At 40.0% G+C, this 72,089-nt stretch overlaps 1 protein-coding gene and 1 non-coding gene across 2 annotated transcripts; both read left to right on the forward strand.

Moving 5' to 3' along the window:
* Positions 1-10,782: 10,782 nt before the first annotated feature.
* On the forward strand, positions 10,783-10,889 carry LOC118904620. Its single transcript, XR_005022068.1, has one exon. It is a non-coding gene; the product is annotated as a U6 spliceosomal RNA (small nuclear RNA).
* A 16,664-nt stretch (positions 10,890-27,553) lies between these two features.
* Positions 27,554-40,316, forward strand: RBM24 (RNA binding motif protein 24). Its single transcript, XM_036870075.1, has 4 exons — positions 27,554-28,765; positions 29,879-30,002; positions 31,442-31,496; positions 38,144-40,316. The coding sequence occupies exons 1-4, from the start codon at positions 28,598-28,600 to the stop codon at positions 38,505-38,507; spliced, it is 711 nt and encodes a 236-aa protein (XP_036725970.1). The 5' UTR covers positions 27,554-28,597; the 3' UTR covers positions 38,508-40,316.
* The last annotated feature ends 31,773 nt before the right edge of the window (positions 40,317-72,089 follow it).

Here is a 72,089-nt window from a genome sequence, read left to right on the forward strand (position 1 = left end):
CTAAGCAACACTGCAAGTATATGATACAGAATTCTTACCTATGATCACCATGCTGTCCATTAGATCCCCAAACTTGTTCATCTTCTAACTTCAAGTTTACACCCTTTGAGCAATTGTCTCCCCCATTTCCCCCACCTCCTCACCTCCTGGTGACCACCACTGTACTCTCTGTTTCTCTGAATTTGTCTCTTTGCGATTTCACAAGAAATATTTTGTTTGACTCTTGGCAATCATGCTCAGCATTCCCAAACCAGAAGATTTTACATAAACCTCCAGATTCTGAAAATTTGAAAGATCTGCCAATAAAGGGCCCGCGTTCCTCCTTTGCAAGATTTGGCTGGAGCTAAGCTGTAGTCGTCCCTTTAGTGAGACCCACAGGTGCCATGTTCCAACCATTCCCTTGTCTCGGGTTCGCTCATTATTATGCTAGCACTGTAGTCTTCTACCCTCCTGTGTCTTTCCCTGGTGTACGTTTGAGTGTGTGACTCCTCCCCCCACCATAGAGAGCATTACCCATGGGGCAGGGCTGGGCCCCAAGCAAATCTGCAAATCTCCAGATCATCCTATCACTTCTTTCTAAACTATTTCCCCCTATTTAATGCCTCTTCCCAACCTCCAAATCCACAAGTTAGTGCTTTCCTATTGCCTCAACTTCTCCTCTTTTCTGAAAGAAATGGGATCATCTCATTCACACTAAATTGTTAGTGATTTAATATGCCTTTTGGGGGAAAAAAATAGTGATTTAATGTGCCTTTTGGGGAAAAAAATAGCCGGAAAATGCTTAGCACTTCCAAATGGTGAAATTCCAGCCAGTTGGACACTTGGATGAATGAGGCATTTGGGGGCAGGAGACTCTTCTCTAAGACCCTCCAAACCACACCTTGTGAACAATTACTCCTTCTCCACTTTACGTCAGCCCGCTAAAATATTTGCCAAAACCATGAAGGGCTGTTCCTTTCTGTTTCTCAGGCTAGTGGTTTGCCAAGGAATCCCTGCCCTGGTTGGTTCTTCCTGGAAGAAATATTTATATAATTCACTCCGATTCTGAGATGGGGTGCCCTGTGTGTTTTAGCCCTACCAGAAGCTTACTATGTGCCAACAGTGCAGTGTGGCTATAGACAGACGCACACACGCGTGCGCACACACACAGACACACACTTGAACGTAAACTTAGCCACGTCGTCCATAGATAAAACATAAGAAGTAGTTTCACTGAAATTTTAACCCACATCTGGGGATTTGTACAGCTCATTCGGAGAGTCCACATTTTGAGAAGAATGCTGGCAAGTTAAGAGCATTCTGAGGAAAGAAACCGGGAGAGTGGAGAGGGTGGAACCACACCAGTAACAAAAGAAGGTTAAGGAAAGACTCAATGGCTGCCTTCAAAGGTTTGAAGGGCTGTCACCGACAGGGAACCAGACGGATTAGGTTTTTGTTATGCCAGAGAGCAAACCAAGACCAATGGATACATGTTAAGGATGAGAGTGGGAAGTGATTTTGGCTCAGGGAAGAAAATTTAACAGCTACTAGATAGAGATTACATGAAAATGACTTTCCCTTTCACTAAAAATATCCCAGGAGAGGCTGTTTGACCATCTGCTTGGAATGCTATAGAAAGAAACCTTACAATAGTTGGTGGCCTGATTTGATTTTGCTGGGACTCTTGATACCAAATTCCACTTTTGTATGATTCCACTTGCATTTCGCAGAGAATACATCATCCACGAAGGCAGGATAATGTCTCTACCAATTCCATTTAAACTTCAGTATAATCATTGAGGTCCAATTACACCAATGTTCTCTTTCAGACCCAGCATCTGTGATTTCTGTAATTTCACCTTCATGCCCCTTGGATGTGCACCCTTTGTATTCTTGTTGTCAGTTAGCATGTGAAATCGATTTTCACTCAGCGGGTTTTTCCTAAGCACTCTTGTAAAGCAAATGATGTGGCCAATTGTTTATTTTATGGACAGCCTTTTTCTGTCCCCAGAATATGGCTAACATATCTATGACTCACATTCACAGGACAGAAGGATTGTTCTGGTTTGTGCTTTTACTTCTTTTGGCCAACTGGAGTGTTATTTATAAACATTTATTGATTTGGATTCATAAACCAAAGGGGGGGGGAAGCTTGCTGTGCTGGTTGCTATGGTAACTAGCATTTCACACGTGTACTCACCAGCCAGCAGTGATGGCTCAGAACAAAACCCAAAGCCTACCTGTAGCTTCAGACTGCATATTTGGTCCTTTTACATTTTTAATTGAGAATCAGTTATTTCCTCCATCAGTGCCATGCGATAGCATACTGTATTGAAGTCAAAAAAAAATATTTTTTAAATCTATTCCTGAGAATAATAATTTATTCTGTACTTCTCTTGGGGCATTTTCCAGACATATGTGACTTCTAATCAATTTTGATTGTCAAGAATTAAAAAGATTCCACCTCAACTCTCTGCCATATGTTGAGAGTGATATGGAAGAAATTTGGGTTCTATTTTTTATCTTCAAGGAACTTACAGCTGGAATCAAGGACCACAAATATAAAGCAGCAGACAGACAACACAAGAAAAATGTAGTTAAGTGTGATACCAGGTAACAAAGAGGGTAACAGAAGCAAAGCATGCTGGCTGCAGAATGAGACAGAACTGGTTTGACCCTAGTATGGCCTTGAGTAAATTACTTCATTTTTCTGTAACCCTCTGAAATAAGAAGCATATCAGCCACAGGGTTGTCTTAAGGATTAAATAACAGAATTATATAAAGTGCCTAAAATAATGTCAGACCCATAGCAAGCCCCCAAGTAATAAGAGTTATTACTTTTGTGATGGGCTAATTTATTGAGGTAATAAATTGTGTTTTGTTTTTGCCATGAGAAGATCCAGGTTTTACGGGGGAGGGGAGCTTATACAATTTTTAGGTCCTGTTTTAAAAACATAATAAAAACTTATGAATATAAAATCAGGTATAAGGAAGAACTACAAATGCAACATTTAAGCAGACAAAAACCCCCCAAATAATATATTTTATTATTTAGTTGCCTGACACATGTCTGTAATATTTCTTCCTACGCTTTCTGACTATATACTCTTTGATTGCCTCTTCATATGACATTGTTTTTGTAACACATTCTACAAAGAAAATACAAAGATAACTCAGTCATTCTTCCAACAGGGTTCATTGAAATCTGCTTTTTGTTACTGATCGTTGGGATGCATAAAACATGTGACTTCACATTGGATATACTTGCTGTTTACACTACTGCTACAGGCTTATGTCTTACAAACACAGGAATTCTCATCAATTTTATTTCATGTGATTGCCATAAAATAGGAAGAAAATAAAAGGAAAATAGGATAAAAATATAGTGCATGTATAATTGTATATGCAGCATCATAGGGTATATTCCAGAGAGCTTCTGTTTTGATTAGGCATCCATGAGAACGGAATACTTGGCATACATTTTTCTACATTTGGTGATTGGAAGAATTTTTCACAGATCACCTTCCAGCTCCATGCATTTTAAACCTAGCTTTTCTTCCGCTATCTGTGTATTTCTGGTACCAGGTACCCAAGGCGACATACATGCCCTAATTGATCCCCCAGCCTTGCCCAGGGAGTTGACAGAATGGCCAATAGGAGGATTTCTAGGAGCCATTCCTAAACCAGAATGGCCAGCAAAAACCTAACAATATATGCGAGTGACTGCCTACCATATAAATATATTATACTAAATCTAAACTGAATGTTTTTCCAAGTTAACTTTCTCTAAGCTGGATCCCCAAAATGCCCATGGCCACCCATCACCACCCAACACTAGGGGACAGAGAGAGTTGTCAGCTGAAATTAGAGTATCTTATTTCTGCTAATTTTGTAATGACCATGTGAATACATTGCTGGGGTTCCTCCCAAGGCCTTAGGACCGTGCAAGTGAGGCACGCTGAAGCTAAATTTCATTACCTCCACAGAAATGCTTTCAGTTCTTTTTGCTTTAGGGCAAAGTGAAAAAGAACATGAGCAAGGTCTCGGAAGAGGTGCAGCCCTTGATGGGATCCTGGGACAACTCCTCAGATATGAACCGAGTCCTTGTCAATAAGCTTATGAAATCCATCTCTGGAGGACCTTGAAGGGCAGGCAGAGGAAGAGCTAAGAGTGAAAGTCTTTGGGCAGGAGAGAGACTAAATGAAAGCATTTTAAAAGATTAGTTTGGCTAATTTGAAAAGATATATGCACCCCAAATTTCATAGCAGCTTTACTTACAACTGCCAAGATATGGAGGCAACCTAAGTGTCCATCAACAGATGAAGGGATAAAGAAGATGTGGTACATATACATGTATATATACACACACGCTATGGACTACTATTCAGCCATAAAAAAATGGAATGTTGCCATTTGCAGCAACATGGATGGACTTGGAAGGCATTATGCTAAGTGAAATAAGTCAGACAGAGAAAGACAGATACTGTATGATATCACTTATATGCGGAATCTAAAAAATACAACAAACTAGTGAATATGACAAAAAAAGAAGCAGACTCACAGATATAGAGAACAAACTAGTGGTTACCAGTGGGGAGAGGGAAGGGGGGGCGATATAGGGGTAGGGGGGTAAGAGGTACAAACTATTATGTATAAAATAAGCTACAAGGATATATTGTACAACACGGGGAATATAGTCAATGTTTTATAATTATAAATGGAGTATAACCTTTAAAAATTAATTTTGAATGGTTAAAATAAATAAATATATATGGACAGTTTAGAAAACTTTGAACTTCCATTCTTCATACTACTAAGAACAAATCTGCATTTGATTCTCTTTGACAAAATTGAGCAATTATAATATCTACTATTTCAATGTTTTCCAGAGAATTATTTCATTCAGTTCTTAAGTAAAGAAATTGTTTATGGCACTTCCCTGGTGGCGCAGTGGTTAAGAATCCGCCTGCCAATGCAGGGGACACGGGTTCAAGCCCTGGTCAGGGAAGATCCCACATGCCACAGAGCAACTAAGCCTGTGCGCTACAACCTCTGAGCCTGTGCGCCACAACCTCTGAGCCTGTGCTCTAGAGCCCGCGAGCCACAACTACTGAAGCCCACGTGCCACAACTACTGAAGCTCACATGCCTAGAGCCCATGCTCCGCAACAAGAGAAGCCACCGCAGTGAGAAGCCCGCACACCGCAACGAAGAGTAGCCCCCCGCTCACTGCAACTAGAGAAAGCCTGCACGCAGCAACGAAGACCCAACGCAGCCAAAATAAATAAATAAATAAATAAATATTAAAAAAAAAATAAGGATTTAAAAAAATTTGTTCATGTTTAAAAAAAATGTTTTAAATAGAAAATAAATAAAAGACTAGTTTGAATGAGTACCCTTAGTTATTTGCAGAGGCCCAAAGAGAAGCACATGGACCTCAGCCAGAGGCAGAACTGACCGTTTCAAGAAGAGCCCAGAGAAGAGACGAGGGAAGCTGTATCTTCCAAAAATACGCTGTTTAAGGCAGTCTATGGGTCTAAACTACAGACCGTTGGGTTAAAATGCTCTTATGATGAATCTACCTGGCCTCAGACACAGGGGGAGTGTACAAAAACTGTTGCTGACAGTTCTTTCGGGACACTTACTCCAACTGGAATTTTAAATCAACAAGCTGTCTTGTCCTCAGAAGTCAAGATGCAAATGACAGATACCAGAGAGAAATTCCGCTCCAGCGGCCAGGCCGTTCTGCACCCCCTGAGGTCTCCCAGCTGTCACCCAGCGTATCCCAGCTTGTCTGGTGGACCATTGCATTGTGTCCTGAGGACTACTGGACAATGAACAGAGGAGAAACGAGGCTAGCTATGGATCGGTCAGTTACATGGGGAAAAGTGGTAAGAAATAAGAGATGGACCCATAAAAAGAGGAAAGAATGAACCAGACTATCTGGCTGAAAAGGCCTTGTAATGTGTAAGAGAGGGAAACAAGGGCCTAGAATCATATGACTTTGAATATCAAAATAAATATGGCTACCATATGACCCAGCAATCCCACTACTGGCATATACCCTGAGAAAACCATAATTCAAAAAGAGTCACGTACCACAGTGTTCACTGCAGCTCTATTTACAAGAGCCAAGACATGGAAGCAACCTAAGTGTCCATTGACAGATGAATGGATAAAGAAGATGTGGCACACATATACAATGGAATATTACTCAGCCATAAAAAGAAACGAAATTGAGTTATTTGTAGTGAGGTGGATGGACCTAGAGTCTGTCATACAGAGTGAAGTAAGTCAGAAAGAGAAAAACAAATAACCGTATGCTAACACATATATGTGGACTCTAAAAAAAAAAAAAAATGGTTCTGATGAACCTAGAGGCAGGACAGGAATAAAGATGCAGACGTAGAGAATGGACTTGAGGACACGGGGAGGGGAAAGGGTAAGCTGGGACGAAGTGAGAGAGTGTCATGGACATATATACACTGCCAGATGTAAAATAGATAGCTAGTGGGAAGCAGCCGCATAGCACAGGGAGATCAGCTCGGTGCTTTGTGACCACCTAGAGGGGTGGGATAGGGAGTGTGAGAAGGAGGGAGACACAAGAGGGAGGAGATATGGGGACATATGTATATGTATAGCTGATTCACTTTGTTATAAAGCAGAAACTAACACACCATTGTAAAGCAATTATACTCCAATAAAGATGTTTTATCTACCTACCTATTAGAATGGCTAAAATAAAATATAATGACAAGACCAAAAAAAAAAAAAAAAGGCCATATTGTGTACCCTAAATCGGTACGGTGGAATATATGTATTTGTATGATAGGCCAATATGCCTGGATTTTCAATTACTTATTTGTTCAGTGACTCTTGACTGAGTGTCTGCGTGTGTCTATAAGCATTACTGTTGGAGGGAAGAAAGTAATGTTCAAGACAGACAAGGTTCCTATTCCCATGGAACTCACATTGTAGTCAGAAGGAGAAGGGAAATGAAAAGATAAAAAAGCAGAATAGTTTCAGATTCTACATTGCTAAAAAAAGAGGATAATAAGATAGAGTTTGTGGCATATGGGGAAGGGGCTCAGCTATTTTCCCTTAGGTGACCAGGAAAGGCCTCTGTGAGGATAGGAGGCTGGAGCTGACAGATAAGAAGCCCTCAGTCATCCAGACACCTGTGGCAGAGCATCCCTGACAGAGGGAGCACCAAAGACAAGACCCCCTGAGGCTGGAGGAACAGACAGAAGAACAGAGTAGCCAAGTAGAGTGGGCAAGGGGGAGAGCGGTTAGAGCATGAGGGCACAGAGACAGGCAGGGGCTGGCAGATCCTTTACGACCGGTAGCCGTGGTAAGGCATCTGCATTTTAGTCTAAATGCACGGGGGAGTCATTGAAGGCTTCTGAGCAGGGGAGTGACACAATCCGATGAATGTTTTTAAGAAATGATCTGGACTAATAGATGGGGAATGGATTGTAGGGATCAAGGGTAGAAGAAGGGTAACAGGGATATAATGGTGGCTGTGGAGCCATCGCGTCAAGACACTATGATTCGGCCTAGGGTGGTGTGGTAGAGCGCTTGCATGAATGGCCCCAGTTCATGGCCTTCCAGGATCCAAGCCCTTTGGTCTAGAATTTATAATCCTCTTCCATCTGACTCTGGGCTTTGAGCAATGGGATGCAATCAGAGGCTTGCAAAGTGCTATGCAATGGGGCTTGCTCTCCTGCAGGATTAGTCCTGCTTAGTCTTGGAGCCCTGCCATGCCATGAGAACATGCTCAGGCTAACTGCCCGCTGGAGGAGGAGAGATCACATGGAGAGGTCCTGTATCATCCCAGCTGAGGCCATCCTAGATCAGCCAGCCCCTGACCAGCTTTCAGTTTTGAGTGCAGACACGTGAGCAAGCCCAGCCGAGCTCAGTGGAGCCCAGTCCAGATCAGCAGAAATGCCCACACAAACCAAGGACAGGTAAGAAATAATAATCAGTTGTCGTTTAAAGCCGGTACATTTTTAGAGTGCTTGTTACTCAGTGAGAGCTTGCCTACAGTAATTGATGTTGAAGGCTGGGACAGCTAAGGAGGAAGGAGCAGCCAGGCGTGGGGCTGGTCAACTGGCATAACCAGAATGAACCAGGATAAGAAGAGGTTCATGGAAGTGAAAAGCTTTGGTGTAGCAGCCGTATCAGGGGGCTGCTGAAGTGAGGCGAAGGGCCCCACCTCGTCTCCTATCAGTAATTTTATCTTGGGCCTTATCAATAAGCACTGATCTTAGGGTTCAAATCTTTCTGGTCTTGCTGGCCCTCCTGCCTAGGAAGCCAGTAGCCACCTTACCTGTCAGGTCTTGTGTCTGACCTGATACCCTCTAATTCTCAGATCCTTTGATCTCTCCTTCATCTTGGGTTCCAATATTCTCTGTTGTCAGTACCGTGAAAAGGTGACCTATCATACCTTTGTAGATCGGAGTGGGAATGCATGACTTCTTGGTAAAGTGCAGCTGGGAAGACTAGTCTTTCCTCTGTGGGATTATCTTCTATCCCTCTTAAAACCTGACCTTTTCTTCCCACTGACAAGAAAAGGAGAAAATGCTCTATGGCAGAATTGATTTTATACCAAGACAAAACGCATGTATGTACATGTAAACGCTTTCCACATGGGATGTACCCATGTGCAACCGCAGTGAGCTATGTTTAAGTAAACTTGGGACAATAACAAGACTTACGTTTCATATGCATATAGGCATGTATGTAAAAATCCTATTAAGGATTCATTAGAGATTGTGAAATATGTCTGTTCTATGAGATGACATCTGAGTCAAGGTGATCTTTATTTAAATGACATTAAACAAGGTTACATGAGAACTGCTGTAGTCCTTTTAGGGGACAATAGTAGAAACCAGAGATAGATGAGACCATTTAGGTGATTCAGCACCTCAAGAGCCTTGGCGGAGAAGCTTTGCCCAATGCCCTGTGTTCACTTATGCTTCTCCCAGGTCGGTTATAACAGATGCAAGAAATCAGGCTGTCACCAGCTCCTCAGGAGTTTCTCCTTTGCAGAGTTGATGAAGACCTCTGGCCTTGTTCCACTCTGGTTTAATCTTGTCATTGCCTCCTGGATATACAGTGAAATTCCTGAGCCATATATCCTGCTATCACAAGTCCCTTCAGAATGTCTTCAAGAAAAGAGGGGAGGGTGTACGTTTCCTTATAAGGAAGCTTTGGACCAAATGACCCCCCCCATAACCAGCTCACTATTGACCTAAACCACAGACCATCACAGAACCCTTCCTACTTGCCTTAAGGACCAATAAAGAGAATATCCCAGGCCTCACAAGAGGATAGTTAACTTGACAGGAGAGGTCATAAATAAGTAATTCACTCCCAGGTCCAATTTCTTTTGTTTAGTTTAAGTGTCCAAACGCCACCTTGTTGTTTTATTAATGCAGGTGTCTCATTTCCATTCTCAGTTTCAAAGCTGATGGAGTCGGAAGAAAAACAAAAACCCAAACCAAACCCCTGCATCTGTTAGTAGGCCAAAGTCCATCAATCTCCCCATGAAAAGTATGTTACTTTGGAATACTAAAGAAAAAAATTCTATTGGCATTGTCTCTAGTTTGATTGTTTAGGGCACATACCTTCCTATCCTGTCTTTGTTTGCTGCATCAGTGCTGTCTTACAAGGAGAAACCATGCCTGGCTGTATATAAATTGGACTCTACCAATCTGTGTGATCAGCTTGTAAAGGAAAATTGGCTCTCCTCCTCTAGGATGGATCATGAAAAGGAGCCCCTGACATGCCTGAGTGATGGCAGAGGAGCTCAAGAGAATGTCTGCTCATAGGCAAATGCCAAAGTTGAACTTAGTAAGCTAAGGACCTGGAAGAGATCCATCGAGGCTCAGAACCAGAAAGAATTGTAGAGATGGTCTAGTCCAATCCCCTACAGGCAAGAAAACTGAGGTCTAGGCAGTTCAAATAACTTCTACGACACTAGCATGAACTGGGAGCAAAGACAAGAGTAAAATCTAGTCCTCCTGACCCCCAAGCCAACACTACAACCTCAGATTCTTAAACAGAATGACCAAATCTTCGGGATAAAACTTCACATGCCAGGAATTACCCAAAGCTGTAGCATAACTATGCTACTTCTTTTAAATCTTAAATATTACTTTATGATAAGTTAGTTAAAACAATTTTTTATTAAAAAAACAAGCATGTATTTATTTTGTAGAAAAGAGGGAGAACCCAAATCTCAAAGGAAGTTTATGCTTGGGGCAGCCAAGCATAGACTCTCGGAAGGAACGTGTTGTCACTGCTCAGGGGCTGATGTAACACGCACTGCTTTTCACTGCAGCACTATTTACAATAGCCAGGACATGGAAGCCATCTAAATGTCTATCAACAGAGGAATGGATAAAGAAGATGTGGTATACATATACAATGGAATATTACTTTGCCATAAAAAGGAATGAAATTGGGTCATTTGTAGAGACATGGATGGACCTAGAGAGTGTCATACAGAGTGAAGTAAGTCAGAAAGGAAAAACAAATATCATATATTAATGCATATATGTGGAATCTAGAAAAATGGTATAGATGATCTCATTGGCAAAGCAGAAATAGAGACACAGATGTAGAGGACAAACGTATGGACTATGGACAGCAAGGGGGGGAAGGGGGGGATGAGTTGGGAGATTGGGGTTGACATATATACACTATTGATACTATGTGTAAAATAGATAACTAATGAGAACCTACTGTATAGCTCAGGGAACTCTCCTCAGTGCTCTGTGGTGACCTAAGTGGGAAGGAAGTGCTCGCTTCGGCAGCACATATACTAAAATCGGAACGATACAGAGAAGATTAGCATGGCCCCTGCACAGGGATGACACACAAATTCATGAAGTGTTCCATATTTTTAAACTCAAAGTGGATTAAAAACCTAAATGTAAGGCCAGACACTATACAACTCAGAAGAAACACTCTATGACATAAATCACAGCAAGATCCTTTTTGACTCACCTCCTGGAGAAATGGAAATAAAAACAAAACTAAACAAATGGGACCTAATGAAACTTAAAAACTTTTGCACAGCAAAGGAAACCATAAACAAGATGAAAAGACAACCCTCAGAATGGGAAAAAATATTTGCAAACGAAGCAAGTGACAAAGGATTAAGCTCCAAAATATACAAGCAGCTCATGCAGCTCAATATCAAAAAACCAAACAACCCAATCCAAAAATGGGCAGAAGACCTAAACAGACATTTCTCCAAAGAAGATATACAGATTGCCAACAAACACATGAAAGGATGCTCAACATCACTAATCATTAGAGAAATGCAAATCAAAACCACAATGAGGTATCACCTCACACCAGTCAGAATGGCCATCATCAAAAAACCTACAAACAATAAATGCTGGAGAGGGTGTGGAGAAAAGGGAAGCCTCTTGCACTGTTGGTAGGAATGTAAATTGATACAGCCACTATGGAGAACAGTATGGAGGTTCCTTGTAAAACTAAAAGTAGAACTACCATACAACCCAGCAATCCCACTACTGGGCCTATACCCTGAGAAAACCATAATTCAAAAAGAGACATGTACTACAATGTTCACTGCAGCACTATTTACAGTAGCCGGGACATGGAAGCAACCTAAGTGTCCATCGACAGATGAATGGATAAAGAAGATATGGCACATATATACAATGAAATATTACTCAACCATAAAAAGAAACGAAATTGAGTTATTTGTAGTGAGGTGGATGGACCTAGAGTCTGTCATACAGAGTGAAGTAAGTCAGAAAGAGAAAAACAAATACCGTATGCTAACACATATATATGGAATCTAAAAAAAAAATGGTTCTGATGAACCTAGAGGCAGGACAGGAATAAAGATGCAGATGTAGAGAATGGACTTGAGGACACGGGGTGGGGGAAGGGTAAGCTGGGACGAAGTGAGAAAGTAGCATTGATATATATACACTACCAAATATAAAATAGATAGCTAGTGGGAAGCAGCTGCATAGCACAAGGAGATCAGCTCTGTGCTTTGTGACCACCTAGAGGGGTGGGATAGGGAGGGTGGAGGGAGATGCAAGAGGGAGGGGATATGGGGATATATGTATACATACAGCTGATTCACTTTCTTATACAGCAGAAACCAACACAAAGCAATTATACTCCAATAAAGATGTTAAATGAATAAATAAATAGGAAGGAAATCCAAAAAAGAGGGGATATATGTATATGTATAGCTGATTTACTTCTCTGTACAGTAGAAACTAACACAACATTGTAAAGCAACTGTACTTCAATAAAAATTAATGTAAAAAAAAGACAATACATAGTCATTGCAAACACACATTGAGATTTGCAAAAAAACAAAATCAACATTCCAGGCTACAAAGGAAGTGTTTCTAAATGGTCTACATCAAGATGAAGGGGGAAAGTCACTTAGTTTTTACTCACTACTCCCTTTCCACATCCTGCATAAGGAGTTTAGTACCTCTCTTTGTAATCAGGGAGTATTTGCTCCTTATTATTTTGTTGTTGATCTTAAGTGGCCTCTGCAGAAATTGAGACAGAAAGAGTCCCAATATAGCACTCTATTACTATCTTTTCTATTCGTCTCTTTTCAAATTTTTCTGTTTTTTTTTGGTGTGCTGTAGGTTTACTCCAATGTATTTAGGTGTGGATTTATTTTTATTTGTTCATAATTTGGTTTGCATCTGCATGTTTTTCTTTGATTTGAGAAACAGCCATCTATTATCTCTTTAAATATTGCCTCTCTTCAAATATTGTTTCTTCAGTGTGGGTCTCCTATTAGGCATATGTTATGCCTTCTGATTCAGTCTTCTATGTTTCTTAATCTCTCATTTTCTATCTCTTCATAATAATTCCCCCTTCCTCCCATATCTTGTTCTGTTTGGTTGAATTCCTCAGCTCTACCACGGGCACATTACTTCCCCATTCATCTGTATCAAATCTCTTGTTTACTTATTGATTGAGTTTTTATTTTAATTTTTTCATTTCCTGAAGTTCTCTTTGGTTCTTTTAAACTCACAGTATCCTATCTTGCAATGCATTCTTTGTTCTTTCTTCTGTCTCTTTAACAATTTAAAATATACTTACAGCATTTTCCCAGTTATCTCTTATGTCTGATACCTGGCATACTACCTGCTTTTTCTATCGACTCATCCTCACAGGGGCTCATTTCTTTGTGTCGTCCATAATTTTTTTTACTGGTAATTCACATTGTTTCCCTCACACCCCCAAGGGCACCCCTTAATCCTGAGAGGTGGAACTGTCCCTACAAATCCTTTTGCATTTCCTTCTGTCAAAGCCCCGGACATACTACTGAATGTGGACTAATTTTTATGTCTATTTCTAAGCTTCATGTTGCTTTACACTGTGGGTAATAAAAATGTGGACTTCATACCCACATGGAACACAGGTTTGGAATTTTGTTTTTTCCCTTATTTAGATTTGCTCACAAATTTACAAATACCTTTGCCCATCATTGCTCTAAGAAGACAACAAAATTCTTTTTAGTTTTCTGGGTTGTTGGGCAAAGTTTTTCTGCCCAACATACAAGGCAAGACTCAAATATTCCCAGATGTAATAAAGAGCTTCATTCCAAGCTCCCCTCCCTGCATAGGTTCAAGTTTATGTGTCCTGTTCCCCATGCAGACAGTAAAATCCTACGTAGTTCTTAGTGTCTGTATTTGGGTCTGGTAGTCCCTGGGGCTTTACTGCTTCGTTTCTTGTCATGACTCCAACTTTGAGTTTCTTCTCTGTTATGATACCTAGGCATTTCCCTTTCTATCAAGCGAAATAATTCATTATATTTTATTGTTGATATTTTCATATGATTTGACATCATATAGAAGTTAAAAGTGTGAAATCAGACCATCTGGATTCGAATCCCAGCTCTGCCACATATTGACTATGTGACCTTGAGCAAGTTACCTATGTTCTTTGAACATCAGTTCCCTCATTTGTAAAATATGAGGAATAATAATACAGACCTCATATGAGGATTAAGAGGATTAACATAACTGGAGTGCCTAGAGCAGTATGTGGCAAATATTAAAAGTTAAATAAGTTATTAGCTATTATTGTTCTTGCTACTTTTTTTATGATCATCACCACCATTATCATCTCATGCATTCCCATGTGTTTATAACAAAAGCAGAGCCCTTTTTAAATGGAAATGCTACAATATATTTTCTTTTTAATCCCAAAACAGTATCACCCTGCCATCTGTCATACTAAACAAAACTCCCTCCTCTCTAGCTCACATAGGCTCAGAGGATGCAAATCAACTTTAAATTTAGTCTGTGTCAACCAGAATTAGGAAGAGTGAAGTGTTTCAAGGGCAATTTATATATTTCTAAACTAATTATAAATAATTTTTATTATCTTCTCTCTCTTTCTTTGAATCATCTGAATCATGGCTCCTCTACATCAGGGCAAATAATTGAAAGAGGGGAGTTGCAGATTAGTGATAAAACCAATGGCTCAACTATCAAAACATGCTTTGAGTTGAATACCCTGTTGTGAATCCCCTAGGAACAGAGGTCCTCAGACGTGAAGGCTTAGCAAGAATGAACGAAGTGGAGAATAATGAGGGAGGCTTTGTAGCAAAGTCTAATGAATGACTCCTTGACATTCTCTGATCTCTGACATGACAGGCATATGGTGTTTATCAATAAATAAAAAGGATATAATTACGTCGAGGCTGAAGCATTCAGGGCTTGGTAACATTTGGTAAGCTGGAAAGCTGTCTGACCCGCTGTTTTCCTGACAGGTGGAATAAAATAAAATATCTCCACAAAAATCTATTTATAGTATACGACAGTCCAGTTGCCTTCAGCTTCCCCAAAGAAGCAGTAGGTCACGCTCTAATTTGTGTCCATAGATGTATGTTAATATATTATTTAAATGACACTTCGAGGTAATCACAATTAGTCCTTAGAGCTTTCAATGCATAGCTCCTTAAAAATATCCCCAGTCTGAAGGTTAGGGCTTTTCATGGCATGTGCTTAGGGTAAAATCTTTGCTATCACCCGTAAGTTCTTCTTTCTGTCACATCTCATATTCAATCTTTAGGAAGTCCCGTTGGTTCAACCTTTAATCTATCTCTGGAATCTCACCATTTTCCCCCACTTCTACTGCCACCACCATAGTCTGCGCCCCTTCACCTCTCACCTTGATGATTATGATCACCTCTTAATAGTCTCCCTGCTTTTAGACTTATCACTCTATCATCTAGAGTGATCTTTAAAAAGATAAGTCAGGTCATATCACATCTCTGCACAAAATCCTGCAATGGCTCCAAAGTCATTACAATGGCTTCCCAGGCCCTGTGGTCTGGGCCCACATTTTCTCTCCTACCACTCACTTTACTCTAGCCAACTGGTTCCTTGCTGTTCCTCAGTATTTTAAACACTGTCCCTCAGCCTGGAATACTCTTGCCCTAAATTCTGGAAAAATGCTCCAAGTCCTTGTTCAAATCTTGCCTCTCAATGAGGCTTATCTCATCAACAACCCTATTGAAAATGAGAACCTGCCCTCACACCTAGGTTAAGGGATCCTGTTCTCTACTTTTATTCTAAAGCATTTATCTTCTAACATACTATATAGTTTACTTATTAATTATGTTCATTGTATTGTCCATCTCTCCCCTCTAAAAATATAAATTCTATGAGAGCATGAATCCTCTATTCATGATGTACCTTACACACCTAAATTAGTATTACCAGGTAAAATAAAAGCTATCTAGTACTATTTTAATTTCAGACAAACAGTGAATAATTTGTTTTAATATAGGTATGTCCTGGGCAACAGTTGGTTTACTTGTTGTTTATCTGAAATTCAAATTTACCTGGATATGCTATATTTTTATTTACTAAATGTGGCAAACCTAAGCTAGAACAATGCCTGACATCGTCATCACAGAAACATTACATATGGTCTATTTTTTAATGAAAATTAATTTGAAAATTTAATGGTGTTTTGAGCTAACTGAAGATATCCTGGACTATCATCTGAAGGGTTTTATGTCATCATTATAAATACTTTTAGGAAAAGCGTATTGTCAAAAACAAAAACACTCAGCTGAAACAACCTAAGTATACCAATCACAATTCAATAGAGCAGAGATACTGTAAATCAGCTTTAAGCATTAGGCTTTGTAGTATTGGGCAAAAAGGAAAATGGAAAGTCCCAAAACCCAAAGCTGAAAAATATGTTGGGGAAATCATATTAAGTGGAGAGCTAGAGCTTGAGGTCAAGTGTAGTCTATTGTTGAAGAAGGTCTTTAGAGGATGAGAACACGACCCAGATTACCCACATAGCGGACCTCTAGTTGTCTTTTTCAATTAACTGTTGTCACTAACTACTTATGTGACCTTGGGAGAGTCAAGGGATGACAGTGTTAGATGTCTCACCTTTATACAAAGATTTGTAAGACCCATTCTATCTCTAAATTCTGTGATTCTATAGAAAAATATGACCAGAAAGTAAAGAGACTATTTTTACAAACATACTAGAAGTTATATATGATAACAAATAATCAATGTAATCACCTAATAAGCTATTCACTTATCCCAATAATGCTACCAACGATCAAAATATTCTTGGCATTTGTATTTTGGATTTTCCTTTTAGCAGGGTAATGTTTAAGAATTATTAAGAAATGTTTTAATCTCAGCAAGACACAGAGCTAGGACTTGAACCCAGGCAGTCTGGCAGCACCATCTGAGACCTTAACATCTATGCTATACTTTAATTAAAGTTACACTTCTTGCACGCCACAGTTTGTGGACCGAGATTGATCTACTACAGACTAATACAAGGTTATAAAGATTTACATTTTCTTCTAAGAGTTTCATATTTTTACCTCTGTACTTAAGACTCTGATCCATTTTGAGTTAATCTTCGCATATGGTGTAGGATAAAAATCCAACTTTGTTTGCATGTGGATATTCAACTGTCTCAGTACATTTGTTGAAAAGATCATTCTTTCCCGTTTAATTTTCTTGGCACACTTGTGAAAAATCAGTTGACTATAAATATATGGGCTTACTTCTGGACGCTGAATTTTTTTATTCTGCTGATCTGTATGTCTAGCTTTATGCCAGTACCTCACTGTCTTGATTACTACAGCTTTGTCATAATTTTTGAAATCAGGAAGTATGAGCCCTCCTACTTAATTTTCTTTTTCAAGATTGTTTTGGCTATTCTGGGTCTTTTGTAATTCCATATGAATTTTAGGATCAGCTTGCCAATTTCTGTACAAAAAAGCAGCTGCAATTTCGAAAGAGATTGCACTGAATCTTTAGATCAGTTTGGAAAGTTGCCATCTTAATGTTAAGTCTTCCAATTCATGAACATAGGATGTCTTTCCATTTGTGTAGGTCTCCTTTAATTTCCTTCAGTGATGCTTTGCAGTTTTCAATGTTCAACTCTTGCTTTTGTTTTGTTAAATTTATTCATAAGTATTTTATCTTGATACTGTTATAAATGGAATTGTTTTTTAATTTTATTTTTGGATTGTTCATTGCAAGTGTATAGAAACACACTTGATTTTGTATTGTATTTGTAATGTATTCATTTGGCTTTTGCTTTTGACAGTTTGACATGAAATGTGTATGCCTAATTGAGTTTTCCTACTTGGAGTTTATTGAGCTGCCGTGATGTGTAGATTAATGTTTTTCATCAAATTTGGGAGGCTTCAGCCATAATTTCTTGAAATATCTTCCTATTTTTTTCTTTCTCTCTTCCTTCTTTGACTCCCATTATAAATATATTTGTACACCTGTGTTGTCCATAGGTCTCTGAGTCTCTGTTCATTTTTCTTCTTTCACTATTCCTGCTCAGCTTCCCAAACTGGATAATCTCAATTCTATCCCCAGGTTCAGGGTGATCCTTTCTTCTGCCAGCTCAGATCTGCTGTTGAGCCCCTTAGCAAATTTTTCACTTCAGTTTTACTTTTCAACTCCAGAATTTCTAATTGATGCTTTTTTGTATAATTTCTATCTTTTTATTGGTAATATCTATTTGGTCAGGCATCATTCTCATACTTTCCTTCATTATTTGTTTGGATATGGCTTCTTTTAGTTCTTTGAAAGTATTTATAATTCCTGATTTGAAGTCTTTGTCTAGTAAGTCCAACTTGTGGGCTTTCTCAGGGAGAGTTTCTTTTGACTGCCCTGTGCATGGGCTTTTCTGTTTCTTTGTATGACTCTTATTTTTTGTAGGAAATTTGTTAAAACTGGACTTTTAAAATATTATAATGTGGCAACTCTGGAATTCAAATTTCCCCTCTCCTTGGTGCTTATAGCTGTTTATTATTGTTGTTGTTGCTTCTTTGCTTAGTAACTTGATGAAGTAATTCTTTGAAGTGTGTGTTCTGTGTTGGGTCTAACCACTAAAGTCTCTGCCTGGTTACCTTAGTTATCGTCTAACAATTGGACATCAATTTCCCAAATGCCTTGAACAAATAAGTCTCCCAGCGTTCCTCAAGAAGCTTTGTGTCCATGTTGGGATACACATTCAATGCTCTGGCAGTTTAAAACTGTTTAGCCTTTACTTCCTGCTTGCACAGGACCTCAAGGTCAGCCAAAGGTGAGAGATTAGGGTCTTCTCAGGTCTTTCCCGTGAATGTGCACAGTCTTGCAAATGCATGTGGCCTCCTAGATTCTCAAGAATATGGCAGAGTTTTACAAAGCTCCCTATGGACATCTCATTCCCTGGCTTTATCTTTTAAGTGTTTTATTCATCACTGGTTATCATGACCTCAGGCAGCTACAATGTTAAACAACTACCACTGAAAGTTTTTTGACAAGTGCCCCAGGAAAAAAGGCCATTTGCGCTGAGTTCTTCATGAGGTCAAATAAAGACAAGCTCTGTGAGTGGAGATTTTCAGGAAGCTGTCGGACAGGTCAAATAATGACAGTTCTCTGGGAATGGCGCATTTGGGGGGATGCTCCAGCACCACTTTACTCCCTCCAGTGGCTGCTAGGCTCCTGTTCTTCACACCCACTGTGATCGCAAGGGTATTGGTTTTCAAGACTCCTATGAAACTAGAGAGAAGAAGATGGAAATTGGGGAAGATAAAATACCACAAAGCTCACTGTTCTTATCAAGAGTCACCTGTTTTTCTTCAATAAATGTGACTCAAATTTTTGCAAGTGTTTGATTATTTCCGGAATTCTGAAAACACTGATTTTGACAATTTTGGGGGCTGATGCTCTCATTGCTTTTATGTGAGAACAAATTTTCAGAGGTCCTTATTCCACCATTCCTGAAGAGTTTCTCCTCTTTCAATATATTCTTAAACTACTTGTTTAGACCCTTTGATTCCTCTTGACCAAGAAAAATAGATCAAATTTTGAAAGTTCTCTCTACTCTTTTTTAATATATTGCAACTTTATAGAGTTTTTTTACTATCACAGGCAACTCTCCAAATGGAATCTTTTTATGTGGGACCCATCCTTTGGTTTTGGATAATACTGAGCAGCTCATTGATTTCCAAGTGAGGAAAAAGCACTCTTTTTTTCCTACTTTTTACCTCCTATTTAGAGTTAATTGAAATTTTATTTCTTCTGAAATCTTCATATTCTAGCCTCTTCCTCCTGGTTATAATAGTTTAACAATGTTTTGCTGAGCTAAGATATAAAATAATACAAGTATAGCCTAGTTAATATTAATAAAAGAGTGGCAGAGAAATCAGGATACTGACGAACATCATACACACCAAACACTTTTCAGAAAAGCTTTTCTCTGCCTTACACCACTAAGAAACAAAATAGAGCAATTCATCTTTTTAACCCATCTTGTCTATGGATCTGAATGATCTGAGGAGAATTCTGGAAATCCTTAACCAATGCATTTTGGCATTTAGAGAGTTTTGTGATAGAAGTGTCCAGGATGGTTCCCGGAAAATAGAGGTAGATTTGGGTTTTCTAACATTTAAAAAAATCTCCAAACCTGCAATATTTACCAGTCATAAATATTTTATTCTTCCTAAACTTACCAGTATGACTGAGATGATGACATCTCAACATGACCAGGAGGAAAAAAAAAAAAAATATATATATATATATATATATCTATATTCACTAAGAAACATATTTTCAAGAAAAAATATTTAATGGGCATATATGTATACAATATTTGGACCTAAGCTAATTAATTTTGATACATAGTACTATGATATTTCTTATAAAGTACAAGACATCCTGAGAAAATGTTTGCTTTTTTCATGTAAAATTGCTTGTTGGTCTTCTTTTCCTAAGAAAAAAACAATGACAGTTTTACACCCATAAGTGTGCAAGAAAAAGAAAAGGTAAATTGAAATTGGAAGAAAAATACAATTAGAAAAAATATCTGTTTTTAAAGCTGTGAGGGAAAATGTTTTATAAACATCGTCCTAGGATTAGAAAAATAACCAACTGTGCAGTTAGTTAAGTTAAATAACTTTTATATCAGCAATTCATCTCTTGAGTTGTCCTTTTAAATTAAAAGAAAACTGCTTTAATTGTGATAGCCTATATTGACAGGGATTCTCAGTATAAGTTGAAAATGACATTTTTCCATATACAAAGAGGGGCCAAGGACTGTCATGCAGCATAATATAAATAGAAACAGAATAGATAAGCCAAAATAAATTATTTTCATTAAATGTTTGGGTTGTTTCACTGTGTTTTGGTGGATATAATTAGCTGAATTGCTTTGCTTTGTAAACAGAAAGAGATATCTCAACCCCAGTTATACGTATACACATGCATATTAATCTTTATATCTTTATTTTCACTGTTTATGTGATTTAAAACACAGTACAGAAAGGTTTCTTTATTTGCACAAGATCCCCTCAGAATCACTGCCAGAATCTGACAGAAACCCTGATTGTGTTTGACTCTTCAGTGTGTTTTTTGGCTAATTTATTGTTACTTGTCTCTTTGGCAGAGCCTGATATAAGTATAGATAGACTTCGTGCTTTCCTTAGTTGACACTCCTGTACTCCATCAACTGGTCATTCTGCTGTTTCTTCTATTTCTCCCTTCTAGGCTCCAAATTTCTGGAGTTGCCTCTCACAACAAGGACATAGACCTGTGGTTATGCAGGAAAATTGCCGGGTAAGGAAAGATCAATATTCAGATGTCAGAGAAAACATCTGGAATGATGTTTTCAGGCCCAGAAAGTTTCCAAGAGAAAGAGAAAGCCAAGCCATTGTAAAGCACTATGATCCGCTGAAAAAACCACACGCTAGGAACAGATATGTCCCCATTTTCATGTCCCTTCTCCATCCAGAACAGGGGGCTGTACACAGCCTTGCCAAACACTTCTGGTTCCTCCTTGACCGTGTTCTTTTAAAAAACTCACCCATGTACGCTGAGGCAACAGTTGCAAATGCTTATATCAATGAGCATAAAATTTCTGTGCTCAAGAACTACATTTGCAGAAAACAAACCTATATATGTATGAAGAAAGGAGAAAGAATTCTAAGGCAGTGAAGATTCAAGCTTATGGCTCTCTTAAAAGACATATTTGCCTTGTAATTTTGACTCTTTATGTTGGTTTTAGTTCATTTACACTGCTTCTGAGCATTGTCATTAACACAATTATGTTCTAGGCTAAACTTTGAGGTATTATAATTAATTTTATACAATTTACCCAGAAATTGAGGGATAAGGATGCCAATCTGGGAAGCTGACTTTGATGGACCCATGATTTTTTTTGCTTCTGTATTTCAAAATCTGATCATTAAAACTGATCATTTCTTCGTCTTTTGGTAAAGGCAAAAAATTAGTGTGAAGAAGATATTTATTTACTCTGGTAGATTTTTCTGTATAAATATGTACCTTAAAAACAAAGAGAAATCTGCATTTTTGGTAAAAGTTTGCTGGAAATCCAACATAAGTACACTCATTGCTACAAAACAAGCCTCAAGATATGTTTGATGAGTTTTAAAAATAAAGAGATACATTAATATTTTTAGTCTAAAGGAGTTTTCACCAAAAATATCCATATAATTGATTTAAAGGAATTCTGGTTCAGGCCATGATAAAGTAGCTGGTAATAATCAGTCTATTATGTGGGATCCGAGCCAAAAATGAATGGTAACTGTGGTACAGCCCCATTCAAAGGTGGCCTTGAAAGACAGTGGTGAAAGGAAATCCTCCCTTTGGATACAATTTAGGCAAAATACCAGTTCATCCACTTTATGTCGGAAGAGAAGTGGTCGGAGGTTAGAATAAATACAGATGGGGGCAGCAAGTTATCTGGCCATCTGCTCAGAACCCTGAAAGGAGAAATGTTGGAAGATCGGGGACCCAGAAGTCTTAGGAGAAAGAGGCATGTGATCGCTATAGGGCAGCGGGCACCAAGTGTGAAGACCTCTGTAGCGTATGTTAATGCCCGTCAGAACGTAACCACCACAAAATGTATCGCCACATCAGGTAGACAAAGTGGCTTGACCTGTAGATATCAGCTAGCTTCTGTCATCAGCCACCCAGGGCAGGCACAATGGATACAGGAACAGAGTGGCCAAGGTGGCAGGGATGGAGGCTATGCACAAACCCTACAGCTCTTCCCGAGGCTCATTGGATGTCTAACCTGCCAGCAGCAGAGATCAACGCTTGTTCCATAATACCTCCCTATCTTTCTATGAGACCAACCAGCCCCTTGGCAGCAAGTTGACCACATTGGCCTCCTTCTACCCACGAAGGAGCAGAGATTTTGTTATGTATGAGTATATATTCTGGGTATGAGTTTGCCCTTTCTGTTCACAAGGAGCAGCGTTTGATCCACTAGCGTAGGCTTCCACATAATACTGCAATAGGCCGAAATATCCTCTTTACGATAAAGGGGCACAAGACTGGGCACATGATCATGGAATCCATTGGTTGTAACACATGCCTCACTACACAAAAGCTGATAGAAGGATGGAATGTTCTGTTCAAAACACGGAGCACTCTCAGAGGTGAGACCTTGCAAGATTGAGGCATCCTCCTCCAGGACATAGTGTATACTTTAAATCAATGACCCTTGTGAGGTGATTTGTCTCCGTCTGCTTTTCTCTGATACCAAAAGAGTGGTGTCTTTTCCAACACCAGCTAAGTGTCCAACAACTCAATTCAATTCTGACACTAACTACCCAGAGTCAGCACAGACCCCACAGGTCAAGGGCTCAGTCCTACAGCATTGCCTCCACTTCAGATGCCAACAGCCTACATCTTGATCTGGGTACCGGTTACATGGGTATATGCATGTGTACATTTAGATTTGTGCAACTGAGTATGTCTAAGTTACATGTAAATTTAACAAAAATTTTTTTCACATGTAAAATAGGGTTTATTTGAATCCCAGTTGCATCCTTTGCTAGATATGTGACCTATTAGAAGCCATTTCTCTCTAGGCCTCAGCTTTCTCAACTCCAAGCACACATGTAAGCGTATATTTATGTACAAGAAACACCTGATGTTAGACACTGTAAAATATTATGTTATTCTGAGTAGAATTGTGGGTGATTTTGATTTTCTTTGTATGTCTTATGCTTTTTCATAATTTTCTGTCATAAATATGCCTTTGCTTTGTTAGCAGGGAAAATATCCATCGTACAACATAACCTCACGTAGTTTATATTTTAAAAGTAAATAAATAACACTTGAGTGCCAACATTGGGCTGTCTCATGATTCCAAGGTGACCCTCTAAACATCTGTAAATAAAGGGTCAGACTAGCATCCTCCATTCTAGGGCATATTTGCTCAGCGAGGACTGTCACAGGCTTTTCTAACCACATATGTACTCTTTAATGACGAAACCAAACAAGGTCTTGGAGCTGGTTAATGACTGCTTGGGCTAGGCCCTAGGTCTCCTGTTTTGGGATCCATGGCTATTTCCACCACACAGTGTCCTCTGCCTCCCAGCAACAGCATTAGAATGAATCTGTCATCAAGAGACAGTCATTCAGTACATTTGGAGAGATCCTCAGCTCCTTAAAATAACTTGGCAGCTCCAAGGCTCACTGTTTAAAGATTTAGAACCAAAGTACACCCTGAATTTAAAATGTGAAGAAACACACGGTGGGTTTAAAATGTTTGCATTCTCTTCCTTTCCTTTCAGATTTATATACTAGAATGTAAAGTGTGCATACACTTAAAGCCACTTCTACATGGGCAGAGTGAAACTGTCCCAAGGGCGAGGTTGGCAGGGAATGTTTTTGTCCCCCTCCACTACCACCCCCCGTGCCCCCGCTTTCATTTTTGCCCTTCCCTCGTCCTCTAAAGTGACCCTATTCCGCTTTCTATTTTCTGGATGCTTGATGTGAAAGAGGCATTATGATTTTCATGATTGAATTACAGTTACAAATTTCCATTTCACTTTACTTACCAGCTTAGATGTGGTTTAATGCAGCATGACTAGAATTCTCCCAGAGGTGGATCTGAGCTGAACTGACTAGGTTTCTGACTGCCAACTCTTCTGCACCCTAAAATAGCAGCATAACCTATTACACACATTTGTTATCTGTTACTAAGAGAAAATTACCAACCCACCCAGAGAAACAGAAATACATCTGATCATGGGACCTCTCCAAAGGGCAGAAAACCTGTTAGTTTTACATCAGAGTGCTCACACAGACTCTCAAAATAAGTAAACATTTCCAAACAACCAAAACAAAAGATTTCGTGGGAGCCATTTTTTTGTTTCCTAAATTAAAAAAAAAAAAAGTGCCTGGCCTAAATACTTTACAAGTGGTTAGTTCTAGCTAAGAATGTATTTTCTCTCATCAAGCATGCAAGTAGATATCTTTAAGACAGCAGTTCTCTTCAGTAGATATTTCTTCAGTGTTCATGTGTATAGAACCCTGTGGAGGACTTAGCTGACCTACGGGAGATCCAATAACATCTAGGAGGCCAACCCTGCCTGGAGGAGACTTGCTGCCCAGAGCAATGTACTACCTCTGGAACAGGCACCACCGTAAGTGGGGATAGTACTTCTCTCCCTTCATGAAATGCTATTACCCTCTTTTCTCAACATTCTTCATAAGCCTTGGGCCTGGAGTTCATTTCCATGATTAATTTAAGAGGAAAGGGGTGGGGGGAGGAAGAAAATATATAAATGAATGTGAAACTTGTAACTTTGGTTTTGGCTTTTAATAGTCAGATAAAGATTTTGAACCAAGTGGACAATAATTTACTGTAAGTAATAAAGTCATATCGATCTTGCCATGGAGTAGGAACCAAGGATTCAGGGCTATCCATATGTAGTCATTTGGATATGACAAACGTGGAACCTATTTATAACTTTTAAAGTACTTTATGGCTCTTTCTTTCCAAAGAGGCACACATCATATTGCACGAGGTCTGTGAATATACAAGCGTTCTTCTCTGCCAAAAGCAGCTGAGCAAGCAAAAGGATTACCCCAGTATTGTTTTTCAAACCTGAATTTGTATTGGGTAATTATACAGAAATATTTGGTACTTAATAACCTTGAAACTTTGAATTCAGAAAGATTTTATGCCCCCAAGGCTACATGGTCTGATGGCTCAGGTTCATAAATCCACTGAGAATGTATCTGGCCATAATAACTGTACCCACCTTTGTGCAGATGTCACACAAACCCAGCGTCAGTAACGCCTGGCCCTAGCCCAGTGCCTGCGTTTGGGGGGGCACTCAATGGTTTGTCAAGCAGAACCGGGTATGAGTTATGGCTTCTATTCAAATTGGTTTGGAAAATAAGGAAGCTCCATTCCTCTTAACCTTTGTTTTCAGTGAATCACATAACACCAGATTATTGATAATGCTTTAATTATCTTTGGAATTCAAAATCAGGGATATCCAGGTATCATTTCATACAAAATGAGGGAAGTTTCAAATGAAGCTATAAATTTACTGTTGGATTGAAGGAATAAAAGCACACCAGGCAGGAGTTACATGGGGTAGGGGGAGGGTGGCTGCATTATTTTCTCTAGGACTATGGCAGGGAAGCATCTTATTTCCAGAAGCCGAGTTCTACAACACAGGTATCCCAGCATAGGATCAGAATTTCCTTGTAGATCTCACCACTTTACCTGGTGAACATTGGAGCTTCTGGCTACCCTCCCAGACGCTCTTCTGCCCTTTATCACAGTCCCTCTGGGGTGGGCTCCTGTCCCGGTAGGAAGAGAAGTGAGACAGCCAAAGTCACTCTTCTCTGTAACTAGTTTCCCCTCACAAAGATGTTTTGCCTGAGCCTCATCTAAGTACAGTAATTCTTAAGTGACACCGCAAGATGGATGTTGAATATTAAAAAAACACACCTCCTCTGTTTCATGGCCTGCTTTGTTTTTCTAATTTTAAAAAATCATCTTTCATTGTACCAGTACACAGAGTTCCTTTTAAACCTGTATTTTACTTGAGCAATGAGGAGAGGGTGTTTACAATTTCACTTTCTGGCTCTCATATGTCTGTAAAATATTTTTCTTCAACTGGATTTTACAAACATTTTCTCAAGAAACTTTAGATTTCTTTCTTTCTATCTCCTGCTGGGGGTTCAAACTTAAAGAAACTGATGACCTCAAAAGGTCAACCTCATGCAGATGTCAGCAAGAGGAAGAACAGAATTCAACCTTTTGCACAAGAATATTTGCATTCCTATTAGCTTTTGCAAATGCAATATATCTCATCCTCTTGGGCTGACTGCAGAGATGCCCTGGAAAGAAGAACAGAAGTATGTGCCTCTCTAATAGGTTAACATACTGAACTGCTTTAAAGAGAATAAATGTTGCAGCCCAGGGGCAGTTATTGGGTGGACTTCAGTGGACACTCCTGGTGGAAATGACGTAAAAGCAAATTGTGTGCCAACAGTAGGGGGTGGGGGACATTAAATATCTTCAGCCAAACCTCAACTACGACCATGATCTTACAGCCTAGTTGAAGGTACTCTTGATAAAAAGAAGTTGCCAAAAGCTGATATAAAAAATAAATATATGTGGGCTGCACTAAAGTCTGTATTTCTACAAATGCTGTAAGCGTTTGCTGGTAGAAACCAGTGATTATGTAACAAGTCGATTTCAAAAATTACACCTCTTACAATTACTGTACATCCTGATAAGACAGTTGAGATCAAGTCACTAAACATCCTTACAATTCAAATAGAAGGAAATTGATTAACTCTCTGCTTGGGGGGGCGGGGGGGAAAGGATTTACGATGAGAAATCTGTACCAATCTTCCCGAATAGTTAGGGAGGAATAAGTTAAGGAGGTAACACAAATTTGGTGACTGTGAGGTGAAGTACTAATTTATGGTCCTTTGAAATAGAAAGCGGTGTCTGATAGACAGGTGTCTACGGTTACTTAGCTTGGATGGGCGGTGAGCAATGAAAGCTAGTGGTTCTCCGCAGCGCACCCGAGGGCCAAAGCTTTTTTTCCCTCCTGGTTCTGCCTCGCTGGTTCTCCCCAGCACCGGCTCTTTGGGGTCAAGGAAGGTTGGGGGCCCTCCTTCTCACTCTCCAGACCCGGGAGCATCCATTCCGGTATCGCTGGCGGAGCTCTTGGGCCCCCGCGCCCGGGAGGGAACTGGCCTCCCAGCGAACCGCCCCAGGCATCCGCGCCACCCCCCAGCTCGTCAGTGCGGGTCGCCGGCCCTGTCGCCAAGGCCGAGCGCAAAGACCTCGCGTCGCCGTTTTGGAAGGCGACACAGCTCCCAGTTCGGGCGCAATCCCCGCAACCCGGGTCCCGGCTGGGGCCGCGCCGAGTCCCTAGGACTTTGACGGGTTAGGGCAGGCGACGCCGAGAGCCAAGCCGCCTCCAGCCCTCCCCAGCCCTACCCCAGCGCCGGCTCCAGTGCCCGAGCCCGGCGGCCCAGCGCCGCGCCGCGCGGGGAGAGAAGCAGCTGTTCCCAACAGCTGGGGGGCGGCGGCGCAGGGCGCCCCAGGTGCGGCCGCGGCCAATCGCAGGCGTCCGGCCCGCCCCCTCCCCAGCCAGGCGCCGACCCCCGGCCAGCGGGGGAAGGGAGCAGAGAGGGGGAGAGGCGTCCTCGCCACTTGTCTTCCAGCTTCCGCGGCGGGAGGGACGGAACCCGAGCCGAAGCCGCGCGGAGTCCCCCGCCCCGGGCCCCGCCGCCGCCGCGCCCCCCGCCCGCCCACCTCCGCGCCCGGACGCTCTCATCGCCGACCCTCCCCGCGCCGCACCCGAGACACCTACCTAATTTCTAGGAAAGAAAAATCTACCTCTAAACGCACCCAATTCTTCGCTTGAGGACCACCCTCCCTTTTCAGCTTTGGCCTCCCCGCCGGGTGAGTGGAAACCGTTTGCACATCCTACAGAACCGGAGCCTAACCCAGACGATCCGGAGAATTTTACCGTGACCGGCAGGGGGGGCGGGAGGAGAGAGCGAAGTCAGGTCTCCGGGGCTGCTGGCGACTTCGGCAGCCGCGCGCCCCGCGCCCTCGGCCGACCCCGGCCGCTCGCCCCCGCCTCGCCGCCGCCCTCGCCCCCGGGCTCGCCCGCAGCCCCCGGCGGCCGCGCCAGAGTGCGGGAGACGCGGAGCCGGAGGAGGAGGCGCAGCCGCTGCCCCAGCCGCAGCCGCAGCCGCAGCCGCAGCCGGAGCCCGAGCCGCGGGGCGGGCGCGAAGATGCACACGACCCAGAAGGACACGACGTACACCAAGATCTTCGTCGGGGGGCTGCCCTACCACACCACGGACGCCAGCCTGCGCAAGTACTTCGAGGTCTTCGGCGAGATCGAGGAGGCGGTGGTCATCACCGACCGGCAGACGGGCAAGTCCCGGGGCTACGGATTTGTAAGTTGCGCGGATGGGGATGGTGGTGGAGGGGGCGATAAAGAGCTTGGCGGGGAAACAGGACCACGGGGGCGGGGAGGGACAGAGTGGCGCTTGGCCCGAGGGGTCGGAGTTGGGAGTGAGGGGCTCGGCGTGGCCGCGCGAGGACCCCAGCGGACGTGACCGGCGCTGCCTCTTCGCTCCCGGCTGAACTGAAAGTTTGCGCGCGGCGGAGCTGGGGAGGGAGGGCCGGCGCCTGCCTCGCGGGGTTCCGAGGGGACCGAGAGCGCTGCGGTGTCGGCGGACAGGCGGAGCAGGGGTGGAGGGAGAGAACTGTAATGACTGCCGGATTTGGGGGTGCGGAGGTCTGGGAGGGAGGGGCCGTAGCCCCTTCGAATTGCACTCCCGGGTTGGAGGCCGGTCGTTAAGCGCGCTGTTGCTTTGTAAAAATGCGTGTGTCTTCCTGGCATTCCGGCTGGGGCAGGGAGGGGACACCCCAGGAGGTCTGGGGCTTTTCTTCTTATGCCACCCCTCCCCAACCCTTTTTTAATTGCAAAGATGAGTTCTTTTAAAAGATGAACCTCTGGCTCTTTCTTTGCCGAAATGAAAGAGAGCATAGTAACCTTCCTGGAGATTTCAGCGAGCAAATTCAGCCGCCGAGGAGCCGGGAGCCCCAGCGTAGGACAATAGCTATTGTCGCTGGGGAGTGTTTGCGGGGTTGGGAACACCGGCCGGATGTGAGGCTAGTCTTTCTTTAAAGCAAACAGTGCCTCTCAGGCCGGGTAGGGACCTGGGGAATGGTCGGCGGAGGGGGAATCTGGAGGAGTTCTAAGACAGAATTCAGGCTTCCAAATCTCTACTAGGCCCTACTAGCACCCTTAGAACTTTGGGGGGTGGGAGGGCGGTGTTTCTTTCTTTCCTCCTTTCTGTTTTCTTCTTTTGTTTTGTTTTGTTTTGGATGGAGGATCAAGGGATAAGTTCCAGCCCCCCCCCCAAAAAAAAAGAAAGCAAAAGTTTAAGACCCCCCCGCCCCTCAGTTTTATTAACACGAATGACTTCTCCAGTGCGATTGTTGGTTTCTTCAGGGGTTGATTTAGAGCTTTGTGTGTATGTCTGTGTGTGTATGTTGCTAAGGTCACCATGGCTGACCGGGCTGCTGCCGAAAGAGCCTGCAAGGATCCCAACCCCATCATTGATGGCAGGAAGGCCAATGTGAATCTGGCATACTTGGGAGCAAAACCAAGGATCATGCAACCAGGTGAGCAATGTCCCTCGACGCCCCACCCCCAACTAGAGACCCCCCACTTCTGAATAGAATGAATCCCTGATTGGGAAGACACTAGTTCCCTGAGAATCTGTAGATGTTTAGTAAAGGTGAGCTGTGGCTGGTTATTCTACCAAGGCATTAAAGGTAGATGAGAGTTGTAAACACTCCTTTCCTGACTTGAAATGTACCTATGGGCAAAAAATAGATCTTGGGGGTCAGTTCAGTTTGCACACACTCAGGCTTGAGCTTGACTCATCTGTTTCCTATATACAACCATAGTTCACTCTCCACTTTCTGGGTTTTAGCCACTTGTAGATCATTCACATGTGGATGCTATGGGCCAAATGTGTCAACTCCAGCTGGTTATACTTCTTAGTGTTGTCTCTCCTTTTGCCACCCGTTGCCCTGTGTTCAGAGCGGGCAATTCAACTGGAACACTGAGCCAAGAGAAGCATAGGGGTGGTGGTTCCTGGCAGGTCAATGTTCAAAATAAAGTCCCAGAATATCTTAGTAATGAAAGAGGATGAAGAGATTTCATGCACTCCAGGAGCCTTATGTCACAGATGAAGAAATTGCTGCAGAGATGAGAAAGGGTTTACTCCAGAGTCACATAGCTATTAGTCACCAAAAGGGAGAGAATTTTGTTTATGTGAAAACATGACCTCTTGAATGGTTTACAACACTGCCCTTTGCACGAGCACAAATAATTGTGAATCGACTCTTGAACAAATGTAATCTTTTTCTTGGGCATGCAACTTTGATTAAGTCGTGTACTCTTCATTCTTAAGTCTGTGCATCTGAAATTTTGGAAAGAGGTGGACACTTCAACCCAAACAGATTTACTAGGGAACTAGGTTGTCAAGAAAGGGAGTGCATGTGCAAATATTTGTGAGCATTAAAAAACATGTATTTGTCTAATACAGTGTGTGTGTGTGTCTGTGTACGCTATCCAGAAAAGAAAGAAGAGTTTGTTTTGTGAATTTTTAATACTATAATCTGTAAAATCCAGAATCTTCCAAAGCATTGTCCAAAGCATTCCAGAATGTTCCAAATTAAAAAGGCTTTTTTATAGATCATGATTCAGAATTGTAGGAAGATTTGTGACATGTAACTTCATTATCAAGTCCTATTGTTCTTGGTTTCATTCCACAAGAACTTTCTCTATGTCTGATTTTCTAAGGTCTTATTCTGTGTCTGTCAACTAAACTTTGCAGATCGTTTTTAGTTTCCACTTGTAGCCCATTAAAATTTTTATTTAGATCAACAATAACATTAGTAAAATGACTTTTAAAAATATGTATAATATTTTCTCTAAAGTATTAAAAGAATGATTACCTTTTCTAAGTGAAAGGTGTGATTGCATTTTATATGTAGAAGTAATAAATGCCTAACCATGCACAAATAGAGAATGTGGTATGTTTTATTGTTAGGTTTTGCCTTTGGTGTTCAACAGCTTCATCCAGCCCTTATACAAAGACCTTTTGGGTAAGTCAATTAATCAGGCCCTCCTAAGTTTCAGTATGGATATCATTTGTTAACCTGCCTCTTTTTTATATCCAGATAAGACCATCATGTCACAGATTGTTCCTGGTTATACATATTTATATATGTTTGTGTATTTTGAATGCTGATAAAATAAATATTTTTAGATGAGTCAAGTTATCTGACCAAGTATGCAGCCTCCAAAACAGACACATTTGAGCTCATGATTAACAAAACAAAACAAAACAAAACAAAAATACCAGGTATGACTTGTGTACCAGACAATTGTGTCCCAACACCATTACTACTGTTCAACTTGACTCAATTGTATTTATCTCTTTCTAACCTGACAGGGCTCGTATACAGTTAAGCTAACTGATCAGAAGGATACGATGATAAGAGGTGGAATAGTTCTGTTTGGAATTAAACTCTGTAACCAGTAGACTCAGACACACAAGCTCAGATGGTGATTAACGATGCATGGATGTTGCTGTTGTTGTTTTATTTTTCACAATAGTCAATAGACCTCCGTGTGCTTTATTTTATTTATTACAGTAATGAAGTGGTGTTGATAGCTAAACTGTGTGCTTTTTTACTTAATTGAAAAGAGCTGTAGTGAAAGTGTTTTCTTTTCCTCGGGGAAGGGGCTCTTTGTGTTTTTGGTTTTGGTGGTGGTGTTGACGGGTGTTGACTTTTGACTTTGCCATGGGAAGCAAAGGGCCTTTTTTTTCCTTGCTTTTAAGCTGTAGCCTGTGACTTCCATTTAACCATATTTTTGTAGTGAGTGCTAAATGGTGTGATTTCCCTCTGTAAGAATACAGATTCATCGCTTGCATGTCCTAAGTTTCTGTTTTACTGGGGTGTTTTTCTGGGAATGGGGTTCTTTCTTTGGCAATGTATATCCACTTCTAGGCCTTCTAATGTAAAGGTTCAACAACTCTCATCAGATTTCATTAACACTGGCCAGTTTTTTGAGTAGAGTAGCACTAACTTTCACCTTTCAGACCTGACTCAGGTGAACAGCCTGCTTATATTTGTGTTCTGTGGGTTCTGTGATTACCAGCTTTCCTCATCCAAGCTCCCTCATTTCCCTTCCATTCAGACGCGATATGGGTGGGAGATCCCCAACTACCTCAATTTATTCCGAACACCTAGGGTCTGTTTTGGCTGTTTTCTACCTGATCAACATGGTTGTAACTCTAATGCCAGAGATTTACACTCTCTTTTTAAATATTCTAACTGTTTAGAAGTGTTTCATTCTCAACAACAGTTTCTTTTCTAGCTTAGCACCTGAATATCTACTTGTGTAACCTGGAAGGTTGGATTCTATCTACAAAGATAGATGTCTACCTTATGTGTCTCCAAGAATAGATCCAAAAAAGTAATAATAATTTGACTTGGAAGAGTCAAGTTATATTTTCCACGAATACCTTCTTTATAACCTTCCCTTTACCATATCAAGATCTCACTTACTGACAACCCTTACTTTTTTTTAAACCGTAGAAGAGTCTTCTGTCCAATATGATTAGAAAGGGCCTTCCTATACCCATAACAATTTATCAATGCCCCAGCCAAACCATTCCGGATACTGATGATAAACAGTGGGTTGATGGGTCCAACTACTTCTGTGGATCCCCCTCTTATTGGTCTAGACTATGTTTAAGGTAGAATTGGGGACGAGGACATACATCTTAAGAAGTGATGGTGAACTTAGTCATGATCTCACATTAATCATCTTGAGACAGTTTTTATACAGCTAAATTGATCAACCGGTGTTAGCATGTGAGTATTTTTCTCTGTGCTAGTGGATGGTACAAAATAAGGAGATTGCACTTTAGTTTGGGAAGCCAAACTAACACAAACGAATCAGGAACTATTAATTGCTAAATTACTTGGTATTATTTTAAGTACAAAAGGAATTCAGAAGAGCAAGAAAATAGGTGAGTTGGAGGAGTTGGACAAGGCTTTGTGAAGACTGGAACTAGACTTGGAGCAGTGGGTGGGTCCTGGGCAGGTAAAAGGAAGAAGGGACATGTCTAAAGGGTGTAAGATGAGGGGAGCATCAGCGAAGGCAAAGAGGAGAAAAGACTCAGCTCATGGAGAAACCAGACTCTTATGGAGGGTCTTGGGAGCTAGAATAGAAATTTGGACTGGCTGTGGTAGTCCTTACAGATCCTTGAGAAAGAAAGTAGCACAAGGGCAATAACAACCAGAATAAGATGTGTCATATGGAAATTTTAAATGAAGCCTATTTTGATAGTAACCTTTGGTTTTTCATCCCTTCTAATATTAGCTGTCTTTATAAAGGATGGTGATTATTACTGTTTGCATAAATTGTTTGAACTTGAGATTCTTATTAGAAATAGATAGCATTCCAAATAGACCAAGCAAGCCTTCTCTTTCTTTTTTAAGGGATTCTTAACACTGCTCTAATTCCTGGAGTCTGTACCTAACAAATCACACCTGGTCATCCTAAATTCTATTTGAATGCCACATGTTCTTATTTTTAGGCCTGGAAAGAAGCTTGAGAATTTTTAATCTTACTTGACCTGTTTGAAATTCTAGGAACTATTTTTTTATATGGTCTTTAAATGACCCCCAGATTACTCTGGGCCTTTAAAGAGAAAAACCTTGGCCTGAAGGAATTTCTGATGTAACACAGTGGGCAGATGTACAGAAATGTGTGGATTTGCTAAACAATATCTTATAAATATTTTATATTTGAAAGAATCATTTTCTTATGGAAACGTTGGAGAGGAGAGCCTATGGGTCTGTGAGTAGAAAATTCCGGGCTAGTTTAGATCACGTTGAAATACACTTAAATATTTACTTAGTACTCCTTTAAGTGCTAAGTTTTACTCTAATTGTGTTAACGCATAATAAGTATTATACTGTCCACTAAGTGGAGCAGGAGGGACAGTAATTTACATTAACTGAACACCTGCTACTTGCCTGGTACTGATAAGGGATTTACATAAATTATATAATTTAATTATCACAGTAATTATTTGATGAAGGCACTGTTAATGTCCTTTCCATGGGTGAAAAACTGAGATGCAGAGAGGTTAATTAACTTCCCTCAGGGACTACTAAGTGATAGAGTCTGGTTCTAGGTTCCGAATCATGGCCTCCAAAGCCATGTTCTTTCCTCTGTGTCAAGCTGTAGTCCGGAAGACGCAACTCGGCTCTCTCTTATAATCTAGTAAGAAAACTGAGAAGCGCCCAGAAGGGCTGTCTATATGGCTTCAGATAAGGCAGAGAGACATCAGGTTGGTGGGATCCAGGAAGTCTTCATGAAAGAGGTAGAAGTTGACCTAGATTTTAAACTATGATGGAGGATAGGGAACTCTTGCCATGAAAATATTCCTCACTGTAGGCTCTTCACGTAGATAATTTTATTTAATGCACAGCAATTCAGGGTTGGAAATACTAGGATTGGAAATATTAGGTTTATTTCACTTATGAGAAATATGTGAGACTAAAAAGGTGAAGCAAATTCCTGAAGGCTTTACACGTGGTGAGTGGTAGAGCTAGGGTAGATAGGGTTGCGATTTCAACAGGTAAAGATGGAGTGAGGATTGGCATCCCTGACAGAGGGATGTCACGAGCGAAGGTGAAGCTCTAGGTGTGTGTGGTATGTCCAGGAAACATTAAGGAGCCCAGCTGACCTGGGTTCAAGGAAAGGTGAGAAGAAATACTGGAAAAAGTATTTTGGAGCCAGAAGTATAAAAGGCCTGGCATGCCGAAGTTTAAGAAGTTTGCACTTAATTTGGTAGGATGTTAGGGACCTAGGTTACTTTAAACAAGTGAATGAGATGCAGCCTGTGTCAGCAGTTTATGTGATAGGTTGAAAGAGGAAACCCTTTAGGATGTCAAAAGTCACAGAGAGATGCCAGAGGGACCTGAAGTGATAAGAAGAAAAGGAAAACATAGTAAATTTTCTTTGAAAGTTGTCTGAGGTGTCGGCCTTGCTCTTGTGCTTTTATTTCTGCTAGGCATTTACATTCTATGATTCACTGAGGGAAAGGATGTTGGTAGCTCTCTAGCAGGAGGGAGATTCCCAAATTGCCTTAATGGGTTCCGCAGACGATTAAAAGAGCTCCTAATACAGGAATTGCTTCAGAAGTGCCACCTCACCCTTTAGTCGGATTCTGCCTGCCTTCTGAACTATTTTAGTCTCTCCGTGGTCTTCTGGATTCTCCTTTCCCTAAGACTTAAAAACTCTAGGGTTTCATTTGCTTGCTAGATAGCTTCCCAACCCTTGCCAGACTTCATGTAGGTTTCTGATATTCCAAGGAACTTTATACTCATTGGTTGGCATTTTCAAGTGAAAACTATTAATGTAAAATAAACGCAGAGACAAGAGTCCTGTAAGCAACACTGCCTGTGTATCATTTAAAGCATTCTTCACACACACACACACACACACACACACACTTTTATCCTGCCTTTTTGTAGGCTAAACTTATTTTCAGTTACCACCTTTATTTAGAGATACAAGCCTAGCAACTATCGTATTGTCTTTGGAACTTTGGGAGCACAGGGGTTAATGTTTCAGTATCAGTGAGATTCATACTGGCTGGCCTTTGGAGCTGATAGATGTTTTACTTTGGCCTTATAAAGACATTTTACCCGCTGGAAACCCTTGTCGCATGACAGGATCAAAAATAGCCCGGCTGCAGCCCCTGCTGTCCGTCACCACATGTAAACTGGCATGAGTAAGGCTTTCTTATCCGTGTCTGCACATCGTGGACACGGCGGCCTCCAGGGACGGTGTTTCATAAAGCCACACCTGTCGCTCTGAACGAGCCAGTCACCTGACCTGCAGAGAAGTTCTGAGTGTGTGCATGACCACCCGTCTGGTTTCTGACAAGCAATTAAGAACATCTCTAAGTGTCCTCAGAAACACTTGATGACGTCGTTTCTCCTGGCACTGGGAAAGATCTACAAGTCTAGTAAAATTGAGTGTATTTTTATCATTGGGGTCAAAGTTCACTACCCTCTGTGATAAATTCATCTTTTCCATGGATGTTGGTTAATGAGTGCTTTCAGTAAAACTCTGAAAAGGCAAAGCAAAATTTATGTTTTCATAATCTAAATATGAAGTTTTCTGTTTTGAGTTCTTTAAAATTCGAAGATTGTTACTTGTGCTTGTACTTCTTGTAAGTTGCTTTTGGCAACAACCAGATGGCATTATGGTGTCATATTTTTAGAAATATAGGGGGTTTTGATGGAGATTATTCTAAAGAAGGATGAAAATAAATAAGATATTCATGGTAGCGTTTTAACTGGGCAGTTATGAATCGCAAGAGTGAGAACTGAGATGCATGGTTTTTTAAAAATACCTCTTGTGATTTCTTTTTTTTTAACAAAAGTAACTTTTAAGTAAGGCCATTGGAGTGTGTCTTGTATGTGACCTCTGAATGTATCATTTTAAAAGGTACTCAATTTTGTTTCACTTTCTAGAACTTTTGCAGGATAATACACCATAATAGAATTGATTTGTATAAAATATCTACCAGTAGGGAAGATTTAAAACAGATATGCTAATAAATCTATTTCTGTTGAGTTAGAGGATAAAACAAGACTTAGTAGATGCTCAAAAAAAAAAGTTTCCTTACTCTTATTGTGTAATCCTTTTAAGTTGATATTAATTTTAGAAATATTTAGTTGTGTTTCCCTGACCCTACCTTTTCCCTCAACCTCATCATTTCCCCAAAACCCCTTCTGTCTGTCTTGCATAGAGATAAACAAGCTGGCTGACCTTCGGTTGCCTGATAGTCAAACAGGTTTGATTGACCCTTGTGTCTTTATGAATTTAATGGAGAAAAAGAAAGAAAGAAAGACCAAAAGCGTGCTGCACATCTCTTTGGGAATCACTGCCATGAATGTTAATAGCATTTCTGTAGCTTCCCACAACAGCCTCTTGTGATAGAGTGAGCTGCACTACAGTTCGTTTGAGAAGTGTGATTCTGCTGTGTTTACCACACTTGTGATCTTTTAAACTCCTTTTTTATTTTGGCGCCTGCTTCTCTTTTCATTATTATTATCTTTAATAAGGGTGACTGAGGTTGCAGAGAGATTAATGTGTGCTGAGTCTGCATAGCAATTTCCAGTAGGGTTGCCATGATAATAAACATACGGCTTTTGTTGAAATTTACTGTAGTTTTTGAGAAACCGGCCATCGCCCTTATGGAATTGAACGATCACAGATTCCCTTTGGATTCCTGGTTTCACGGTTAAGAATTTTTCTATTGTCCAAACCGTTTTTGTTGAACGAACTCACCACAAAATTTTCTCAAGTCTTAAACTCAATTCAGCATTTATTAAATACCTCCTCTGCGCGAGGCCCTCCTGAAACTTGATTTATTTTTCCAAACTTTGGCTCCATGCCATTTCTTGGTTCCAAAATGATCCTGAATCAAAATTCTGGCCGGGAGGGTATCCTATTTTCGTTGTTGAATTCCTTCTGGGGCACTCCATGATTTGGGCTCCCGCCAGAGTACTTTCACAGGTGACTGGCAAGTCGATATTGTGGCAACCCTATGCTCATAATAACCACTAAATTTGAGTTTGGTCTGATCTCGGCAGAAGCCATGCTCCAGACAGGAGGCAACTCCTGCCTGACTCTGTTTTCCGTTTCTCGACAGGATACCTGCCCACTATGTCTATCCGCAGGCTTTTGTGCAGCCTGGCGTGGTCATCCCGCACGTCCAGCCGACCGCAGCGGCCGCCTCCACCGCACCTTACATTGACTACACGGGAGCCGCGTACGCACAGTACTCGGCGGCCGCCGCTGCCGCCGCCGCCGCCGCCGCCTACGACCAGTACCCGTACGCAGCCTCCCCGGCTGCCGCGGGCTACGTCACGGCCGGGGGCTACGGCTACGCGGTGCAGCAGCCAATCACCGCCGCCGCACCTGGGACCGCGGCGGCCGCCGCCGCCGCAGCTGCCGCCGCCGCTGCCTTTGGCCAGTATCAGCCTCAGCAGCTGCAAACAGACCGGATGCAATAGGCCAGAACCTGATCAAAGTCGAATTGTTTCCTCTTTCCCTCCCGATTTCCCAATTTTCAGTAGCTAATAAGAGTTAACATTGACTTAACAGCTTTAAAAAACAAAAAACAAAAAAAAGCTATGCTATTGTGAAGCAGAATTATGATGATTATTTTTTTTAATACTCCAGTAGTAGTTCTAGACGTGAAAGAGATGAGAATGAGGGGGGGAGTGGGCGCAGTTTCGGAAATCAATCCCAAAGAGCCTGAGTAAATAAAAGGCCGCAACGAAACGGTGGCAGGAGGAACAATGGAACTTCACTTTTATAACGGGATTTTTACTTTTGCTCTTTTTATAGCATCAGGGAAGCAAACTGCCTTTTACCAGTTAGAAAATGCTGTTTGAATCTAGTTGAACCAGGGAATACAGAGTGAGCAATATGTAGCTTGAATTACATTTAAAAGCAGATTTAAAAAAAAAAAATGGTGAAAGCACTGATTGTCAGTTTTAGCAGTCACTATGGCCTAGAGAACTATTTCAAGAAGGTAATGTTCTTACTCTCAAAAATGGGCATCGAACAATCAATCTAGGAGCATGGCGGTGGGTGAAATGGTGGACAGGCACCAAAGCTATTTTCTCATCTACCCAGTGGATGAGTGGGACTGTGAAACAAGTGATGTGGAATGAATGGGTGCAACAGCTGTACAGACAATCAATAACACACACAGTTCTGGAAAGAACACATCACTTGTGCTTGTTTGATGAGCTTGTCACATTCTAATCCCTCTCCCCATCCTGTTTCAATTTTGGGAAACTTGTATCTGCTGGTGTCAGCAATTCTGATTCTGAAATAGGATCAGGCTTTTACTACAACAGCCTTCTCTTTCTATTTATTGTGTCGACTCGTGGCTTATGATTAAAGGCGGGCAAAGTTTGCAGACTCTAAACCCTTAAGAACTGTCTTAAGGACATTTATTTTTTTCCCTTTTTAAATAATTTTACACTTTTTAGTATCTATTTCAGAGTCATATTTAAAACTATTTATTAGTGAATACAGTACATGAGACAACAAGGTTAATGAGATTACAGTTCTTCAACAATTAATGATAATGTGGTTTATACTGTGCCTTAATAGTAATGCTATTTAAAATATTTATTTTTAAGTTTTACTATGCTGCACTCTAAAGAAAGGAACTTTAGATGTGACACTGTAAAATTATGTATTCATCTCATGGCATAAATTATTTAGTAGGTCTAGATGTAGCATATTAAATATTAACCTATTCAACTAAAGATGTTGACTTGGATTTATTTAAATTCATATGTGCACTGTATAAGAGAGTACTCTTACATTAACACATTTTAGTTTATTTTAGTTTTTAGGTTTTTTTTTTTTAATTTTTAACAGGACCTATTGCTAGTTTCATGCTTCCTTCTCTGATTTTTGCTCGTGTAGCTCTCATTTATTGGTACTTCATTAGTTTAACACTCTTCTTATGTAGTTTATGTAGTTTTTAAATGCTGCTTTACATTTTTCTTCTGAAACTGCAATACTTGCAATTTTTATTCTTAAAGTAAATTGAATACTATTTTACACTGTATTGGATTTTTATACTTGAACAATTTCATACAAGGGAAGACAGGTTAGCATTTTTATGGACTTTCTCCATTATCACTGGATTTACTTTAAGTATTCCCATACTAGACAGTGTTATGTAATGTAGACATGACTCTCCTGTGCAAATTATTTATTCATTGTGTATATTGCTTTATAACATTTCAGATCTTCTAATCTATTCACTTGTATTAAATATAATTTTTAAAAACTTTTGTTGCATTGGTTGTTTCTAATTTTGTTGTAAAAGTGGAATGATTTCTCCCTTTAACTAGAATTAATGGCTGTGATTTACAGGTAACATTTTCAGTGAGCAGAAAGCTTCCCAGATGCCCTGCTTTTATACCTTTTAAGTAAATTTCATTAACTCAGTATCTGCCTTACATTTAGCAAATGATATAGGTCCTCCCCCAATAGTGAACCCTAAAGGACGATTCATGGCAGTGATACTTGGTTACCTGAAGGTTGCTTGGAAGGAATGGGCTGTAGAGGGGAACAGTCAACTCGAAGCTGGAGTAGCACAGTGATGCTGGGATCAGGTAAACTGAGGTTTCGTGCTAGCCTGTACCAGGTACTAGCAATGTGAATGGAACACATTGCTTTTTGTAGTTCACTTTTGGGGTGAGGTTTTTATTGATTTCTCATCTATAATGTTGGACGGTACTACCTGTCTTAAATGGTTATTTAAGTATTAAAGTATATCAACTACTTGGCACAGTCAAATATATTACTATTTATCTAGATAAATGATTACTGGTAGCACTTGTTGTAATGCCCTATAGTGAAAGCTAACCAAAGAGGAAGTCACCTCTTGGAATGTTTCTATTTTTTAATTTTTGTCCACAATGATGTGGCCATATCTAATAATGTATGTCTTAGAACATCAAATGAATGACTGTCATATTGTCTTAAAGTATACACGTTATGTTAATTATGGAATGGTTTGTCTGTTGGTCCCTTGGTCTTAATATTTCCCAAATGCATGATATGATATCTTTTATTGAATTCCATTAGTTTTCAAAACTTATAAGCAGCAGAAAGTTACAATAACAGATTCCATCATGCTTTCTATTTTTTCTTTTTTTGGCCGCACGGTATGTGGGATCTTAGTTCCCTGACCAGGGATGGAACTGGTGTCCCCTGCATTGGAAGCACGGAATCAAAACCTCTGGACCACCAGGGAGGTCCCAGACTTTGTACTTGATGATGACTATCATCCTATTTAGAGCCATCATAATCTCCAAACTTAACTGCCTTTAATTTTCCAAAGAAAACAGATACCACTGTATCCCTAGGGAGAGATTTTATTGCACCCCAAGGTATTATCTTGGATCAGTAAAATAATTTTCTAAGTTACTTAATTCAGCCAATGCATCAATGATTATTCCAAAAGACAAGTTCAACATTTAACGTTTCAGATTTACAAAAGGTCACTTTTGTCCTCTGTAAGTCATGTATTGATTGCTGAGCTTTAAAATGAAACATTATTTGATTTATCAATTAAAAATAGGTTCTGGGAAAAGCTTGTCAAAAATAGCCATACTCAGGGAAACCAAAAGTCCATGTATCCCTGACTATACCTTTCTTGGAGGTATTTACTGATCAGTATTAGCAGTTATAGAGAGGGCAAGATTTTTACTTTATAATGCTAAAGCATGTATTTTTAAAATAAATAAAAGTTCTTAATTTCTAATAAAGAGGGGAGAGTACCCATGACACAATGTCTACCTTGGTCAGGAGGTTAGTTGTATTTGTATAGTCGGAGAAAGCAATGGTCTGAGATCCAAATTGCTGGCCAAGGTCTGGTTTCTTTACTTACCAGCAGGGTGATCTTGAACCCTTCTATCCTGGTAACGTGTAAGCTGATAGTACTCAACATAGTTGATTTGTTTACCTCTCAGATTGTACTGATCAAATGAGTTAACTGATATGAGAGCATTTTAGATATTCTGAACTATTAGGCAGATGGAAATTATACTGTGGGAATATATACAATATTAATTTGGAAATTGACCTCAGCAGTTGTCTTGTATGAAATGACCCTCCCAAAAGAGGACAAAAGTATCTCATGTTACCTTCGTTCTGTCCCAACCAAGTCACAGCTAAACTTGCTGTACAGCAAGAGCGGCACAAAAATCACATTGAAAGATGGAGAGATTGCTCAGGGGAAGGAAGGGGAGAGGAGAAGATTATGGAATATATTTCTCTCACAGGGGAACTATATTTAGCTCCTTCCTCACTCCTGTCAAATATTGTTCTTCTTAATTCCCTCTGAGGCTTGAAAGCGTTCGTTAAGATGACAGCCTGAAGTTTGCAGGGGCAGAGGTACAGAGGAACCAAAAAATAAATAAATGCATTTTCATGCTTACTTTTGTCCTCTCTTTTCCTTCAAGAGTTCCAGGCTCTTTCCATGGAAATTCTAACTTTGTTTTGCTTAAGCACTTCATACAGAAGAGGTTTCATTTTGGATATTTGTTCTGAGTTGAATTTTAGAAGTTCAATAATGATTTTAGCTAAGTCATTTACATTCCAGACTTTGAAATCTCAATCATAAATCAAAATGAGAAGGAAACCAGACAATACATGCATGTATAAGCACTTTAGAAATTTTAGATAAGAAAAAGGATTTTTAGCTTTGATATCACAAATTAGTGCTGTCTCAAAATTGCACAGTATTTGGTCATTCTTGACCAACTTATTCAGAAAGTACCCTTCTTTCCAGTCACTTGTATCCCAGAAGATGCATGCAATTATTTTTTAAATTCAAGATGCTACCACTAAGCTATCAATATAATTTAAGTGAGTTGAAGGCTGTGCATTGTTTTCCATTTTTCCACACTTAGAGGTCATTCTGATTACATCATAACAGGGATTGAGTAACAATCATTATTTCTTCTCGTTTAAAAGCTCAGATAATGTGTTCCTAAAAGGGCAAATATCTCAGACTGACTTCCAAAATGAGCGTGAAATACAAAAACATAGTTTTGCCAAGTAGAAAGTTGTGGTTTAGCTCTATTTTTAATCTGTGTTCATCTGACAGTCCCAACCAGGTATGAACTTGTTTGCTTTCTGAATACTCTGACTCTTAGCTCTGCCACCTGTGCTGTAGGTGCCTCAGGTGAGGCGAAGGAGATAGAGAAGACGCCTTTGGAGAGTCTTAAGAGTACGCACTTCCATCCTGCATTTGCTTATGTACATTTTGAAATTTGAGAAAAGACTTATGTGCAAAGGAAGTAGAAGAAAATAATGAAGAAAAGAAAAAAGCTTCCCTTAAAAACAAGTGAAAGGGGATGAGATGACGGAGTGGGAGTCCCGTGGGCCAGATCGCATGAGGTGAGGACTTGCCGCTAAGGGGGCTGCTGTGAGGAAGAGTGGGAGAGGGGCTGGCTGGGTGGCAGGAGACTTCATCTGGGGGTGAGGGTGTGGGGGGTCATTTAAAGGACACGAATTAGATATCTAGTTTTCTAGTTAAAAGACAGGACAACAGCTGAATTTTTGAGCTATGCTTGCAAGGTTTAGATGTTTAAGAAAAAGGAGTATATTTTTTGTAACTGAAAGCTGGTAGAAACAGACAATTATGGTGCCTTTGGTAGGATCAGATAGAGCTTCATCAGGGCCCTTGGGCCTCCAGGGATAAGGAACAGTGGAATTCATTGATCTATCCTCACTTTCCATTTTAAGCAGACAAGCGAGTCAGAAAAGAGAGGAGGAGGATTAAAGAAAATGTACTTACCTTGCTAACCAGCATACTTTCCTTCTACGTATGAAAAGGTCATTTGTGGCTGAGAAAGGTGAGCTCTTCACATCGGTGTTTGCACATGCTTTGCTGCTTCTGCCTCGATGCGATGCTGGTCGCTCCTATTGATGGGCCTTTGGAGAAATAACAAAGTTTGCAAAGGGATGCGAGGGAAGCGGCCTGCACCACTAACCACACACCGTGTACCAGGTGCTTGTACGTAATCCTCATTAAACATAAGGTAAGCAATGGTATCCCCATTGAGCCATAAGCAGCCTGCCCAAAACCACAAATTCAGCGTGGTGCAGAACCAGGATTTCAAGTTGGGGTGGCCTGAAACCGCATCCTCTGTGCCCACCACCTCAACACACTGCTTCCTGACCCTGTTCTTTCTAGTGAACCCTATGCGCTTCCCCTGGGTTCCTTAGCACCTGTCCTCAATCTCCTGTGACATATGAGCAAGTGACCACTGAATTAGTGGAGGCAAAATTCCTGCACGTAGGTATGAATTCTGAGAAGAATGGGGGTAGAAGATTCCAGGGGGCTGAGGAAGCTTTCAGTGTTGCTCTGAACATGTTTGATTCATTCCCAATTACGATTGAATCCACTCTTCTGACCTTTAGCCTGACATCTAACTGTACTTTCTGTACCTGCTTATCAGTAGGCAACCATATTAAAAAATGTAATGCCGATTTTCTGCACTATTGCTACTTCATCAATAATATTTTTAAAACACTCCACATAGAGAACAAACTAGTGGTTATTACCAATGGGGAGAGGGGAAGGGGAAGGGGCAACATAGGAATAATCGTTTAAGAGGTACAAACTACTATGTATAAAATAAATAAGCTACAGGATATATTGCCCAGCACAGGAAATACAGCCAATATTTTATAGTAACTATAAATGGAGTAGAATCTTTTAAAATTGTGAAACACTGTGTTATACACCTGAAACATATAATATTGCAATCAACTGTACCTCAGTTAAATTAATTAATTAATTAATTAAAAACACTCCATATGCTTATCATTGATCGTGATCAGCAACGTGCTTGGCATAAACCAATGCCCGATGGAAAGATAATACACTGGGAGAGTGTAACTGACCAAGCGGGAGGTTGAAGCAAGTGCCTGAAGTCCCAGGACAACTCAGAGGGGGATTTTAAGTACAAAATCTTACCTCAAGACAGTCTCTTCAATAAGTGGTGCTGAGAAAACTGGACAGCTACATGTAAAAGAATGAAATTAGAACACTCCCTAACACCATACACAAAAATAAGCTCAAAATGGATTAAAGACCTAAATGTAAGGCCAGACACTATAAAACTCCTAGAGGAAAACATAGAACACTCTATGACATAAATCACAGCGAGATCCTTTTTGACCCACCTCCTAGAGAAATGGAAATAAAAACAAAAATAAACAAATGAGACCTAATGAAACTTAAAGGCTTTTGCACAGCAAAGGAAACCATAAACGACAAAAAGACGACCCTCAGAATGGGAGAAAATATTTGCAAATGATGCAACTGACAAAGGATTAATCTCCAAAATATACAAGCAGCTCATGCAGCTCAATGTCAAAAAAACAAACAACCCAATCCAAAAATGGGCAGAAGACCTAAATAGACATTTCTCCAAAGAAGATATACAGATGGCCAACAAACACATGAAAGGATGCTCAACATCACTAATCATTAGAGAAATGCAAATCAAAACCACAATGAGGTATCACCTCACACCAGTCAGAATGGCCATCATCAAAAAACCTACAAACAATAAATGCTGGAGAGGGTGTGGAGAAAAGGGAAGCCTCTTGCACTGTTGGTAGGAATGTAAATTGATACAGCCACTATGGAGAACAGTATGGAGGTTCCTTGAAAAACTAAAAGTAGAACTACCATATGACCCAGCAATCCCACTACTGGGCATATACCCTGGGAAAACCATAATTCAAAAAGAGTCATGTACCACAATGTTCATTGCAGCTCTATTTACAATAGCCGGGACATGGAAGCAACCTAAGTGTCCATCGACAGATGAATGGATAAAGAAGATGTGGCACATATATACAATGGAATATTACTCAGCCATAAAAAGAAATGAAATTGAGTTATTTGTAGTGAGGTGGATGGACCTAGAGTCTGTCATACAGAGTGAAGTAAGTCAGAAAGAGAAAAACAAATACCGTATGCTAACACATATATGTGGAATCTAAAAAAAAAAATGGTTCTGATGAACCTAGGGGCAGGACAGGAATAAAGATGCAGACGTAGAGAATGGACTTGAGGACACAGGGAGGGGAAAGGGTAAGCTGGGACTAAGTGAGAGAGTGACATGGACATATATACACTCCCAAATGTAAAATAGGTATCTAGTGGGAAGCAGCCTCATAGCACAGGGAGATCAGCTCGGTGCTTTGTGTCCACCTAGAGGGGTGGGATAGGGAGGGTGGGAGGGAGAAGCAAGAGGGAGGAGATATGGGGATATAAGTATACGTATAGCTTTGATTCACTTTGTTATAAAGCAGAAACTAACACACACACACAAAATCTTACCTCACAGGTCCTTTGATTGGTGCTTTCCCTGCAGCCCCTGCTGTCACTTTCAAAGAGTCATTCTGTGTCAGAAAAGAAATACTGATAGATTTGTATCAGAAAAGGAATACTGATAATAGTCAACATCAAATTGAACACTTTTCTCTCTATTACCATTGTACACTTCTTTACTTTAAATGTCTAGATTTTTGGCTACCATTTACTGGGCATCCATTTATGCCAGACACTGCATACATTATTTTTTTCTTTTTTTTTTTAATTGAAGTATAGTTGCCATACAATATTATATGTTACAGATGTACAATATAATGATTCACAATTTTTAAAAGTTTTACTCCATTTATAGCTCTTATAAAATATTGACTTTATTCCCCATGTTGTACAATATATCCTTGTAGCTGATTTTATACAGAATAGTTTGTACCTCTTACTCTCCTACCCCTATCTTGCTTTTCCCCTCTTCCCTCTCCCCACTGGTACCCACTAGTTTGTTCTCTTATCTATGTGTCTGCTTCTTTTTTGTTTTACTCACTAGTTTGTTGTATTTTTTTTAGATCCCAGGTATAAGTGATATCACACAGTTTTTGTCTTTCTCTGTCTGATTTATTTCACTTAGCATAATGCCCTCCAAGTCCATCCATGTTGGCATTATTTCATTCTTTTTTATGGCTGAGTAGCATTCCATTGTATATATATACACATCTTCTTTATCCATTCCCCTGTTGATGGCCACTTAGGTTGCTTCCATATCTTGGCAATTGTAAGTAACTGCATACATTATCTTAAATCCTCACAGCCTCACTATAGACTTGGCATTATTATCTTCACTTGACGTGGAGGCTAATGTAGTTTGCCTAAAGTCATAACTGAAGGTGGTAGAACTGTAAGTTGAAACCCAAGTCTGGATGATGCCAAAGACTAACTGCCACTGGATTATTTTAGCGGTCTCTTTCTGCGTCACTAGGAATTGTCTCAGAAATTCTAAAGCAAGTTTAACAATCATGACTTCAATTCTATAGACCCTTCAAAACCAAATTTAAGGACTCCAAGGCAAGTTATTCACATGATTAAAACGCTTAAAAATATATAAAGATATACAGAAAGATAGCATAGCACAAATGCCTCTGTGCTCATTTTCTGAATTTAATTTCTGTTGTCAACATTTAGGTAGTCACAATACTAAGGGTTATAATGACTATTTAGTCATCTTGACCTCCATCCTCTTGTGCTTTTTTGGGAAAAGTGTTATACTGTGATTTATTATTGTAATAAAATATAAAATTGAATGAGTATATGTCAAGGAGTGCCAAATAATTATAAACTTTTAATAATGCCAATCTTAATAACATGGGATTTAAATGTAGGGTATAGTTATTAAAGGTGTATGATTCAAGTCATCTGCCATGAATGAGCTTGAGTAGTGAGGTTGACTGTCTCAATGCCAGTTAAGAAAAGATTAAGGAGGAAGGGAGAACTTGAAGAAGAAATAGCACCGGAACCAGGAGCCATAGCAGCTTGGGAAGAGCTGAGTGGGAGGTACACACAGGGTCTTCACTTGAAGAGTTTAAGGAGTGAGACTGACCAGTGAAAGAAGTCCCTGTGCTTGCCCCTCAAGCACACATGTGGAATGGCTTTATGTCCTGGGCATACCGGGAATCTTGGTAATTCACACTTTCATAACAGCTGCATTTCTTATCATCTTTGGCATATTTCTTCAGATTGCACAAAACCTCTTATCTTGCACACATTCTCGCTCTGGACTGCTGTCTCTTTCAGCTGCTTAGAAGCCGCGTCCCTTAAATCTCCCAGCTGTCTGTCTTACCTTTCAGCCCTTGCTTCCTTTATCTGATATTTTTTTAATCTTTCCCAGCTGCCACTTCTGGCACAGTAGTTGTCTCTCGGTTCTCTCAGAGTGAGACATTTCAGCACGCCGATGTGGGGAGGGAACATAACCATTATAAAAATGCATTTGCAAAATTAGCCCTGAAATCTATGAAGAAAAAAAATCATCTCAGCATTCCTACAACCTGTGCACTGCATGAATCAACTCATGCATTTCTGCAAGGATGAGACACTTAAGAGGCTTGCACAGGAAATGCCAGAGAGAACCACAGGGCACTTAATTGTCCAAAACAAGAGATTTCTCCCCTTAGAAATGCACATTCTCTGCGGCAGCAGACTCACCGAGCTTATGTAACACCCTCTCGGTTGGATAAAATGTTTACTGGCATCCCCACTGTGTACAGAAAGGTAAATGCTACAAGCTGGTGACTAATTTCACTTCGTATTGGAAACTCTTTGGTTTCACTTGCCTATCACCAATACCTGTAGTTGATTCTAAGCTTTTGTAATCAATGTGATTGTCATGCCTCAGGGTAATTCTTTTGAGAGAACTTTAGTGGTTCTGTGGGGTTACCAGATTTTCTTAACATGATGGATTCTGAGTGATTAAGAGAAAAAATATAATTTTAGTTTGAGGGTCTTTTAAAAAAAATTGTGTAATAAGGGCTTGAGGACCTCTGAAAACTTTGGGGATGCCACACTGCTAGGCACAGCTAGGAGCTTCTGGCTCAGCAGCTGTCACTCATTTATTCCCACTCAAGAAATGCTCCAAAAGTAAGATGTCCTGGGTAATCCCCTGGTTCTCTGTGGGGTTGGCCAATATTGCTCTCTTCTATATTAACCTCGGAAATTTGAGCAATCTGTTAAACTATCTTTGTGTTGCTAGTGTGCTATTAAGAGTATTATTCCGAAGAATGATATCAACCAATATCGAAGGTAAATCTCTTGCTTGTACAGAAATACATACCCACTATGCTTTGAAGTAAATGGGAACTTTTTGGATACCTAATTAAGTCCAGGTTCTTGAGATGAGGGGAAAATCAACAAGCAAGGTCCATTCGAACTGGATTTACTCATTTTGACTGTCTTCTCAATCAGATCAGTTGCCATCTCTGAATGTATTTGATAGAAACCTGCATTGATTATAATCTGCCAGAAAGAATAGTTGAACACACACACACACACACACACACACACACACACACACACACACACTCACATGCACATCTCCCAGTTGCAAAGGGCAAACCCTTTCCAGCTATTGCTAATTAGATAAAAGTTTGGATCCTGATAGAAATAGTTTGCGCTGAAGGGTAGAAGCTCTATAACTCTAAACGGTGAATTGGTGTCATATTTGAGATCCTGCAGTTCCAAACGTCACCGGCTCAGCACTTCATAGCCCCGGGGCAGACGAGTGATATAGCCAGTGGATTCTACAAATTACTATTTAAAAACTAAAGTTGTAATTATTTTTCATTTCCAGAGTCACTCTTATTCTTTTTTTGTCCATTTTCCTTTTCTGTTACAGTGATATCAACACTAAAATTTTAATCTTTATTGGACATCACTGGGCATTTTCTATGTATAAGCCATGTTAAATATACCGCATCTTTCTGGAATTTTTCTTCTGTGTAATAGCCAATATATGGCAGCTAACATTCCCTTGACATTATTAATTTTTATGCAATCTTTGAATAAATGACTTTTTTAAAATCTTTTATAGGATAAAGAAGGAGTAACTAAAATGGTGGGAATTGGTTTCTTAAAATTAAAATGTTCACTGTTTTATAGATCAGTTATCTTTCTTATATTTATTCCAGAGGAATTATTTGCAATGGTAACCATAAAATTGTAATCATTTTCGTGATTTCAGTTATGTTAAGTTAGATATAGCTAGTAGGTGTTTATAGATTCTTCAGACACAGAGGAGATGTCAGTTAACGCAGACATGAATCCAAGCATAAAAGCTGTAAAAAGACTATGGGAACATGCAAGTGCATCAAAGAATGATGCAAAGTATTCTCTAAGGGTGGGAAAATAAAAATAATGTCACCATAGGGTGAAGAATTGTAACTCTGAACAAAGAGAGACATTGAACTGTTTAACTGTTCCAGTGTCTATTGCAGTGTAACAGACCACCCCAAAACCTAGGGATGCAAAATCAAAAACAGCTATTTGTTCATGTTTGCTGTCCTGTGGTCAGAAATTCAGAAAGGGCACAGAGGGGACAGCCCTTCTCTGCTATACAGTGTCTGCACTCCATCAGCAGGCATGATTAGAATGGCCAAGGTGTCTGGAATGCATAGTGGCCCAAACAGCTGGGCCCTGGAGGATCACTTCCAAGATGGCAGCTCCAGCATGGCACTCTCAGGGCTGTCTGATTTTCTACACAACAGCTCAGAACTCCAGTGAACAAGGTGAAAGCTGCATGACCTTTCTTGGCCCAGCCCAACAAGTTACATAGCATTGCTTGTGCCACATTCTGTGGATTCTAAGTGAGTCACTAAGGCCAACCTAGACTCAGTGGCAGGGGACTTAGACCCCAGCTCTTGATGGGAGGAATAAAAAGTATTTGGTGCCATCTTTAAAACTGCCATATTAATAAAGTTTCTTTTTTTCAAGGTAAATTCATTTGCCTTTAATGTCTTTTTCATGCTAATACCTAATTTGTAAGTAATAAGTTCTCTTCTCCTTTCTGTGGCTATAGTTGCTCATGTTTGAAATGTAGGAATTGGTGTGCTGTGTTATGAGTGGTAGAGCCCTGAGGTATAGCTGTATAAGAGGTTACTAGTTTTAATAACAAAATAGAAATTCAGATGTCAGTAGGGTATGTTAAATAGTTATTAGATATAATTTATCACCCAACTTTTTAGGAGACTGACATTTTTTCTAAATCTGATAACCAACTAGCCAGATGTTAGGATGTGAGTCCAAATTCCTAGAGTTGGGATATGCACCGGAGGAAAAATAGCCAGATCTAGAGAGCACAGAGTGAACCATGACACTAAATGGCAGGAACCTACATCCAGAGGAAGCCAGCAGCCTGTACACTTAGAAGGACGATGGAGTGTGAGGTCAAGGGCGACAAGTTTAATCCACGTCCCACCAGGTATCACCATTATGTGCTTGGGTAAGTCCCTTACTTCTTTGTCTTCTGTTTCCTCATCGGTAAAGAGTTTGGCTAGGTAACTTCAGGAGTTCCTTTCTTCCAGTTACGGTGACACTATGATTTTAGTTCAGGTCCCTCCTACCAGGGCAGCTCTTAAAGCATGTATGAAAAGGAGATAGGAAAAATAATTTTAAAAGCATTCCTTTGGTGACTACTTTATCTTACAATAGAGCTTCTAGCCCTTTGCATGTTTCAGTGCATTTTTACATGTATTAAAATGCCTACACTAAGAGAAGAAAGATATGAGAAAGAGCTTGAACAGAAGGTATTTGGTGCCGATAGGTTACAATTAAGATTATGGGTCCCTTTACTTCAATTTACAAAATAAAATAAAATAGCAGGTTAAGTATATTAAAATTGAAAAAAAAAAAAAGATTCAGGGTCCAGTGAGAACTTTCTGGTCAACTTGAGAGGCACCCAGGATAGTGTCTGTGCAGGGAGATGACAACACCAGCATCCCTCCCCTCTCCTCTCTCTATTCACTCAGCCAGGAGAAAGCTGCTTTTCCTCTGAGATGTAGCTTGAACAAGAGCCACCCTCACATTGCCTGAGGCAGGTACACATGTGGGCTGCTGGAGGGGACGTCTGGGCCTGCTGAAGTGAGGCCGAAAAGCTGTGTCATATTTGTCTGGGGCAACGGGGGCCTCACCTAACAGTGAGATCCATCAATAATCCATGGCCCTGTAGAGAAAGAACCCTATTAATAAGAAATGTTGCTGTTTGTAAAAGACAGAGCCAATGATGCCCTCCTTCCAGGGAAACCGAATATGCTCAGAGTGACGCAGCACTCTCTGAACTTTCCAGTGACACCAACAGATAGCTTAGATCAGAAGCAATTTTAGAAGATGCATTCACCATACAACAGTCATTTCTGCCAGCCTAATTTGTTAGGGTCAAAGGCTGGTCAGAAACATATTTGACCAATGTGTCAATTATACCGCAATAGAAAGAGAAAAAGAAGGAAAGAGAGAAAGAGAGAGAAAGGAAGGAACGAAGGAAGGGAGGGAGGGAGGGAGGGAGGAGAGAAACTTGACCAGAGGTTTGCTTGTTTGTTTGTCCCTTCAAGACTGGTCAAGGGCACCGAGTTATTTTGGGGCCTTAGGCTTTATATCAGGTCACTGTTTAAGTATAAAAATGTTATCTGCCTGGTTTTAGACCCAATATGGAAGACTGAAAATCAACAGAATTCCCAAATCTATTTTTCATTCCATTTAGAGCTCATAATCTTCTAGATATGTCTAGTTCTTCTTTATGGTAGCATTTAATTATTAATCCTTCCTTACTTTTAGATTCTAATTTAAGAGTGCATTAATAGATTGCTCACTAGGGAGTTTGCCAAAATCATGGCAGGACAAGGTCATCAGGAGCTCGGATTTGGAGGCAGACTGAGCTGAGACTGAGACTGGACTCCACCACGTGCCAGCTGAGTGGCCTTAGGCAAGTTACATGCCCTCTCTAAGTCTCTATTTCCTCCTCGGTAAGAGGGGGATGACGCCTCATAAAGTACAATAATGTAAAGCATTGAGAAAGGCAAGGAGTAAGCATTCAATAAAGGTTAGACATTTTAATTGCTTTTCTCAATTATTCATTTGACAAATATTTATTGTTTAATATGTGCTAGGCATTGTTTTAGGCACTGGGGACATGAAAGTAGAAAAACATACAGCTTTGATACTCATGGAACTTATATTCTGGGAGGAAGGGAGACCAAAAATAAACAAACAAGTAAATACGCTATTCCAGTAGGTGAAAAAGTAATGACAAAGGAGAAAAAAGGAAAAGAGATTGAGAGCAATAGAGGTGGGAAGGGGGGTAGTGACATCTTATCAGTTTCTCTGATAAGATAACATTTATCTTAAATGGAACAAGAGGATGTAAGGGAGTAAGCCATGGGCATGCATGGCATTTGTAGGAAGATCATTCAAGGTACAGGGAACCGCATGTGCAAAGGCACTGCGGTAGGAGTGTGCTTGGTGTGTTGAGCAAGGAAGAAAGCGCAGCTAGAGTGGAGAAAGCAAGGGGGAGAGTGGCAGGAGAGGAGGTCAGGAAGGTGGCAGGGAGCAGCCTGAACATTGTACAACTTTATAGACCATGATGACTTTGGATTTTACTGCGGGTGAGATAGGGAGCCACTGACAGGTTCTGAGCCCGGGAAGGTCAAATATAGCGAAGTTTCAGGAGGATTACTCTACCTTCTGTATGAAGGATAGACTATCGGGAGGCAAACAGGGAACCAGGGAGACCAGTTAGTAGGCTATCACAGTTGTCCACACGAGAGATGATAGCAGTTTGCACTAGATGGTCATAATAAGGTGAGAAGAGGTCAAATGCTGTATATATTTCAGTTAAGAGTCAATAGTATTTGCAGATAGAAACAGTGTGAGGTTTGGGAAACAGAAAGTAGTCAAAGATGACTCCAAGGTTTTGGCCTGAGTAGCAGGTAAGATGGAACGACTACTTACCAAAAAGGCAGAGTCAAAACAAGGACAAAATTGGTAATATGAGGTGAAGGCAAGAGACAAATCAAGAATTTTGATTTAGATATACTAAGTTTCAGTTGTCTATTAAGTACCAAGATGTCAAGCAGGCAGTTTGATACACTAATCTAGAGTTTAGCAGAGATGACGGGGTCTGAGATAAAACTGAGAATTGTTGTCATCATTAGAGCTATTGACCAGTATTTCTGGTTTGCTTCTTCTAGGTCCATGATGTGACTGTATTTCCTGCCCCCTTGAAGTTAGGCATAGCCATGTGACTTGATACAGCCAATGAAATGAGAACAGAAATGATTCTGTCATTTCAGGCAGAGGCTTTGAGAGTTCACCATGTCTGCTTTTCCTGCCTAGGTGATTGTGGACATATGTGTCAGCCTGGATCTCTGAGTGACCACAATTAACAGATACCCCTGCTGACTCATGATGGACACTTAGAGTGAAAGAGAAGCAAATCTTTATTTTCCTACAGCACTGAGACTTGAGGGTATTTTGCAGAAAAATCTAGCTATTCTAACAATTAGGCATAAGTCATAAAGATAAAAATGTATTTAAATCATGGACCTGGATAAGATCACCTATGGCATGCGTTTTGATGGTAATGAGGAGTGGGCTGAGGGCTGAGCCCCATGGTCCTGTCCCAACACTTAGAGGTGAGGAAGAAAAGGAAGTTCCGGGAAAGGAGAGTGAGAGGAGCAGCTGCTAAAGAAAATTAAGAGATGGCGTGGAGAAAATGCCTTAAGAGGGAGGAAGTAATCGACTGTGTTAAGTGCTGTGGATCGGCTAAGAAAGATAAAAATTTGGAAATGAGCAATGGATGAACAATGGATTTGGCAACATGGAAGTTACTGGTGAGCTTGATAAGAAAGATTTTGAGAAAGGTGGGGAGCAAAAGTTGGCTGGTACCAGGTTCAGGAATGAACGAGATAAAAGGAATTGAGACGGTAAGTACAGACAAGAAAGACGGAGAACATTTTCCTGTTAAGAGAAACAGAATGAGCAGGGATCAAAGGAGGATGTTTTAAGGTAGAAGATTATAGCAATGAAAAATTTATCCCGTAGAGAGAAAATATTAATGACGCAGGAGAGTGGACCACTACAGGAGCAATGTCACTGACAGGCAGAGGGGGTGACCTAGCGTTCAAATGATGAGGCTGGAGTGTGAGCAGTCCTCCATGGTCAGAGGAGAGAAGACGAATTGTAAGGGTACAGATGCAGGTAGGGTGGTAGGTGGGGTGATGAGGTAAAAGTTCTCTTTTGATTGGTTCGATTTTTTCAATGCAATAAGAAGTAACGTCAGGACTTCCCTGGTGGTCCAGTGGTAAAGAATCTGCCTTCCAATGCAGGGGACACAGGTTTGATCCCTCGTTGGGGAACCAAGATCCCACATGCTGCGGGGCAACTAAGCCCGCCCGTGTGCCACAACCACTGGTCCGGTGCACCTCAACGAGAGAGAGAAAAACCTGCACACCATAACTTGAGAGAAGCCCACGTGCCACAATGAAGAGCCCGTACGTGCCGCAACCAAAGATCCTGCGTGTCACAACTAAGACCCAACGCAGCCAAAAAAATAAAGAAAATAAATAAATAAATATTAAAAAAAGAAAAAAAGGTAACATCATTTGCTAAGAGTGAGGACAGTGAAGGTAAGAATGGTCTGAAAGGTTCTGTGTGTTCTGGTTGCTCCCTGCCACCTCCCTGACCTCCTCTCCTGCCACTCTCCCCCTCACATTCTCCACTCTAGCTTCACTGTCTTCCTTGAACACACCAAGCACACTCCTGCCCCAGGGCCTTTGCACATGTGGTTCCCTGTGCCCAGAATGATCTTCCTACAAATGCCCACATGGCTTACCTCCCTTACTCTTGTTCTCTGTTTAAATGTCATCTTATCAGAGAAGCTTCCCAGTCTTGCCAATCAAAAACACCACCTGGTACCTCAATGGCGGTACAGTGGTTAAGACTCTGCACTTCCACTGCAGGGAGTGGAGGTTCCATCTCGGGTGGGCGAACTAAGATCCTGTGTGCCACATGGTGAGGCCAAAAAAAAAAAAAACTACCACCCCACTTTCTACCTATATCTATCCTACTCTAACCCTTTTCCTTCTTTATTTTTTGTTATTACCTTTATCACCTATAAGTATATTTGCTTGCTTGTTTATTTTTGGTCTTCCATGCCCCCAGAATTTAAGCAGCACAAGCACCAAAACTTGGTGTTTTGAGGAGGGAGGTGAAGATCTAAGATAAAAGTCTAGGAGAATGGGATTATGGTGAGAAACAGAGTAGGACTAACAAGCAGCTCTCAAGGCCTACTAAGGTTAATGGCCATGAATTTAAAGCACTGTATCTCTTCAAAAATATGCCAATATTCAGAATTATCTCATCTTCTATCTGGAAAAAATATATTCAGCTTCATGAACAAACAGGAGAGGAAAGAAAAAAAGAAAAAGTCATGAGATTCCTAATGAAATGTTTTGGTTGTCATTCAAGTGATGCTGCTGAAAAGTGTTCCAAGAGCCCCCAAACCTGATATCTTAGCTAAGGTCTTTGCTCCCAAAATACCATTCCACTTCCACATCATCTACCTCCTATTAGACACTAGGGCTATCTTTTTAGAAAATTCAAAAGAGCCGTCTGGACCAAGGAACAGATTCTTCCACTCTCACTACAAAAGGCTGAACAATAGGAAAAAAAACTGCCTTTACTTATAGCTTATTGGGTCTCTGTATAAAGTTGAGTGTTTGACTTACCCCTTTTCGGATAGAGCCACCTTGAAGTCAGGGACAGTGTTTGTTTATAATATGTCTAATTTATGCATAAGTGTAGTTTTGCAATTGTGGCAACTAAATTAAAAGGATAATATGACAGAAATTGTTTCATCATCACTCACTGAGAGACAAATGTGTTCATCTCTGAAACAAAGGTGAACTACATCAAGGTAATGTGCTCTCCTTCCTAGGACCTATCTTGGGTTGCTTTGCTCATGAATGATATGGTTTTGGTGCTCCTGACCCCTGATATTTTAGTAAATTATTGCCTTGAATTTCTTTGTATGGAAGACTCAGACCAACATCATTGATCAGCCCTGAAAGGTGCGCATTGTGAACAGATCCCCAAATCTCAGTGGCTTATGATAACAGAGTTTGAATCTCAGTCAAGCCACAAGTCCACTGTGTTTGGCTGCCATGCTGTTTCATGTCATCTTCACTCCAGGACCCAGGATACCCTGGCAGAGACTATCTAGAATGTGGCTGGTGACAGAGGGAAAAGATTACAGAAAGCACAAACTCTTCTTAAACTTTTGAATGAATGAGATACATATCACTTCTCATACTCCATTGGCAGAGCAAGTCTCTTGGCCAAGCATGACTTCAGTGGCTTGGGAAAGTAGAATCTTCTCTCAGGAAGGGCAAACGGATGTTGGTAAACTGTAATACAATCTACCAAAGGAACCTCCCCCAGTCTTCCCAGATAGAGTTCATCACTGCTTCCTCTGTTTCACCTCCAGAATTTCTTTATGCTCTATTATTACAGAGGGTGTTATAACTGTTTACATGGCTCTAGTCCCTCGACTAGACCAGGGACTCTGTCAAGATTAGGACTGTCTGTTATTGTCTTGTCACTTACACAGTGCCTGGGACAGAGTAGATGCCCTGTTGAATTAAATATCAATAGTACTGGATGGATTGATTAAGACTGGATGAATTGAATAGATTTGGATAGATTGGATCAGATTGATGTAAAGCAGAGTATTTGAGTCCATGTGTTGGTGTGTGGTGTAAATAATTAAGCCTGAATTGAATGTAGCATAAGGCAAAATTAGCTTAGATGGGACTTTGAATGCAGAGAGCTGTTTGCTTAATGATGATGCTTTACTGATGAGAAAATTAAAGCCTACGTAGAAGAGATGACTGGTCCCATGACATCACAAGAGTCAGTGAAGAAACTAGGTTTTCATTTTCCTAATTTGGTTCTCTTTCTCTCATAACCAGAAGCCCCTTTGGAAAAAACAATACCACCACAATCACCACCTAGGTATTTACTTGATATTTATTTATAAAATACATATTTGAGGTAAAATTTGAAATAATAAAAAGGGATAAGCAAAATCCACCATCCCCATATCATGCCTCTACTTCATCTCCGGACAAGTAACCACTGTTGACACCTGCTTATGTATCTTCCAGAAATTTTCTATTCATGCACAAACATTTATATGTGATTTTTTAATACAAATTATATGATACATATGCCATTTGCTTTTAAAATTTAAGAATATGTACAACAGAAATTAACACAATATTGTAAATCAACTATACTTCAATAACAAACAAACAAATAAATAAATAAATAAATAAATTTAACAATATATCCTGAACATCTTTAGTATCAGCCTATGTGAACCTACACCCTTGTTAGGCTGCATGATATTCTACTATGAATACCACTATTTATATAACTAGCTAACTGTTATATGCATTTAAGCATTTCATATATTTTAATATTACAAATGATGAAATATATCACCTATATACTCAGACTCTCTAATTTATATCTCAAGCCCTGACCTCTCCTCCAGATTATTATACTATCTATCTACTTGGTATCTTCACTTTTAATATCAAATAGCTATCAAAACTGAAATGGTCAGAAAAGAGAATTTTTGTGTTCCCCCATCAAATTTTTCCTTTCCTAATCTTCCTCTTCTCAGTTAATGACACCTCTATCCACCTAATAATACAGACTAAAATATTAGCAGTCATTCTTATTTCCTATCTTTTCTTCAACTGATGTATCCAATTTCACATTGGCTCCAGCTCCAAAATTAATCATAAATTCAACCACTTTCCCTGACCTCCATTGCTGTTACTCTAGGCTAAGTTCTCATCATGCTTCACTTGATTCACTGCAATAGCCTCCTAGCTGGTTTCCCTAGACCCTTTTGGTCCATTCACATTCACCACAAAATAGCAAGAGTGATCTGTTGTTGTTTTTATTATCAAACAGAAATATATATTTATATGTGTATATATATATGTGTGTGGGTATATATATGTGTGTGTGTATATACATCCATAAAATTTAAATGAAATGAAATGCACAAATTTTAATTTTTCTGTTTTATAAGCTTTAATCCTATAAGATATAGAACATTAACATAATGCTGGAATGTTTTCTCATGCCTCTTTAAAGTCAGTCCATGTCCCCTATCTCCAACTCTAGCGATATCAATTGTTCAGATTTTTTCCTCCTTAGGTAAGTTTAGCTTGTTCTAGAATTTCATATAAATAGAATCAACTGTGTTCTTTTTGTGTGAATCTTCTTTCACTTAGCATAATGTTCTTGAGATTTATTCATGTTGTTAAATGTATCATTAGTCTGTTCCTTTTTATTGCTAGTTAGTATTCTATCGTATACATACACCACAATTTGTTTATCCATTCTTGGGTTAATGAACACTTGGCCTATTTAGAGTTTGGGGCTATTATAAATAAAGCTTCTATGAACATTTACATACAAGTCAATTTTTGAACATATATTTTCATTTCTGTTGGGTAAAAACCTCAGGAGTAGAATTGCTGGGTTATAGGGTAGGATTATACTAGGTTTTATAAGAAACAGCCAGACCATCTTCCAAAATTGTTATACTACTTTATACTCCCAGTAACAATGTATGGGAGTGCCTGCTTTCTCCTTCTGCACTGTGGTTTTATTTCTTGTTCACTCTTTAAGATCCAGCCTTTGGGGATCTGAACTTTACATAGGGGTTCCCTATAACACTCCCAGCCTGGGTGGACCCTAGACTTCATCTCCTTCTCTGTGCCCTGAGCATGGATCAAAACAGAGATTAAAGTTCACCAAAGTTGCAAACACCCTTAGGATAAAAGCCAGTTTCAGGCATGTACCAACTAGGATTCCTGGTATCATTTCATTTTGGCATCTGCAAATTCCTTACTTATTTGCAAGATCTTGAAAGTGTTAAACATACAAAATTATCCAGAATTTTTAGTTGTTTTTAATAGGAGAGATTCATTTCACATTTTAATCAGATTAGATTTCATTTAGGACATCTAGTCTGCCATGCTGTCATAATTGGAAGTCTCCAGACTGTACTTTAAAAAATGTAAAGCGGATCACGTTACATCTCTGATTAAAATTTTCCAATGGTTTTGTATGGCACTTAGAACAAAACTTCAACTTCCTAGGTTGACCTTCAAGGCCCTAGTTTACATGACCTGTGCATACTCCTGTGGTTTCATCTTAAAACACTACACTCCTGCTACATTGGCCTTCTTTCTGGTCCTCAGACACAGACAACTTTTCTCCATCTTAGGATATTGCTGATTCCTCCACCTGGCTACCTCTTTCATATCCTTAATATCTCAGAGAGACTTTTCCTGACTTTACCATCTGAAGTAGCCTCCCTCACTACAAATCACTCTTTATCCCAACAGTCTTATGTTATTTTCTCATAGCTCTTATCACCATAAGAAATCGCATTATTATTTCCTTATTTATTTGTTTGTTGTCTGTCTTGCCCCGTTAGAGAATATAAATTCCATGAGAGCAGAGACTGTATCTCTTTTGTTTCACTGCTGTTCTCCCAGTGCCTAAAATTGTACTGATAACCTAGAAGCACTTAGTGAAGAATAGTTAAATGAATGAACAAATGAACCGGTCTGCAGGGGCTAACCTTTAACTATTTACTGTAAACGTAGCCATGCCTAAGTATGTAAATATTAAATTTCCATTTAAAAAATAAACTAATTTCCTTTTATTTCTCCTTTACTTAGTGTTACTTGGATTCTTAAAAAATTTACTATATGTGCGTATTATCTATGAATTGCAGGGGCATTATTATATGTTATATAAAGAAGATGTTGGTTTTCAAAGGGTTGAGAATCACTGTGTTACATGCTCATGATTCCCTATAGTCTAAGCACCAGACCCATATTTGTCCAGTGTTCTACTGAACATCTTGCCCTCAGACACTGCATGGCATTCTAGATGTGTCCAAAGCAAATATCATCATCTGGCTTCACAAAACTTCCTCCCTGTGCTTGGTTCCTCAGTGCTACACTCTTGGTCACCATGCCCCCAGCCCCACCATCATTTAATTCATCAAAAGTATTATCTTTCTACCTCCTTGACATAACTTATGACTATCTATTCTTTTCCATCCCCATTTCCATGCCTTAGTTTAAATGCTCATCATCTTATCTGTGGAACCTTGAAATATTCTACCCTTGCGTCTTCTCACCACCCTTCTATCACTCTTATTCATAGACCATATGAATATCAATCATATTATGGATATGGAATAAAAAAGAGGCTACTGTGCATGACATTGACCATATTACAAATTCACATTACACGACCATCTTTCTAACGTTTCAAATCTGATCACATCCCTGGCACCACATTGCCTGCCAAAATAAATCCATCCCCCTCGGCATGGTTATACTGCCCTGTATTACCAGGCCCCATCTTAGTTCTTTAGCCTCTTCCCCAACTCCATCCATGTCCTATACTCCAGCCATACAGACCAAGTCTGCAGTTCTCAAGACATGTTCTTATGTGTCTGAATGGATTTGGACATGTTTCCTCAGCCAGAGTCATTCCCGCCCCATCTCTTCTTGTTTGCTGTTGATGTCTATCATCATCCTCCAAAACTTAGCTCAGCCGATCGGTCCCACCATGGAGCTTTTCCGCATTTCACCAGGCTGGATTGCCTGGGTCTGAAATCTTCTCCCAGATGTCCTTGAATCATCACACTTGCTGTGCTGTACTGTAACTCCTCATGTACATCCCCCAACTGTAATGCCAACTTCTCATAAAATCACAACCAGCCCCATGTTCATAAGAGACCAGACACAGGACTTCCCTGATGGTGCAGTGGTTAATAATCCGCCTGCCAATGCAGGGGGACATGGGTTCGGGCCCTGGACCAGGAAGATCCCACATGCCACGGAGCAACTAAGCCCGTGTGCCACAACTACTGAGCCTGCACTCTACAGCCTGTGAGCCACAACTACTGAGCCTGCATGCCACAACTACTGAAGCTGGCATGCCTAGAGCCCATGCTCTGCAACAAGAGAAGCCACCGCAATGAGAAGCCCGTGCACCACAAGGAAAAGTAGCCCCTGCTCTCCACAACTAGAGAAAGCCCGTGCACAGCAATGAAGACCCAACACAGCCAAAAATAAATTAATTAATTAAAAAAAAAAAAAGAGACCAGACACATAAGAGATATGTAACAAACATTCCTTGAGTAGATTAATGAATCTTGCACTTGTATGGTATATTTCTTCTAAGGAATATTATTTCCAATGTCTGTTTTATGAGCTTGAATTAATATTTCCCCATGGTACTTGAGGGTTCTTTTATACATCCTTAGATCAAAGCAATGTGGGCTTGAAAACAAACAAATAAAAGACAGAATCCGTAGTGTTGTGAAGCCCACAATCTTATGAGGACATGATGGCGTCATAGAACTTTAGAGCTGGAAGAGATTTTTGAGCTTTAATCCAACCCATCATTCTACAGGACAGGAAACCGAATGAGGAGCAGCCTGGAAAGCAGGTTGTAGTAGAATCAGACTAGAGCCAAACTTTCCTAGTGGGAAGAATACAACGCACACACACATATACACACACACACACACACACACACACACACACAGAGTGGGAGAATGCCGTAAATGCAGGAAACATTCATATCTAGCCAGTAGATGACACCTATTTTAAAAATTGGAAGTGCTAGTAAAGTGATGAGACCACTGTGTAGCCTCAGACAAGTAATTAAGACTCTGTGCCTCCGTTTCCTCATTTATAAAATAGGGACAATAATGGCTACCTTCCGGAGTGTTGTGGGAATTATAAATGATGTATGTGAAGCACTCGATCAGCTAGGGATGCTTTGACTGCAAGCAACGTAAAACCCAATCTACAGCATCTTAAACAAATAAACGTTTTTTAAATATATATTTTAAACGTATATTAAAAGTCTAGATGGAGGAAGTTGCTGGCCTTCATCCAGTGGAGTGCATCCCTGAAAGTTTCTTGGCCTTTTCTTTATGTTTGTGGCCTCCTGGTGGCCACATAAGTGTTAAAGATCCTGACATCATGCCTGCATTCAAGACAGGAATGAGGGGGAAAGGAGAAAGGTCCTGCTGGACATCTATCCCTTGTTATGGAGACAGCAAGCTCACCTAGAAACACCCAGCAGAATTCTGATTATCTCAATGCTATCCTATCACCATCCCTTGTTAGACAAAAAGCTACAAAAGCAACTGTTTGGCTTTTAAGCATCTGTAGAAGGGATGTCAGGAGAAAGGGAGTGGGGAATAGCTTTTCAGCAGCCAAAGAACAAGACCTTCCACAGGAACCTACCATATGAGAGGCTTACTAATGGGCAGTTATTGAAATTTTAAATGAACCTTCGAGGTTTGCTATGAATCTATGCTGTCGTCTTGATCTCTGTGCCCTAAAACAATGAACTTCTCATTATAAAGAGTAAACAAGAAAGTACTGGCTGGCTTTGGTGTGTGGTCTGTGGCTCCGCCACGTCACACCTTCTGCATTTCTTGAGATTGCCCTGGGATGATGGGGATTTGGTGACTTGGGTCATGAACTCCATTATTTTGTCATTAGCCTTCAAGGTAAAGTTCAAATATTAAGCTGGTCTTTATATCTATTTTTAACACCTTGGATTTGGAGGTAGAGGAGATTAGATGAAACCCCCAAAACACACTGAAGATTGTGAAGCAATGAAAATGTAAGTGGAAACATGAAGAATCAATGCGTTCTTTATCATCCTTAACAGCTTAAATAAAATGACTGACTATTCTCAGAGTCAAAAATAATTCAGGATTTAATTGGCAAGGGTATTTTAAGGTTCTGTCTTTTTCTATTTTTCTCCTGCCTTGGTGAAGCTATGAATTACGTTGCAGGCACTGAGCATCTTGAAATAGTAGTTACTAAGACAACGTCTTGAATTAAGAATTAATTGAATTTTTAAAAACTCTCCTCCATGCACACACAAACATATTGGTATTGTGCTTCTCGTTTTGCCTTTGCACAACATCTTCCTGAGAGGAGACTATATTCTTTAGACTCTGGAAGTTAACATTTTCACATCTCCATAAGTAAGTAGAGTCCTTTCAACATGACAGAGAATCTTCTTCCTAAAGGAAAGCTACTTACTGTACAGAATGGAGTCATATTATATACTTAGTAGGTCTCCAGACTGGCTTCCCCAAATTATAGTAAATAGCTGCTATTATGTAAAAGTTGATTCCAGAGTTGCCATGATTATTTGTCAACAATGCCTGGGCTTTGCTTTTCTTAATTTGCTTTTCTTTAAGCTTTTCTTAAAAGCTTTTCAATGTTGCTTTTCTTAATTTCTTGTTGTGAGTACAAGGTTCCTCTAAAGTGGTAAATTATGCGCCTTGAATTTGAGCTATGTAAGAGCTGGCAGGTGCTACTGATGATATGAACTAAGTATTCCAGCCGAATGTTTCCATTCTCTATGGAAACATAAGCCTTCCTGTAGACACAGAAGCTTAGGGGCAAAAGGCAAGAACACACCACTCAACCTACTTAATGTTATTCATAGAGAATCAACGCACAGACTAGGTAAGTCACTTTCCCAGGACTGTGAACTAGTGGCAGAGGTAAAACAAAGTCCCAGGTCTTCATAAGCTTGAAACTCCTTCACACCTTTTTATGGAGATAATATGCCAATGGTCTTCTCCCCATCAGCTTCATTCCACACCTCCATGCTGGGTGTCAGCCACTGTACCAGGTGCTATGGATGCAAAAGGGATTGAGACATGATCTTGCCCTTAAAGAGCTCATAATCTTTAACATCTTCGAAAGGAATGAGAAAAATGGGAACGCCCTGATTTAAGTAGAGTCGTCTCTGCCCATATAAGAGAGGGAACAGCAGCGGTGGTAGTGATTTAAATTAAATGAAGCCTATTCTCTTACTGATTCTGTCTGCTCTAAAAAATCTTTCTCAAAAAGTCGTGTAATGGCTTTGTGTCCAGCAGAATGAGAAAACAAATCTTGGCTCAGCCTTTTACCTTTTTGCATCTCAATGTCTTTATAAATAAGGATGATGGCAATGCTTAACCCCTAGACTTGTGACAATAACACAGAACCTCTAATGTGTGCATTAAGGGGAGAGCTTACTATACACCAGGTGGCCTTCAGAGAATCTGATTTTCCTCTTATATTTATCCAGCCCCGTTTTTCCTCCCTCAAACAATTTGCCCTTTGAGGCTACAAGAAAACTTTCCTCAATACCCTTCCTTTTATGCCTCTTGGATCTGGTGACTCCCAAAACTGTTGGCAATGCAAAGCCCCTAGAAATTTACAAGAGTGACTGTGGGTTAGGGGTGGGGGTGGGGACAGCTGAGTAGGATGTGTGGATTGGGGAGATGGGAAGGGAGTTGTAGCAGCAGCCACTGCAGACTCCTTAGCCATGATTGAAGTGTGGCTGCCAGACCTTCAATCCAAGCCAACTCTAGAGCAGCCGATTGAATAAGGAGCCTTCAGCCCCAATGTTCAGGATTTCCGCTCCATACTCATGTCTCACCCCCTGCCATATGGGTACCAAGAGGAGCTAGTTTAGCATGATTTAGGCAAATGTCATCCTCTAAACTGGGAATAGTCGGAATCTTCCTAGGTTTTTTAAAAAATTATTATTATAAAATAATGATGGTTTTCTTCATTGTAAAAAGAATACAGGTCATTTTTAAACATCAGAAAAAGAAAACTATTGAAATATAAACACTTAATATTTTGAAACTTCATCTTCTAAACACAAGCATGGCAGTGGATTGTTGAAAAAAGATTTGATGTATGAATTTCAATATTTCACCACTGTTGCAGGAAAAATGCTTTTTTTAGCTTAAGCTTTGAAGTGTCACAATGATAATAAATATATTCAGAGAATTCATTTGCATCATTTCAGGTATCTTGATTGGTATGTATATTATTGGGTATATTTAGTATAATATGTATACTTTGTGCCCACAAATTTGGGAAACATAAGTGAATATGCATATGTCAAGGACATCTTTGATCTGTAATTGTAGTAAATTAATATCTAGTACTCTATGTTTTCTGGACATTGTGAAATACAAAAATTAATGCCCTCAAAGAGCTCAGAGTCTAGTTGGGGAAACAACCATTTCATTGCTGCCAGAAACTGACCTCATTGTCTTGCTAGCAGCTACTGACTGTTGTCCAAGATTCTAAAAAAAGACATCCCAACTCACAAATCAACTCCAAGTTATAGAAGAAATACAGTTGCACATTTCAGTTCTCTTGTCTTCTTTTTCTGCCTCTGGTGCTACCCCATCTACTGCCTACTCAAGGGGAAGTGTGCTGCTGAGACTTTGTCCTACTCACACATTAAAGTGTAGGATTGAGGACATTATTCACATGGGTCAAGCCATTTGGGTTTTTTAATTTTTAGATTATTCATAGAAATTTTTGCCCTGAATTACCTAAATATCTGCCTTAGTTCTTTAATTTTATAAGTGTACTCATAGGATAAGATTGAGTCATATTCAAAAGAATGTTTGTTTATCTACTTATCTGGTACACCAGAAAAGAGAGCCATATTTATCCAAATCTGAGTTGCTCGGCAACTGCATCAGCTTTCCATTCTAGTTGTTTCCATTTCCAGCTGTGGATGGAGCTGTTACAGTGCAAGGATTGAGCTAACACTCACATATTCACAGGAGGCCTAGAACTAAGGCCAGCCTGAGCTATGCACTCAATAGAATCAATGCTTCTGGCATTTATAAGATAATAGGCTCCCAGATTTGAAAGGGGCCCAAAATGTTATTTAATCTAAGTGCCATCCTGTCTGTAACTTCACTGCTGAGCTCTGGACCAAGTGCTGCATGCACATCTGCCAAATTCAGTGAACTATTAAACTCAAAACTTTTTTCAACAATGCATTAACATGCTTGAGTTTAAACAGATGGTGAGATTTCCAAATAATAACAATGTTTATATTTCAACATTTTTTGTTCTCTGATTTTCTTAAAAGGACATGCATTCTTTTTACAATGAAGAAAACCATTATTGTTTATACCATCTTTGGACAGTCTTTACCCATAAAAATTCTTTCATAGACTGAGACAAAAATCTCTCTCTTAATTCTCCCCATTAAAGATGGTTTATAGATCAAATCTAATTTCTATCCCATATGACAACCTAGCAACATTTTATCCTCATGTACCTTTTTCCTCCAGGCTAAATTCTCCTTTTCTTTAATCAAACCTCACACACATAGTGCCAAGTCCTTCATGATCTTAATCACTAATCTCTAAATTCAAACTAGTTTTCATATGTTGTTTTTAAACTGGGACTCAGAGTAGAACATAGACTTCCAGGAGTCACAGAGTAAATTGGGACCATGCCTTAACTTGACTTGATGCCATGCTTAGTTGATACCATGCTTCCAGTAAGGCAACTCAAAATTGCATGACCTAAATTTTTTTTTTCCAAGGGATTTTTGCCCTGTCTTTTTAAGAGTCTTTGTGTACAGCTACCCTCAGTGGGATAGGGAGGGTGGGAGGGAGGCTCAAGAGGGAGGGGATATGGGGATATATGTATACATAAAACTGATTCATTTTGTTGTACAGCAGAAACTAACACAACATTGTAAAGCAATTATACTCCAATAAAGATGAAAAAAGAAAAAAATAATAAAATAAAATTTAAAAATAAAAACAAGTTTCCAATTTGATAAGCAAAAAAAAAAATTGCATGACCTGATTGATACAAATAACATTTGAAGTTCTAGGCTCTGGGGTTATACAGCAAAACATTTGTATTCCCATACATACAAGTATTATCCTCATTTTGCAGAGTAGGAAACTAACTCCCAAAGTGAACATATAATTCCCACCATTTATACACACACACACATAGAAAATGAGGTGTGGAAGAACACAGAGGTAACCACAATCAACAATTTTTTCTGAGTGGCACAGAGACTTGGGAATTTGGGAGGTTTCTCTTTTTTTTATTATATACCCTTTTTTTCTACTAAAAAATTAATCCAGTTTCAGTTATTATTTTTTTAATAAAAGTCTGATTCATTATGGCTTTAGTAGGGGGGAAAAGGATAGTTGTGAAAGATTAAGGACATGAACTTAAATTTGTTATCTAAAAGAATAGAGACACATATAAGAGATTCTGAACAACTTTGCTGGTGTCTTTTGCATTAAATACAACATTAGTGTTCTCTTTGCGAACTGAGAGCTAGCACTGAACACCCTCAACCCTCATCCTCTTTTCCAAGGCATTACTTGGGTCTATGGTACAGTATATATATATATATATATATATATATGGCTTTTTTCTTGAACCTCTTCCCATGTAAGACAGGGGAACTTGCCACATTCTTTTTAATTCTTACATTGTATAGTTCTGCAGATGTACTATATCTGATTTAAGCAGCCTCCTGTTGATGGACATTTGTCTTGTTTCTAGCCTTCACAGCTGAGAGCAATTATTTTAACTTACTTAATTCAAAATATATAACATGTACCAATGCCAAGCTGTGTTCCAAGCACTTTACAAAAGTGAGCTCATTTAATCACTAAAATAGTCCATTGAGGTAGGCACTGATACTATCATCCCTGTTTTACAGATGAGAAAACAGAATAGAGCAATGAAGTGACTTGCCCCAGGTCACACAGATGTAAAAGCCAGAGCTGGAATTCAAACCCAGGCTGTTCTGGCTAAGAATCCATCTTAATCTTTGATAGGCTTTGATTCCTCTCCATTGCTGCAACACAATTGTCTATTCCTGAAGTAGATCGGTTGCTAGGCATAAGGAATGAAAGATGCTTTTAGTAGCCAGCATTAGCATATGAAAAAAAAAAAAACTGAGAAGAGAAAAAATAGATGACAAAATACATCAAGAGCCACTTCCATTCCACTCTACCAGGCTTATTCCCAACAATTTCTGCAAAGCATTTTGAAAGGCAGACAGACCAAACCCTCCCAAGTGATAAGTTCCCCTACAAGTATGAAGTCATTTCAACCAGACACATTGAAGAAGTGGAAGTGACAGTCCAAAGATCATTAGGCTTTAAATCCTGTAGAAAAACAGTACAGACACTAACACAATCTTGTATAAACCTTCACTGGAGTGCACAATTTTAAGTTAAGGGTAAACTATCTAATTTAGGTGTTTTAAAAGAAGAATTTGTCTCAAATATTTTTTTTATCAGAGCTAAAATTATAGCTTCTCAGTCAGAAGAGAAGTAATTTTGTTGTTCTGAAAAGCTCAAAAGCCAAAATGCACTCAATTCTTCTTCCCAGATGCAATGCAATTGGTTCTCTGGTGCCAGTTTTTAAGTTTCTTAAAGATGACATTGCATGCTGCCAGTAGTAATATTATTTGAGTCATGGTTATAAGTCTTGAGGGGAACCTTGTCAACGCTTTGGGTTTTAAACTTGACAAACTCCACCCTCCCATTCTCAAGTGGTAAATACAAAAAATAACTGCCAGTTTCTTTTAGTACATACAACGTTAATTAGTTCACTGCTCTAATTTTACTTCTGGTCTTTGGTACAGCTGAAGCTTTGCTGGTATATTAGTAACGACATTAATGTTTGCACATCTTTGAAAGTCTGAGAATATGAATCACCTTGAGAGAAATAGCTTTGATCGGCACACAAGAGCTACATCTGAACAATTTCTTTGCTGTTGTTAATGGTGCTTGTAATGCAATTTGAACTTCAGAATGAAAAAAATTAGAGAATAAATGAAGAGAGGGAGTTCATGCAAAGTATATGCAACTCCTGGTAGTCAAAAGAGAAAAATTCAGAAAATGAATGGCTCATCTGGGAGACATGAATTAATTTGGTGTTCTGATAAAAGAAAAAAACATAACATTTTCCAAGATTTAGAAGAATTAACAAATAAATTTCCAGAAATATTGAAAACCTTTGCAATGCTTCTTGATATTTCCTTTGACAACCCCAAAGGCCAGACCCACCGAAGATTCAAAATCTGCTGTCCCCCCAACTTCCAGCTCCCAGTTCTGATGCACCCCCATATCTGGTATCTCCCATCTAGCGTGGTCTCCTTACAAAAGGGAACCGTGAACCCTCAATGGCCATTTTAATCTTCTGCTTCTGTTACCGACCCTCCTGAGTCAGTCCCCAAAAAGGATCCATCTGCCCCATGTCCTTGGAGCCAATAGAATGAGACCGAGTTTGGTTCAGAAGCAAAGGAAAGCTTTATTCTCTATCAAAAATAGGAGAGGTCCGTGCTCATGCTCTAGAGCGCATGCTCTCCCCACAGGCCGTGGGCGGGGCTGCTTTATAGGAATCTCGTCGGCGGGGAGAGGGGCAGAGTTCTCGCGGGGATGGGCGCAGCTGCGCGGCTCACGCTCCAGACCGCAGTGCGGGGTGCAGCGTCTCTGCGCTCGACCCGCCGCTACCATCTTGAATCAAGGCGTCGTGTTTACACACGGCCAGCTGAGCTGTGGAAAATACGGCCATTTCGCACTAGGAACTCTGGCTTGAAGTGCCGTGTGCAAGGCCTCTGTGCGCAGCACCGTGTAAGTGAAACGACTAAGTACAAAGGAAAAGAGAAGAAAAAAAAAGGTTAGACTTTATTACCCAAATTCTGTTTTTATTTCCCAGGAATTGTTAATGGGCTTTGCTAGTGACAGTAATGCAAGTGAAAGATGAATCTTCACCATCCAAAAAATAGATGTAAACCATTGCTCTATGTATTTGGAATGAAATCAAACCTGAGAAGGCTTATATGTACGTCAGAAATACTAAGAACTTTAGGTAGCCATAGGAATAATTATGTTTAATTTCATTATCATCTATGTAGGAAAAATTGTGAAAGCCTTTGAAATGTACTGAAAGATTACTGGGGGTTTTCAGTGGAAAACTATGTTCAGTTTAGAGCACACTCTTGTGGATTATCTGGTTCTATGGGGCTCATGTCCTTCATTGCCTTTGTGCTATTTTACAACTGCAATTTGTAGATAATGAATGCAATGCAAATATTTTGGGGCAATAGTCCTGCAAATAAATTTTGGCTGGTGGAGAGACAGTTGCTTTCTCTCCCTTACCCTGCAGACATAGCCAATTTTTGCCTCTATTTGCAGATTTATTTCATGATTTTCCTATGCCTCCACCTCTTAAGTTCTCCTTGAAACCAGCTGTAACATCTTATTGGTTCCCTTATTAATTAATGAGTTAAATTCTTTGGTATTTATTCATTTTAGATATACTATAAAAAAGTCATGATTTTCTCTTTTATGAAAATATTTTTAACGATTTAACAAATTGCTATATATTCCAATTTAATTAACTTTTAAAATTAGTCAAGCCATCACTTCATTTTGCAAGAGAACCTCAACCTCTAGGTTCCATTTCCGAAGAGAATATGGAAATATGGCTATTCCCCCCAGCTTTGCTCATCATCCTTATCTTACAAGTCAATTTTTCCCCATAATTTCATAAGATCTTTTGTTTCCCTTATAACTGTTTCATTCATCAACTTCCTCGGGGCCTTAATATAGGAAAACTCATCAAAGAAGAGACATTATAGCTATTCTGTTAGTGGAATAGGTTTCCTTTTTTTTTTTTTTCCCTTTTCTTGTTTTTGGTACTTTTTTATTTATTTATTTATTTATTTATTTTTATAGGGAGAGTTTTTTTCTGGAAAAAAAATAGACTAGAGAGATGCCAGACTTGGAGTTACAGGCGGAAGACGGTACAGATGAGAGGCTGACCTGAAGACAGAACGAGTAAGTGAAAGTCTGTGTATTGGATGGTGGGACCTTCAGCTTTCTTTCCCCAACAAGTTTCAGGAGAGCCACATCCTGGTTTAAACTCTCCCTCCTCCAACCCTGCCCCCAGGTAGGAGCTCAGATAATTCATCTGGAGAAACTAAATCACTAAGTTTTATCAGACTCAAGAAAGCTGAATCTAAGCCAATAGTTGGGAAAGCCTATCAGCAAGTCATTTTGTACTAATGAACCCCAACAAGGCTGAGAAATTGAGGCCTGGGTGTCTCAGAGAGTGGGGGTACAGTATGAAGAAATAAGGTTAATTGAAGGTGTATGTGAAGCAGTTGGATGGCCCCAATTCCCCCTCCACAGCTGTGGTTGGCAGAATGCTAAAATGGC

This window comes from Balaenoptera musculus, chromosome 11 (genome assembly GCF_009873245.2).
Source record: "Balaenoptera musculus isolate JJ_BM4_2016_0621 chromosome 11, mBalMus1.pri.v3, whole genome shotgun sequence".
In the NCBI taxonomy this organism is placed as follows: Eukaryota; Metazoa; Chordata; class Mammalia; order Artiodactyla; family Balaenopteridae; genus Balaenoptera; species Balaenoptera musculus.

Bases quoted from the DNA above. Each gene is read 5' to 3' on its own strand.
- RBM24 (XM_036870075.1), top strand. From the start codon at position 28,598: ATGCACACGACCCAGAAGGACACGACGTACACCAAGATCTTCGTCGGG. The intron at 28,766-29,878 runs GTAAGTTGCGCG...TATGTTGCTAAG, and splicing joins AGTCCCGGGGCTACGGATTT to GTCACCATGGCTGACCGGGC. The intron at 31,497-38,143 runs GTAAGTCAATTA...GTTTCTCGACAG, and splicing joins CTTATACAAAGACCTTTTGG to GATACCTGCCCACTATGTCT.